General features: G+C 40.0%; 1 protein-coding gene across 1 annotated transcript; it reads right to left on the reverse strand.

The window, feature by feature from the left end:
- Positions 1–25,526: 25,526 nt before the first annotated feature.
- On the reverse strand, positions 25,527–48,642 carry Cd163 (CD163 molecule). The gene is made up of 16 exons (XM_045139739.1): positions 48,542–48,642; positions 47,555–47,641; positions 46,316–46,639; positions 42,061–42,381; positions 39,669–39,989; positions 38,538–38,858; positions 34,242–34,556; positions 33,831–34,145; positions 33,476–33,568; positions 33,079–33,393; positions 31,484–31,804; positions 30,783–31,094; positions 30,418–30,447; positions 30,106–30,213; positions 28,940–29,029; positions 25,527–25,727 (listed from the first exon to the last, which is right to left on the reverse strand). Exons 1-16 carry the CDS (start codon positions 48,567–48,569, stop codon positions 25,711–25,713), a joined length of 3,318 nt encoding a protein of 1,105 aa, XP_044995674.1. The 5' UTR covers positions 48,570–48,642; the 3' UTR covers positions 25,527–25,710.
- Between the last annotated feature and the right edge of the window lie 23,447 nt (positions 48,643–72,089).

The raw sequence follows: 72,089 nt of genomic DNA on the forward strand, positions 1-72,089 counted from the left end.
AGAGCCCAAAATTGGAAGAGTGAGTGATGGCTTCAAAAGAGCAAAATAGGTAGCTCTCTCTGATGCTTTGCATTTCATCCATGGGTGAGGGCTATCTCCCCGGGGGAGGGCAAAGACACATTAGGGCCTCCTGTAAATGAGCAAGGAAAGGTGACAACAGCTGCCCTTTCTGAGAGTTCAGAACCTGAGTGGACTCTTACCTCTCATACACACTAGCTTGTCTGAGCATTTTCTGTATCCCAAGGCAGATAAAACCTAGGCTCTGTGATTCATGCCTGTCTCTCCCTCATTCTCAGTATTGATGTGTACAAACTGTACTGTGACCATATTTCCCAGACTTAAATGTTAGTTCATCTGTCAACTAAGTTTACTGTTAATTCTATATGTAAACCAAGGTGTGAAGAGTCTGGTGAACTGTCAAAATGTGGACATTTTGGTGACTTTTATTACCTTATTATAGCCACTGCTTCTAATGTGATATTGATATTTACTTTTTATTATTGATATTTCTTATAGGTATGGTCTTTCTTGGGTGAATTATTCCAGATTTTCTTATAAACTCATATAACCTTATGGCTCAAAGAACTAAAACTGATACAGACAATATTCGCTATAATATTGTTAATTATCACATGAGAAAACTCTTCCATGGCAGGATGATAAAAGTCAGGGCTCTTAAGTGAGGGATGGTGTTTATAGCTCATGCAATAGCATCTATTAGGCATTGTTGCAGTGCGGTCGCATTGCTGGTAGGAATCACCCAACCAAGAGCAGCTTGTGGGAAAAAGAGATTCATTTTGACTTACAGGCTCGAGGGGAAGCTCCACGATGGCAGGGGAAAACGATGGCATGAGCAGAGGGTGGACATCACCCCCTGGCCAACAGAAGGTGGACCGCAGCAACAGGAGGGTGTGCCAAACACTGGCAAGGGGAAACTGGCTATAAAGCCCATAAGCCCGCCCCCAACAATACACTCCCTCCAGGAGGCATTAATTCCCAAATATCCATCAGCTGGGAACCTAGCATTCAGAACACCTAAGTTTATGGGGGACACCTGAATCAAACCACCACAGGCATCATTAATAAATATTGAGATTATTTCTATAGAAATTTTTGGAGTCAGGAAAAAAATCACAATGAAAGGCTTGGTCTGTCACAGAGTAATAAATATTTTTATACTTGTGTTTTATTTCCTTCCATTTAATGTGTATTAGCTTTGAACGTAACTCCTATGACAAGTACTTTCCAGGCTGTAGGTCAAAGGAAATGACCTTATGTGACTACACATATTTGATGGTACACAATAATAATAATAAGTTTTTTTAAATTAAGTTTTTTACATGATTTCTGCTCTCTAAAATATGTGCTTTCTAAAATGCAGTCTTCTGAGTTATATGACTAACCAAAATGGCTTTTTTGTTGTTTCAGGCTGTCATCTGGATCCCCCAAGGAGAGGAATCCTGCAAGGGAAGGAAGATGGGCTAGGGAAAGATTCCTCCCTACTTGTGAGGGTAGCAAGAGATCCCAGGGCTTCCGAGACTGAGATCTATATTCCTGGACCATCAGTTTGAAAATGACTTAGCTTATAAGATGTCACCTGTGACACCTTACTCTAGATATACTCCTGAGACACCTCCAGTACCTACATTGATAAATGGCAACAAATAGTTTTGAGATTCTCAGAAAAGTACTGAGTTATTTGGAAATTTTATTTTCTGTCTTCTTTCACCCAACTGCTTCCCCCCATAGATCCTGTTGTCTCTTTTTTGAAGTAGAGTGGATTTTATTAAAGGTATTTTAACATAGGCTAACCTATGAGATTTAGGAGAAAAAAGGAGCGCTAAGAAAAAGAATGGAAATAAACCCAAGAGTATGGGAATTAGCTCTTCTAAAAGAGAAGTCCTCAGGGAAAAATAAGACATAAGTGTGGATATAGGCTTCTCAAGGAGGAATTATCTCTTTTTTATGGATTCCTGTTCTCTCTTTTATTAACATTTACATTGAACCAGTATTGTTACAATCTTATTTATACTCATGCTTTCTTTAGATTCCCTACATTTTTATAAGATATCATTTTCATATTATAAGATTCTACTAGGATTACCATATACTTAGTAATCAGTTCTTTTCAGACTGCTCTATCCCCGGAGTTTGTCATACTTGTTCTTTATGACTTTGACCACTTATTATGATTATATTAGTCATTTTCATCGTGTAGATTCATTGTACAATGGTACTGCTTGAAAAGGACATTTTCATGCAAATATAATGCATGCTAAGTATATTCCATATTATAACCTTCTACTCTTCTCTTTGTCAAACCTTATTCTTTCATTATTTCCTTTTGTTCCCCCAGACAGCTTCTCTTCTATTTTCATGTCATATATTTAATCCAAATCATAAATTAACCTCCTACTTGCAGATGAAATCCTAGATGAATGAATGATTTATGGTATCTTTGGCTCCTAAAGTCACACATGGAGCCCTTCTTCCAGGAGGAGAAAGGATCAGTCCTTCTATAATCAGCTAATTCTGAATCCAAGTCCACCTTTTCCTCTTTTTATTCAAGAGAGTCACATAGCAATATTCTCCAAACATTCTACAATATTCTGTCTAGGCTATATAGTTGCCTTAGACTATAACTGTCTGCCATAGACTTACCTCCTGAGACTTCAAGGTCTCTGAGTAATTTAATTTAATTATATACAATAGCTGAGATAAGTAGCTCATAAAGAGAAATATATGATTTTAGCTCACAATTTGGAGGTTTCAGTCCACCATGAGCTGGTCCCATTGCTCTTGCGCCTGTGATGATGCCGTAAATCATAGAAAAGAAGTACGTAGTTGGAACACGACCCTCACATCAGCCAGGGAGCAAGAAAGTGGGAGAGATGGGTGGGAGGAGCTAGGGATCCACCCTCCTCTTCAAGTGGCAGGTAGATCCCCAACTAGGGCCTATCTCCTCTCCGTAGCTGTTTAACGTTGTTAAACTTGGGGCCAAGCTTCTAGCACATAGACTGTGGGAGAAAACATCTAAACCAGCTCAGTTTCCAAAATATTACTTTTAATTATCAATTCAAATTAATTTTATTACTTTCATTTATTTATTTGTGCACGTGTGTGAGGGGGCACATGATAGGATTTCTGGACACGGCAAATGCCTGTCTGGCTTTATACTGGCGACTAGGGAATTGAACCCAGGCTAGCAGTCCTTGCAAGCAAGCGCCTTTAGCACTGAGCAATCAATCGCTCTAGCTGCCAATCAAACTCATTTTTTGTCTCTCCTCTCACCTCATTTTTTCCCCCTTGAAAGCTCTAACACATAACAGATAATTTATCTCCCCATTGATGGATGCCCGTGATGTGCTCTCACGGGCCAGGCGTGAGCAGCTCCAGGAGAGAGACGGACATGGGTGAATGGGACCACTCTCTTCTTGCCTGCGGGCCTTCACTTCTCCTCCCCGCCTGTTGGTGGTGCGTGGAAGGAAGGGGTGCGATATCAGGCCTGACTTCACTTAACCTGCTCTGACCCTGTGGCTGGACCCTGGCCCTTTGTGGTGCTCCTGCAGTGTTCCCGGTTGGCCCTCAAGGTGCCTGAGAGTGGGCGGCAGGGTTGTCCCTGCTCCCGAGAGCGGGGAATTAAATAGGTAATATATCTCCTATATAATAACGTGTTTACCTGCTCTGCCTTTTTGTCCACCTCTTTGGGCACACATAAAGATGTCTACTCTAAGAACTACTGCGGTAAGGAAAAGAATGGCTCCCCCATGGAGGAGTAATGTCCAGAATGACAAGGTCACGGCATAGTGTGTGGCCAGCCTAAGCCCTCCTGACCCAGGAGGTAAGGCACCTGCTGGAAGTGGTCCTCTTCTGGTCTTACTGCTCAGTACGTCCAGAGCTAGGAGCTGTGGCGGTGGGCAGACAAGGCCTCTGCCCGCGCAGCTGCCATGGAACAGGCAGAGACGCCGCAAGACTTCCCAACAGTTCCTCGCATCCCTGCTTGCTTGTCGGCCTTCTCGGAACGGATCTGGAGGCTGAGAATTGCTATCGCTCACGGGAAAGTCTGGGCTAGTCACACAGGTGAAACCTATGCCAGGGAGATTTACTTTCTGAGGAGCTTTGGCCTGTCTCGGGGGGATGCTCCTAACACCCTCATTATTTGTACTAAAATGATATTCATAATAAAGATTTTGAGACTCTTCAAATAGCACTGTTCCATAATGTGTTCTTTGTTGAACTATCCTGTTTTATTTAACCAAACCCTAAATACATTTTTGCTGTCTATGTGAAGTCTCACAAGAGTGACCTTTGCTATTTTCTTCCCCTAAGGCCATACTTCCTTTTAAGAACATACATTTTAAGAACAGGTACCTTCAGTTAAAGGTTTCATTTAAGAAATTTCCCCATAGCAAGCTGTAGCTTTGTGACTAAATGTTAACCAACAGAGTTCTAAAAGATTGATCATGGGCCAGAAAAATGGCTCAGTACTGGAAGGTGCTGGCTTGCAAAGCCTGATGACCCAGATTCAATTCCTCATACCCATGGAAATCCAGATGCACAAACTGACATGTGTATGGAGTTTGTTTGAAGTGGCATGAGGCTCTAGTGTGCCCATTTTCACTCTCTTTGAAAATAAATACAAATATTAAAAATGTAAGACTGTCCACACCAAATCATGTCACTGGTTTAAAAATAGTTATTTGTGGGCTGGTGAGATGGCTTAGTGGTTAAGGCACATGCCTGCAAAGCCTAAGGACCCTGGTTCAATTCTCCAGGTCCCACATAAGCCAGATGCACATTGTGGCACATGCATCTGGAGTTCGTTTGCAGTGGCTAGAGGCCCTGGTGTGCTTATTCTCTCTCTCTCTCTCTCTCTAATAAATATATAAATAAATTTTTAAAAGTTATTTGTCTTTGAGCTGGAAATGGCCCCAGCTGATGATGCTTTAGAAGATCTGCTTATGCTTAGAGGACATGAAAGAAATGCTTTTCTAGTCATGATTCATGGTGTGCTTTGTAAAACAGAGTCCATAACTGAACTCAGCATATTTACTTTAAAGAGAAAAAAACATTATCTAGTAATATCCTTTGCTATAGCCAACATATTCTATGCTTTTCTGCTCAGAGTGTTCAGCAAGTCACAGGAACTTCTGGTCTAGCATGTAAATGACCACAGTACTTAATATGATATACAAAAAAACCCACTATCTGATTCAACTTTCCTAATGTAATTTAGGAAATGAACACATGTGCATGTGTGTGCTTACACACATTTTCTCTTCATATGAATACTCCATTCTTTTTTAAAATTTTATTTTTATTTGAGAGAGAAAAAGATGCACAGAGAAGGTGAGAGGGAGAGAGAGTGACTGAGAGACAATGGGCATGCTAGGGCATCTAGCCACTACATTCGAATTCTGGAGCTGCCTTGTGCATCTGGCTTATGTAGGTCCTGGGGAATTGAACCTGGGTTCTTTGGCTTCTCAGGCAAATGCCTTAACTGACAAGCCATCTCTCCAGCTCCTGAGTACTCCATTCTTTACTCAGTTTTATTTGGTCATTAACTCTGCTTGATCTTCCTCAATAAGTAATCTGTACATTTTTTTTCTCTCTACAAAACTCTGTTTTCATCAAATAGTTTACCCTAATTGGCTATAGCAGAAATCAGGGAAAAACGATCATAAACTATATGTAATTTTAATTTTCATAGCAGTTGTATTTAGTGCTGCAAAACAGTGGGTACTTTATCCCATCTCATGGCTCTCATCTACCTTGGCATCATCCACTTGTAAGTGCTCCACAGAAAGGCAAAGAATATTGATGTGTTTAGAAGTGGCCTGTGTCATAACTGCTCATTGCTGACAGCAGCCATGTGACCACACTTAGTTGTAATAATGTGGCCAAGATGGTGGCCTCTAACCATGCTTCAGCTCCTGGAGTAATATCAGGCAAGATCTGTGGGGCTCCAGTTGGAGTAAGTTTTAGCAGATATCCAGTGGGTGGGCACAGAGGGGCACAGTTTGGAATCTGCTGATTCCCATGCTCTCAGGTAGCCCACGATACCTCAGGTTCCCTCAACCACTTGCTCCAGCTGATGCGCCCCTTAGTCCCCAACCAGATATGCCACCAGCCCACACCTCCCTGTCTTCCCCCAACTGCTGCTTCTATTCAAGGCCCAGGTGCTTCCCTGTCTCCTGCCACATGCTCCCGCAAGCTCTGCCAAGGCCCACTTACACTCAATTTCCCACAATCTGCATGCTTCTCTGCTGGCTGTGCATGCTTCCCTGTATCTCCTGGGTGGGCTGGCCCGCAGGTTACCTGTTACCTGATTGCACAGCCTTCACAATCTGTGCTGCCTACAGGTGGCCTTGTGTGTGCCCCTTGACTGATACCCCTGGTCTTCTGCACCCCAGCCAACCCCCTGATCTGGCCCAGGTTGTGGAACCCAGGGACCCCCATTACATCCCCAACATCTGCCTCACTTCCAGTGGGGAATCACCTCAGCAAAAAGAAGGGGAACACAAATATATCAGGGGGAACCAGTGAGTCCTCCATAATCTGCAATTGCTTGGTCAAGGGGATCCCAGACCTCCAATGTCACCTTTGGCAGTAAGCACCAGCCCAGAGCTGTGGTGCACTTATGCCCTCCACAACTTGCACATCCCAAAATGCAAAGCTATCACAAGCCTATTCTATTCAAACATAAAACGGAATTCTCACTGGAGACACTACAAAGGCAAACTCTTGCTTCCTGCTTAATTAAGTGAAACCCCCACACTGACATGGGTAGACCACATCACAAATGGAACAATACAAAACAAACAAGAGATCTCCAGCAAGGTTTCCTAGTCCCACAATGGAAGTCTTCAGTGAAAACACAGAGAGGGCAACAGGTATAGAACCCCAAATGAAAACACAAGATAACCCCAAATGAAAACACAAGATAAGTGATCCTGAGCACAAAACAACAACAAAAACCCAACAATTGCATAAATGAAATCCACACCACTGTCTTTACTAGGCTTAACCTAATAGACAAAAACAAGAAAGACCTTCAAAGAGGTATAAATGATCTGAAGATAAGCCCCAAAAAAATATGATCTCAATAACCAGCTGGTTAAGCTTAATGAGACATAAGTAATTGCAAGAATAAGTTCCAAGAAGCATTAAGAAAATTAAAATATGTTAATCACTTAAATAGACCTATAACAAGTATGGATATCCAAGCAGTTATCAAAACTCTCCCAACTAAAAAAAGTCCAGGCCCAGATGGATTCACTGGAGAAATTTACCAGACCTTCATAGAAGAACTGATACCATTGCTTCTTAAGCTTTCCCATAAAATAGAAAAAGAAGGAATCCTACCAATCTCCTTCTATGAAGCCAGCATCACCCTTAACCAAAACCAGGCAAAGATAGAACAAAAAAAGAAAATTACAGAGCAATCTCCCTCATGAACATAGATGCAAAAATTCTCAACAAAATATTGGCAAACAGAATACAAGAATATATCAGAAAGATCATTCACCCCAACCAAGTAGGGTTTATCCAAGAGATGCAGGGATGGTTCAACATACACAAATTGATAAATGTAATATATTATATTATATTACATTTATCAATCAAAAATCACATGATCATCTCATTAGATGCAGAGAAAGCATTTGACAAAATCCAACATCCTTTCATGATAAAAGTCCTACAGAGACTGGGAATAGAAGGAACATATCTCAATATAATAAAAGCTATTTATGACAAGCCTACAGGCAACATATTACTAAATGGGGAAAAACTGGAAGCTTTTCCACTAAAATCAGGAACAAGACAAGGGTGTTCACTGTCCCCACTTTTATTTAATATAGTACTGGAAGTGTTACCCATAGCAATAAGGCAAGAGACACGCATAAAAGGGATACAAATTGGAAAGGAAGAGATCATTATTTGTAGATGACATGATTCTATACATAAAGGACCCTAAAGACTCTACCAGCAAACTGTTAGGGCTGATAAACACCTGTAGCCATGTAGCAGGATACAAAATAAACACACAGAAATCAGTAGCCTTCCTATATGTTAATAGCAAGCACAGAGAGGATGAAATCAGAGAATCACTCCCATTCATAATTGCATAAAAAAGTACCTTGGAATAAATCTAAACAAGGAAGTGAAGGATCTCTATAATGAAATGTCCCGTCCTGCGGGACCTAGTTATTCATGGGGGCGAGGAGGACCCTAACCTGAAATAAGATGGGCGAGAGAGAGGAAGAGACTCAAGCAAATGTACACTTGTCAAGAGTCCAATTTTATTGAGCCACAGCGGCCTTTTTAAGGGGTTAGGGTTAGGGTTTTGGGGTGAGGGAGGGGCTGGAGGAGGCAGGTAATGGAAAGTTACAGAATCTTTTTGGCCTTTGCCCTAGGACAGTTTGCGGTTGTTCTGAGAAGTCACGGTATAGTTCTCATGTCTCTGCAGCCCCCAGGCAGGATGTTAATCAGTTAGGTGTGACAGGGTGGGGGGATGAGAAAAGGTCAAAAGTTGCGCAGGGCAGAAGTTATCTCAGGACAGAAGTTTGCTCAGGGAAGAGGTTATCTCAGGGCAAAGTTCTGTTCAGGGCTCATCTCCTCGTCTCCAACAATGAAAACGTTAAAACACTCAAGCAAGAAATTGCAGTAGACACAAGGAAATGGAAAAACATCCCTTGTTCCTGGACTGAAAGAATCAATATTGTGAAAATGGCAATCTTACCAAAAGCAATCTACACATTTAATGCAATCCCCATCAAAATTCCAATGGCATTCTTCACAGAAATAGAAAAAACAATCCAAAGTTTCATTTGGAAGAAGCCATTCTGCATGCAATTCAATGGGAGAGAGAGAAATCACCAGTGAAGACACTCAACAGTGGACACTGTAAGCCTTATATTTGGCCAGCCAGGACAAATGAGCCAACAGGTGCAATAGTGGCACATCTGTCATGGTGGAAACCAACTGCCCTCTAATTGGACTGAAGGCCTGCTCCATGGGAGGAAATACATCCTTGATACTGAAAACTTAAAAAACAGGTGTAGTCATGAGCCCTAGCGGTGTAACGTCTGCTGCTGTCTGGCTAAATGTATATACTATGCTCACCAAACTACCCAGTAAGCACTTCTCTTAATGTTCATACCCTTTCATTAATGATACTCTCACTTTTGGTAGAGAATCTTCTCTTTTTAGGTGGCAGTGACCTTGGGATGACTCAGAAGTCATCATGGTGCTGGAAAGAAGTGACCAGAGTTCTCAGTACTGTAATATCTATCACACCTTCCAAGGCTCAGGGTCTATTGCAGAAGAGGTGGTGGAAAGAATGCAAGAGCCAAAGGAAGGGTAGGATTCCTTACAATGTTCTCCCCCAGACACAAAATGGTCTGGATATCCATGGCCTCACAGTGCCTGATACTACCTACACAAGACCATCATAATAGGAGGAAAAGATGATGACATCAAAATAAGAGAGACTGATTGAGAGGGGGAGGGGATATGATGGAGAATGAAGTTTCAAAAGGAAAAGTAGGGAGGGGGAGGGCATTACCATGGGATATTTTTTATAATCATAGAAGTTGTTAATCAAAGAAATTGAAAAGAAAAGAAAAGAAAAAAACCAAAAATCAAAACATGACCTGAAATTGGAACTTGACAAAGGATGGATACTATACAGAAAGGCAACAGAAGATACAAACCAAATTGAACTAGTGAAAACCTCTTAGGAAACCCTCAAGAACAGTATTAATCATGTAGAGGACAATACCCCAGAGATGGAAGACACAGCATGAGAAACAGTTTGGGAGTCCAAAAACAATTTTTTAAAATATTTAATTGTTTAATTTTCTTTTTAAACTAGTATTATTACCAACATATTTTGTATGGATACATTATATATTGTTACCCTCTTTTCCTTCCATGGCTATGGGAATTTTCCAGAAGAGATGGTGGTAAGATTGTAAAAAAAAATTGACAAATTAAAACAATCTTGTGAATAGAACATGAGGGAGCTGTGGGATACCCTAAAAAGACCTAACATTTGGATCATATGTATAGCATAAAGGTATTGTAGAAGAAATTCAGACCAAAGGCATGGAGAACTTTTTAAACAAAATTATTGATGTAAACACTCCCACCCTATCAAAAGAGAGACCCATCCAGATATAAGAAGCTAACAAAAGTCCAAATAGAATGAACCAAAGAAGAAACTCTTCAACACACATCAATACTCTAAACAATGAAAATAAAGAGAGAGTGCTAAAAGTAGTGAGAAACAACACATTACATATAAAGACAATTCCATCAGAATCATCTCAGATTTCTCAATGGAAACCCCAAAAGTCAGAAGGGCCTGGAATGGTGCACTTCTTTAGAGTCAAAAAAGTAGCCAGCAACAGTTTCTCATAATAGAGGGTGAAAGAAAAAATTTCTATGATGAAAGCCAGCTCTATGATCATATGAACACAAAGCCAAACTACAGAGAATACTTTAGGGAATTCTCCACACAGAAGAGTCAAATAACCAATCTCAAGAACTTATAAGAAGAAGATTGCAAAAAACAAAACTAATTCAGGCTCAAAATGTACAAAGTCCAAGAAAACATTGAACCCTGTAAAGTACCCCAACATGGAAAGGATTAAATCACACCTCACAGTTACAATCTCAAATATTAATGGTCTTAACTCACCCATCAAAAGACACAAGTTAACAGGGTGGATCAGAAAAATAGATCCTTTGATTTGCTGTTTTCAAGAAATTGCCCTCACCACTAAAAAAGATACCTCCTCAAGGTGAAAGGGTGGAAAATAATATTCCAAGCAAATGGAACTAAGAAACAAGCAGGTGTTGCTATATTAATATCTAATGACATATACTTCAAACCAAAAGTAATCAAAAAGGACAAAGAAGGTCACTTCTTACTCATCAAGGGAATGATCCAACAAGAACACATCATAATCATAAATCTATATTCACCAAACAGGAGGGCACCACAGATTGTAATACAAAACCTACTTGACAACAAAACAGAAGCAAACACCAACATCATCATAGTCGGAGACTTCAGTACTCACTATCATCAATAGAAAGATCATCCAAGCAGAAAATCAATAGAGAAATAATAGAGCTTAACAACCCCATAGATCAACTAGACCTAACAGACATCTACAGAACATTCCAACCCAATTCTACAGAAAACAGATTTTTCTCAGAAGCCCATGGAACCTTCTCCAAAATAGATGATATATTAGGCCATAAAGTATGCCTCCATAAATACAGGAAAATTGATGTAACTTCCTGCATCGTATCAGATCACAATGCTTTAAAGCTAGAAATTAACAACAAGGGACACACCAGGAACTCCACCAGCTCCTAGAGACTAAATACCACACTTTTAAACAATGAGTGGGTTGTGGAAGAAATCAAAAGTAAATTGTAAATGTTCTAAAATTGAATGACAATTAAAACATAACTTACCAAAAATTATGGGACACAATAAAAGCAGTCTTAAGGGGAAAATTCATAGTGCTAAATGCCTTCATAACAAAGACAGAGAGATCCCAAATTAATCACCTAACTGTCCACCTAAAGGCATTGGAAAAACAACAACAACAACAACAACAACAAGAATCCAATCCTAAAACCATCAGATGGAAAGAAATAATTGAGATTAGATCAGAAATTAATGAATTGGAAACTATAAAAACAATTTAAAAATTGATGAAATGAAGAGCTAGTTCTTAGAGAAAATAAACAAGATTGATAAATCCCTGAACAACTTGATCAAATGAAAAAAAGAGAAGTCTCAAATTAACAACATCAGAAATGAAAAGGAAGAGGTCATAACAGATATCAATAAAATTGGAAGAATCATCAGGTATTATTTGCAAAATGTCTACTCCACAAAATTAGATAATCTGGAATAAATGGAGACACATACCACCTACCAAAACTAATCTCTGAGCAGATGAAACGCTTAAGAAACCTATCACATCCATCCAGATTGAAAAGCTAATCAAAAACCTACCCCCCAAAAAAGTCCAAGACCAGTTGACTTCTCAGCTGAATTTTATCACATAATTGGAGAACAGAGAATGCTCCCCAACTCCTTTTATGAAGCTAGCATTACCCAAATATGAAAACAGAGATACAACAAGAAAACTATAAGTCCATGAACTTAGATACAAGGATCCTAAACAAAATCTTCATAAATCGAATTCACCAACACATCAACAGCATTATCCAACTTGATCAGGTAGGTTTCATTCCAGGGATGCAGGGATGGTTCAACATATGGAAATTGGTCCACATTATACACCACATAAATAAACTTGATTACAAGAACCACATGATAATTTCAATAGATGCGGAGAAGGCCTTCCACAAGATACAACATCAATTCATGATGAAAATGCCAGAGAGAATAGGCATGAAGGGTCTATATCAACACAACAAAGGCTATATACAAAGCACCTAAAACCCACATAATGCTTATTGGGGAAAAACTTAGTGAATTCCCATTGAGATCAGGAACAAGACAGAGTTCCCACTTTCACCACTGCTTTTCAACATAGTACTAGAAGCCCTAGTCCAAGCAATAAGATAGTAGAAAGAAATAAAAGAGATTCAAATTGTAAAGGAAGAAGTCAGATTAGCCCTATTTGCAGATGACATGATCCTATACATAAGTGACCCAAAAGTCTCCATCTCAAAACTTCTAAAGGTGATTAATTCCTTCAGCAAAGTGGCAGAATGGAAAATCAACACACAAAACCAGCAGCCTTTCTATATGCAAAGGACAAATATACAGGGGAAGAAATCAGTGAGGCTGTGCATTTTCAGTAGCCACACAAAAAATTAAATACTTTGGAGTAACACTAACCAAGAATATGAATGAACTATATTATGAAAGCATAAAAAAACTCAAGAAAGCAGTTGAAGAGGACTTGAACAGATGGAAAGACCTCCCATGCTCTTGTATAGGTAGAATTAACATTGTGAAAATGACAATTCTACCCAAAGCAACATACAGATTTAATGCACTACCAATGAAAATCCCAGCATCTTTCTTCACAGAGATAGAAGAAATGATCTCACAATTCATATGTAATGGCAGCAGACCTCAGATATCCAAACAGGTCCTCAGCAAAAGCAACACCTCTGGAGGAATCACTATACCCAATGTAAAGTTATACTATAAGTCCATAGTAACAAGAACAGCATGGTACTGGCATAAAAACAGACATACAGACCAATGGAAGAGAACTGAAGACCTGGCCCTTAGTTCAAGTAACTACAGATACTTCATTTTTGACAAAGGAGCCAACAATGAACACCCTTCCTTTTTTTATGCCTAACTCTCATTAGACAACTTGTTCTTCTATTCTATTTGCCTCTACTTTTAACATATAAACACATTTGATGTGACAATATAATATCTAGGAACCACAAAAGAGAAAACATACAAAATTTGTCTCTCTGAGATGGGGTAATATGACTGCCTCTAGGTACATCCTTTTTCCAGCAAATGACATAAGTTCATGTTTTATGGCAAATCCTTTTTTTGTTTGTTGTTTTTGAGGGAGAGTCTCACTCTATCCAAGGCTGACCTGGAATTCACTATGTAGTCTCAGGGTGGCCTCAAACACTCAGTGATTCCCCTCTCTCTGCCTCCCAAGGGCTGGGATTAAAGGTGTACAACACCACACCTGGAAAAAACCCCTTTTTATATAAAATTTCCCTATTCATTCTTTTGTTATTGAACACCCATGTTGGTACCATAATTTAGATATTGTGAATACTGCTGCACCATTAAACATTAATGTGCAAGTATGTGTGATATGTTTGTCCTGGATCATATGGTAAATCTATTTTTAGTTCATTTTATTTATTTGACAGATAGACAAACAGGGAGAGAGAGAGAGAAAGAGAGATAGAGAGAGGAGAAGGAGAAATAGAAAGAGAACAGACATGCTAGGGCCTTCAACCACTGTAAACAAACTCCAGACACATGCACCACCTTGTGCATCTGGCTCATGTGGGTCCTGGGGAATCCAGCCTGGGCACTTTGGCTTCGTAGACAAGCATCTTAAGGGCTAAGCCATCTTACCAGCCCTATTTTTACTTTTTCTTGTCTTAGTTACCTTCACATTGCTGGGTTAAAACACATAACGAAAAGTAGCTGATAGAGGAAGGGCTTTTGGCTTACAGTTTCCAGGGGAAGCATCATAACAGCAGGAAAAGGTGCTAGGACAGAGGCGGGACCTGATACCTTGCCATGGCGGGGAGGACAGTAGCAAGAGTATGAACTGAGCAGAGCTGGCACTGGTGATCTGGCGGCTACTAAACGTCAAGGTCTGCCCCCAGTGGCACTCCTTCTCCAGCAAGGTTCAACCTCCCATATTGTTACCAGCTTGGGACCGAGCAGTCAAAATACATGATTTTAGGGCAAAGGGACATCTGATTCAAACCTCCATACTGATTTCCATATATGTTGAATTAGTTTACATTCTCATAAGCAGTATATAAAGCAACATTTTTGCACATATCTCTGCTAGCTCTTGTTGCTGTTTGTTTTCTTTTTTTTTTTCTTTTTTCTTTTTTTGGTTTTTTGATTTTTCGAGATAGGGTCTCACTCTAGCCCAGGCTGACCTGGAATTCACTATGGAGTCTCAGGGTGGCCTCGAACTCATGGCAATCTTCCTACCTCTGCCTCCCGAGTGCTGGGATTAAAGGCGTGCGCCACCACGCCCGGCTTGCTGTTTGTTTTCTTAATGACTACCATTCTGACTGGAGTAAGATGGAATCTCAATGGGGTATTGATTTGCATTTCTTTGATGTCTCTAATATTTCCCTTTTTTTTTTCTGAGGTAGGGTCTCACTCTAGCCCAGGCTGACCTGGAACTCACTATGTATTCATGGTGATCCTCCTACCTCTGCCTCCCGAGTGCTGGGATTAAAAGTGTGTGCCACTATGCCTGGCTCCTTTTTTCTTATATTTATTTGATATTTATGTTTTATTTTCTAAGACCTGTTAATTTCATGTGCACATTTATTGATTGGGTTGTTTTGCTAGTTCAGTTTTTAAGAGTTCTCTGTGCTCTTGACTTTAACCCTGTCAGGTGTTCGGCTGGTGAAGAGTTCTTCTCCATTCTGTGGCAGAAAGAGGTATAGGGCTAGGGTTGCAGAGGGATGGGCTGTATGAAGGCTGCTGGTTGATCCCGCATAAGAAGTGTCCTAGGCATGTGGCCACTCACAGGGCTATGAGCAAAGCCTAAGTCTTATCAGGATGTCCAGGCACCCTGGGCGGGGGGGAGAGGCCCTACTCCTGCTGGTCTTGGGGCCTGAGATTTGTCTGGGGATCCAGGCTCACTGTGACCCCTGAGAATGGGGGGAGGAGCCTTATTACTGCCAGTCCTGGGACCCAAGATTTGTCCGGGGTTTGGGCTGCTATGACCTCTCCATAGCCTGGGGTCATGTCTGATAGTTTAGGATTGCTTTAACCCATGGCCTTGCCTGGGTCCAACAGCACCATCTTTGCTTTTATAATGGGGCAGTGTCACCATATTGAGTGAGATTTGTATAGTCTAACAGGTTCAAATACTGCTAGATGGTGCACAAGGACCTGATTAGTACCACTTTAGCACTGTTAGTTCTTTGTTGTGTGAGAAATTTGATGAGGCGGGGGCTACAAGTAACAGGGTTCCTATAGAAAGGAGGGGACTAAGGAGGGGGAGAAGCCAAGTGACTAAAGGGTTAGAGAACCAGGTGCTGGGGTCTGCAGGCTTGTAGATCAGGAGGCCAAAATCAATGACAAGTTCAAAAATTGTTTGAATAACTTAAAAGATGAAATATTCAAATCATGGGCAAATAGGGGGAGAACTTCAAGTCAATGGTATAAAAATATTTCAATAAAATTATAGAAGAAAAATTTCAAAATCTTACTAAAGAAAAGCTCATCAAGGTAAAAGAGACATACATAATGTCAAATACACAAAACTAGAGAAGAAATTCCTCACATTACATTATAGTTAAAACAGAACACAAAGGAAGAGTACTAAAGCTGCAAGAGAGAAACAGCTCTTCCCTTACAAAGGTAAGCCCCATTAGACTAATACCCGACTTCAATGGAAACTCTGAAAGCCAGACGACTTGGACCAGGCAACAACATCACTGACTTCTTTCTTTTAGCGGCTATACAAACTTGCTTAGGAAGGGTTCTTGAGGTATTAATTAAAACAAAGAACAAAGTGCTCATATTGAAAAGTTCCCAATTTCACCTGCTTGAGTCCATCTGAGATGGGACTTTGGAGGTTCAAAGGCAAACCCCAAACCTGAGATCATGTCTGCTTTACTTAAATATTGAAATAAAACAAGACTGATAAGGATTATTTTGGTGAGTTATTATATTTGCTCCACAAATTTCAGGCAGGATGAGGGAGAGTCCATGGACCAAAGAAGGGGGAATGGCAAGGAGGTTAGTCTGAGAACCAAAGGGTGAGGAGTGGAAAGACCCACATGGTCAAAGGGCTCACGCATATCCTTTCTCACCACTTTTGCAAGGGTGGGAAGGCCAAAACCTTACCGGAGGCAAAAACCTTATATGCTGAGAGATGAATAGCCCTGGAGCCAGAAAAGAGGAAAAAGCCCACCCAAAGCCCCATGAGCAACCAGGCTTTTTATTTTGGGTCCAGGGATAAATCTGAAAGAAGTCATTCACCTGTGTGCAGCATCTGGAAGGGGATGGGCTTGAAAGCACACACCTGAGTAATTCTAGCTCTACGGCTGCTGCTGCAGATAGCAAGGCGAATATGTAGGGTAATTTCCCTAGGGAACCTTTGACAGCATCTCTAAATCAGCCATCATTGGTGCTGAAGGCCCATTCTCCCACTGGACTGTGGGAGAGTGTTTCCCTACTTGCAGAGGGCAGAGCCTTGTTATCTCAAGAACGCCACACAGCTCAGTTCTTTTTCAGTTGCCCCTTCAAACTCCGTGTTTCAGCCTGGGGTCTTTTTGAGTGGCAGGTTATTTGTCTGGGGAATTGCATGATTTGCCAGGGCTAGTATTTGTTCTTGTTTCCTTGCCCATAATCTTTCCCCCTGGGCTTTCTAGGTTATCTCTATTTCCCCTCTGTTATTAAGAACCCTAAATGTCAAATTTAAAGATAGCTTCGAGCATATTCCTGCTTTTGTAGCTTTCTCCTGCGGTCTGGAACAGAGTGCCTGATGTAATGAGTATCTAGCAATATCTGACCTTAGAATTTTTTTTTAAGTCTCTAGTTATAGTAAACTTAGTTATATGCAGCCTCACATGAGGGATGATGGAAACATTTCTTTAGCATTTGTTCCCCTACAAGGCAGAAGAGATAATTAATGAGAACATCAACATAACTGTTTTTTTTTAATTGTGTATTGATTTATTTGCAAACAGAGAGAATAAGAGAGGAGGAGGAGATGGAGAGAGAGAGAGAGAATAGATATGCTAGGGCCTCTAGCTACTGAAAACTCCAGATGCATGCATCACTTTTGCATCTGGCTTTATGTAGGTACTGGGGAATTGAACCTGGGTCATTAGGTTTTGTAGCAATGCTTTAATTGTGGAGCCACCTATATAGTCCCATGGGTTGTTGCTTTTTATGTCCAGCAAATATTGAAACATTCTCTGTAACCTAACATAGTGAATCCGGACTCTAGCTGTTTTGTTAACCTCCATTTTTGAACAAATTTTACGTTATGACAAAATATCTAAAAGTTGAAAGCATTTTTAGTTTTAGCTTTCTTCAATTAAGTTTTACTTTTAAACCAATAGTGTCTTTAGCAGTAGGGTCTTGCCACTAACTTTTGGTGGGTCATCAAGTACTATGATAGAAATCTGTCTTTTTTTTGGAAAACCTTGTAGGTCTCACTGATAAACAGCTCATTGTGGATGTTAACCACATGTTGGTATTGGGGGTTACAGGCCAGCTCCAAGGAAAAAGAAGGAAGAAAAATATAGGTAATATAAAAGAAAAAGAGAGGAGAGAGAAAGAGAGAAACAGGAGAAGATTAAGATTAGTCTTCATCACACCCTTTCCAGGGCCCTGTGGTTCAGGTGTTCCCTCTAAGAACCTGATGAATGTTCAACCATTTAGTCTGTCTTTTAGGATATAGAAGTTTATGGTACCATTTGGGTCCAGTTTTTCCCCTCCTATCCTTATCCTTCCCTCCCTTCCCTACCCTCCCTGTTGTCCGGTCCTTGAAATGCTTATTATGTATGTCAGCATCTTGGGCAGATTCAGGTTAGGAGCCACAGATAGTGAGACCATGCAATGATTATCGTTCTGTGATTGGGTGAGTTCACTGAGAATGATCTGTTCCAAGTTCGACCATTTTTCCTCAAATTTCATTGTGTCATTTTTTCCTTACTGCTGTGTAGAATTCCATCATGAAGATATACCACATCTTTCTTATTATTTGTCTAATGATGGACATCTGGGTTGATTTCGGCTCTTAGCTATTATGGATATACAGCTATATACATGGTTGAGCAAATCTCTCTGAACCAAGGCATGGAGTTTTGGGGTAAATGCCCAGTAAGGGAATAACTGGGTCTGTTGGTAACTCTCAAGTCAACCTTTTTAGGAGTCACCATATTGCTTCCTGTGGTGGTTGTACTATCTGACATTCCCACCAACAGTGAATGAGGGTTCCTATTTCTCCATATCCTCACCAGCATTTGTTTTCATTTTTGTTTGCTATTCTTACTGGGGTAAGGTAGAATCTCATATTTGCTTTAACTGCCATTTCCCTAATGACTAGGGATAATGAAAATTTTCTTAAGCATGTGTTTTCCATTTGTATTTCTTCCTCTGAGAACTCCCTGTACAGTTCTCTGCCCCATTTTGTGAGTGGGTTGTTTGACTTTTTATTGTTTAGTGTTTTGAGTTCTTTGTAGATTCTAGAAATTAGGCTTGTCAGTTGTATAGACAGAAAAAACTTTCTCCCATTCTGTGGGTAATCAATTGGCTTTGCTTATTGTACATTTTTCTGTGAAGAAACTTTTCAGGTTCATGAGATAACAATGGATGAGTGAGTGTTTATGTTCCTGAGCTGCTGGAGTTTAATCCAGGATCTTTTCCCAACCCTGGAAAGTTCCTCCTATTTTTAATTCCAGTAGTAGCAGAATTTCTGGTCTTATGTTGAGGTTCTTTGATCCATTTGGACTTGATTTTTTTTTGTTGTTGTTGTTTTTTGAGGTAGGGTCTCACTCTGGCTTAGGCTGACCTGGAATTCACTATGGAGTCTCAGGGTGGCCTTGATCTCATGGTGATCCTCCTACCTCTGCCTCCCAAATGCTGGCATTAAAGGCATGAGCCACCATGCCCGGCTTGGACTTGATTTTTATGCATGGCGAGATGTATGGATCAAGTTTCATTTTCCTGTATATGGTTATCCAGTTTGTCCAGCACCATTTGTTGATGATGCTGTCTTTTGTTCCAGCCCATATTCTTAAGGCCTTTGTCAAATATCAAGTTGCTTTAGCTACTTGACCCAAAGTCCAGGTCCTGGATTCTGTTCCATTGGTCTATAATCCTGTTATTATGCCATTACCATGCGTTTTGTGTTTGGTGTTTCAAGGTAGGGTCTCACTCTGATTCAGGCTGACCTGGAATTCACCATGTAGTCTCAGGATGGCCCTGAACTCATGGTGATCCTCCTACCCCTGCCTCCTGAGTGCTGGGATTAAAGGCGGCGTGTACCACTACACTGGGCTTGTTTGTTTTTTTGAAGTAGGGTTTCATTCTAGCTCAGGATAACCTGGAATTCATTATGTAGTCTCAGGGTGGCCTTGAACTCATGGTGATCCTCCTACCTCTGCCACCCAAGTGCTGAGATTAAAGGCATGTGCCACCGTGCTTGGCTACCATATTGTTTTTATTACTATGGCTTTGTAATACAGCTTTAGATTAGTTATGGTGATGACTCCAGAGGTATTTCTTTTGACTAGGATATGCTTGGATAGCTGAGGCCTTCTACCATTCCATGTGAATTTTGAGATTATTTTCTTTACCACTGTGAAGAAAAATGAAAAAAGTTGGGATGACAGGCATTCTGCCCCTCCAGCTAGGCTACTCACAGTCCTTGGAAACTTCACCCAGGACCAGCAGCTGTCCTTGGCAACCATCTCATGGTCCCAGCATCTCCAATGGGTCTCTACTACAAGCTACAGTTCATCCTCATGGCTCCATTGGGTTTCCAAGTAGGTACCCAGCAAACTTGCTACACATTGTCCATGGCTGTTTCCAAAACACAAGACCACATTACAAACTCAATGACCCTTTCTTTCCTGCATTTCTTATCCTCCACAATATCAGGTAGGGTGCCAATTTGTTAATCGATGGGAGAATAAAGCAAACTTTGAAGAACAGGACACTCCCTGAGCACTTAGGCCACTTCAAAAGAGTCTACATTCTTCCTGTTGCCCCAGTGCAGGTCAGCTGGCCCAATGTCAAAGTTGTAATCTCTCAATTGCTGCTGAATAGGCAGCAGTTTCAATCCAAAGATTTCATTTCTGTGCCATATCCTTCTGCTCACACCCGTCCATGTCTATGCACTGCAATCCTGCACAACTTCTCAGGACATGGCTATAAGAGCAAGCCTCTCACACAAGCTGTATCTAGCCCAGTCCAGACAAAGCTCCTTTTTACCCTCATAAGACAAACATCACAGTCCATAGTTCTTACTGAATTCAGGTCTTGTAATTATGACCAGAAGAATCCATCAAGCTCTACTTACAGCATTGCAAGTCATCTCTAAGGCCAAACTTCCAAATCCTTCTACATTCCTCTTGAAAATCAGCTCTAAAAGGCCAAAGCCACACAGTCAAATGTCTAGCAGCAATCCCACTCTCAGTACCAACTTTACTGTTACAGTCAGGTTTGCATTGCTGACAGAAATCACCCAACCAAGATCAGCTTGTGATGGCGGGGGGGGGGGGGTTGTTTTGGCTTACAGACTTGAGGGGAAGCTCCATGATGGCAGGGAAAACAACAACATGAACAGAGGGTGGACATCACTCCCTCACCAGCATCAGGTGGACAGCAGCAATAGGAAAGTGTGCCAAACACTGGCAAGGGGAAACTGACTATAATACCCATAAGCCCAACCTCAACAATTCACTGCCTTCAGGAGGTGTTAGTCCCCAAATCTCCATCAGCTGGGACCCTAGCATTCAGAACACCTAAGTTTGTCAAACCACAACATCTATACCTTGGAGTGTTCTCCCAATTTTTCTTCTAGTTGTTCCAGAGCTTCAGGTCTTACATTGAGGTCCTTGTTCTATTTGGAGTGGATTTTTGTACAGCACTGCTTTTTGTCCAGCACTATTTGTTGAAAATGTTGTCTCTTCTCTGTATGCAGTTTTAGCCTCTTTGTCAAAGATCGGGTAGCTGTAGTTACTGGAATTTGTACCTGAATTGTCTATTCTATTCCATTGATCTGTGTTTTTTGTGCTCCACCATGCTGATTTCCTTATTATGACTTTGTAGTAAGTCTTGATGGTGATACCATCGGTAATATTCCCTTTGCTGAGGATAATTTTGGCTATTGGAGGCCTTTTGTGCATCCATAAAAATTTTGATACTATGTTTTGTATCTCTGTGAAGAATGTTGCTGGGACTTTGAAAGGAATTGCATTAATCTGTATATTGCTTTGGCAGAATGGCCATTTTCATGTTGTCAATCTGTTTCATATCATGGTAGGTCTTTCCATCTTCTCACGTCTTCCTCAGCTTCTTTCTTCATGTTTTTATGTTTTCAATGTTGAGGTCTTTCACCTCCTTGGTAGGGATGTTCCACGATATTTCATTACTTCATGGCTACTATAAATGGGATTGCTGTCCTTATGCCTTTCTCTGTATGTTTATCATTGGTATATACAAAAGCTATTGATTTTACTGTGTTGAGTTTATATTCTGTCACTTTGCTGAAAGAATTTATCACATCTAAAAGATTTTTGGTAGAAACATTCAATTCACTTACATATACAATCATGTTTGAGTTCTTCATTTCCAGTTCATATCCATTTTATTTCTTTCTCTCGACATCACTTGAGCTAAGACTTCCAGTACTATGTTGAATAGTAGTGGTGACAGTGAACATCTCTGTCTTGCTCCAGCCCTGCGTAGGAATACTGCAAGGTTACGACTGGTACATTTAGCCCTTACTATGTGGTAATATGATCCCTCTACCCCTAGTCTCTCCAATGATTCTTTAAATATATTTTTACCATTTTAAATATCTAGTTATTTGTTTTATTATCTTTTCGTTTGTTTTTCATGTCTACTTTTTATTATTAGTTATATACACAGTGTGTATACATCCATGTTGGTACCATCATTAGCCTCCTCCCTGTCCTCCCCCCTCCACAGGGACCCTCCTCGTTGAGGAATGTAGCTGTAAAAAATTTTCTCCCATCCTGCTGGTAATCTATTGGCTCTGCTTATTGTATGTTTGTGAAGAAACTTTTCAGCTTCATGAGGTCCCCATGCATGAGTGATTGTTCAAGTTCCTGATCTACTGCTGTTTTGTCCAGGAAGTCTTGCCCCATTCTTTTATCATGGAAATTCCTCCTAATTTTACTTCCAGTAGAAGCAAAGTTTCTATTCTTATACTGAGGTCTTTGATCCATTTGGACTTGGTTTTTGTGCATGGTGAGATGTGTGAATGAAGTTTCATTTTCTTGCATATGGTTATCCAGTTTGTCCAGCACCATTTGTTGAAGATGTTGTCTTTTTGCCAACCTACATTGTTAGGGCCTTTGTCAAATATCAAGTAGCTATAGTTACTTGGCCCAAAGTCCAGGTCCTGGATTCTGTTCCATTGGCCTGTTTTTGTGCCAGTACCATGTTGATTTTATTACTATGGCTTTGTAATATAGCTTTAGATCAGGTATGGTGATGCCTCCAGAGGTGTTTCTTTTACTGAGGATATGCTTGGATATCCAAAGCCTTCTGCCATTCCATATAAATTTTGAGATCATTTTTTCTATCTCTGTGAAGAAAAACGTTGGGATTTTTATTGGAATTGCATTAAATCTGTATATTACCTTTGTAAGATTGCTGTTTTCACAATGTTGAGTCTATCCAGGAGCAGGAGCATAGGAGGTCTTTCCATTTTCTCATGTCCTTCTCAATTTCTTTCTTGAGTGTTTTGATGTTTTCATTGTACAGGTCTTTCACATCCTTGGCTAATGTTATTCCAAGGTATTTTATTTTATTTTTTGTATTGAAAATGGGATCATATTCCTTATTTATTTCTCTGTATCTTTGTCTTTTGCATATAGAAGGGCTACTCACTGTTTTTGTACATTGATTTGTATCTTGCTGCTTTGCCAAAGGAGTTGATCACCTTTAAGAGTTTTGAGATGGAGGTTCTCAGGTCGCTTATGTATAGAATCATATCATCTGTGAATAGGACTAACTTAACTTCTTCCTTTCCAATTTGTATCTCTCTTATTTCTTTCTCCTGTCTTATTGCTTGAGCTAGGACTTCCAGTACTATGTTGAAGGCAGAGGTGAGAGTGGACACCCCTGTCTTGTTCCTGATCTCAATGGGAATTCCTCCAGTCTCTCTCCATTAAGTATTACTTGGGCTTTAGGAGCTTTTTATTTAGCATTTATTACATTGAGATATAACCAACCATGCTGATTCTCTCCAATGTTTTCATCATGAACTGATGTTGTATTTTGTCAAAGGCCTTTTCTGCATCTATCAAAATGATCATGTGGCTTTTGTGTCTAAGCTTATTAATATGTTGTATAACATTGACAGATTTCCATATGTTGAATGACCCCCACAATGTTTTGGTCATAAAGTGATGTTGTATTCTGTCTTTTTAGAAGTAGGATTCCTAATTTTTTTCCTGATATTTCTCCTTTCTCAGTACTTTTGGCTTCCATTATAAGGAATTAGGAGGCTGAAGTAGGTCATGATGGGTCATTCTGTCATATTTTGTGCTTCTTTGTTACTTTTTCTCATATGTTCAGATGGATGACAGTTCTATATTTACTTTCCCCTGCTATGAATACTAGTTGGAGGCTTGCTTCATCTTCTGAGGAAATTCCTACAGGCAACCTTGCTAGGAATTTCATTTCTTATGGCTATTTGGCAAGCATCAGCCTCCCTGCTGGCTTACATTCACAGTGCTGGAAGGTGCTATGCAGGCTCCCGAGGGACAAAGTTCATCAATAGTCCTACCCAGCTGAAGACCTTGAATGCTATACAACCAATCTTCCAGGTAAGATGTGCCCTCTGATACAATAGTGGTAAGACTGTTTTGGGGGTAACTGCTTTCTGATTGGATTTGGGCCTTTGTCCATGGCATTCATGCGTGGCACTGTCAATCTGGTCAAGGCCCATGATGGTGGAGGTTATTAGCCATAGTGGGGAAGCTAGTACTGCTGTTTTGCTAAGTGGACATGGTATCGTTTTAAATACTTATGCTTATATCCACAGATAAGTGCTGCTTTCAGTCATATAGTCATAGCTCATTCATGTGCTAAGAAACAGAGATTATTGAGAGTTTATCCCTGAGCAGGACATTTACACCACCCCTCCAATGCTCAGATAATGTTGTGGAAGAAAATGTGGGAAGAATGTAAAGATTGAATGGTGAGGAGGAGTGCCATGGAATGCTACCTTCCAGCTATATCATGATCGTCGCACTAATGAACTCATGGGAACAGTGATTATCTGCACAAGACCTGCATATGACTGGGCTTGTCAACTTCTATCATGTCATATGGGGATATGACAGCCCACCTTTATGAGGATCTCCTGGCAGTTAACAATTGCTGGGGGAGAGAACGCCACTTATTTCAGTTGTGTCACCACTACTTAGTTGCCCATGCTTCAGTAAATAATCCCCCCCCACATGCTCATGAAAATAACACTAACTTAATTCAGAGGCTTCCAAAGACAGATAGGGAGAGAGCAAGAGAGAGAGAAATAGAAAAGGGCTAGTTGGGAAGAAGAGGTTCAGTAAGAGTGGGAGGGAGATAAAAGAGGGTAATGGGGTAAATGTGGTCAAAATGCATTATTATGTATATGAAACTGTCAATAAATAAAATATAAATAAAACCTACTTTTCTTAAGAATCAAAAGTGAAAATTATTTTAATTTGGCTACAAAAATATTATTCAAATCAAACATTAGCTTGGTGTGGCGGTGCATGCCTTGAATCCCAGCACTTGGGAGGCAGAGGTAGGAGGATCACATGAGTTCAAGCCCACCCTGAGCCTACATAGTGAATTCCAGGTTAGCCTGGACTAGAATGTGGAACCCTGCTTCAAAAAACCAAGATATGGGAGGATAGGGAGGAGGCTAATGATGGTACCAACATGGCTGTATACACATTGTGTAAATAACTAATAAAAATACTTTAAAAACCAACATATATATATTATTTATGAAACCCTTAAAAAATCAGAAAGATCAATCAGAAAACCAGGAATAAAAAGAGTTAAGACAAAGTTAAATCAATAATTGTTTCTATTTAATTCCCTTGAGATTCTCATGTACACATTAAATAGTCACATTTGCAAATTTAATAGTTGTAAGTTTAGCAGAATGCCAGGAAACAGGATTCTATAGAGAAGCAACTGTGATCTTCGGGGGACCAGATTAGTTCTAGTTCCAGTCAGCTGGACAGGTCTTGTCACAGTATCTTAGATTCTGAACGAAAACCAAAAATAAAAAATGTCATTTCTATTGTATAACACATATGCATAAAATACATTATAACATGCACAAATTCATTTGTATGAGAAAACATACTACTTTTCTTGAGCACAGAACTTGATGCAAAGTTCCTTTAACTTTAGTGCCCTTGAACTATGGTGAAATCAAGAAATGACATTCAAGAAGCCAAACATGGTGGCCCATGACTGATGCCAGCACTCGAGAGCTGAGGTAGGAGGACAGCTGTAAGCTGGGGTGGTGGCCAGCCTGGAGTATGTAATAGTTTCCAGGCCAGCCTGGACTACCACAAGACCTTTTCTTTAAAGAAAAATTAAACAAGAAATAAAATTCCAGTAAAAAGTCACTTTCCCCTGATTCTGAAGCAGTTATTAAGCAAGGAATACTCTTGAATAAAAAAGCTTTTTATGTAAGGAAATATTAATATATTTGAGGATATAGATCAAAAGTTTTTCATAGTCCTCAGTATATAATGTGGTTAGAATTTAAAATGTTTCTACTCATATATGTGTATTATATACTTTTATCAATATAAATGCTCCACTTAATTAGATTCAATAACATAATCATATAAGTAGAATCAAATTCTATCTATACATGACTTTTCCTCTGGTACCTGTTGAACCATAATTTTTCTAGCTATTCCCTACTTTCATAACATATATTTGGTTTCTAGTTTTTGTTGATCTTTTTTTTGTCATGAAACCCAACACTGTCACAAAGAAAGTCTTTGGACATATGTCCTTCATATTAGTGAGTTTATTTGGATGGCAGAAATTCTTGAAGGGAGAATGACTGAGTCAAAGGATGTATGGAACTTATATTGTTATAATTTTAATAGTATTTATCATAGTACTTTTTTTCAAAACTTTTTCTCTGCATTCCCATCAACAATAGGTAGTGATACTATTTTGAATGTTTGCCCATATAGTGATATCTCATTATTAATTATAATTTGGAAGAAAATTATAAAATGTGAATCTGGTTATGCATTGTGTAAGCATAACTATAAATATATAAAGTATATGCTTTTGAAAAAAAGTCTGTTCTCTAAATGTATGGCTACGTTTTCTGCCTCCATAGTTTGTATGTAATATCCTTTCCCTGGAATGGTCCTTCATTCAATTATCTTTTTTTTTCTAAATTTTTTTTGTTTATTTTTATTTATTTATTTGAGAGTGACAGAGAGAGAAAGAGGCAGATATATAGAGAGAATGGGGGTGCCAGGCCCTCCAGCGACTGCAAACAAACTCCAGATGCGTGCACCCCCTTGTGCAACTGAGTAACATGGGTCCTGGGGAATTGAGCCTCGAACTAGGGTCCTCAGACTTCACAGGCAAGTGCTAACCACTAAACAATCTCTCCAGCCCTCATTCAATTATCTTTAAGGTTTAACTTAACTATTACTTCTTATAATCTCATCAAGTTATCTAAACAAATTTTGTGCCTTCTAGCATCTTGTGTGATTTTTGTCATAGCATACCTAATACAACTATTAGATGTGTTATATGTTATATCTGTTTCTTGACATGATCCCTATAATGTCTTACAAACATCTGTTTACCCAGTTTCTACTTATGGATGATGTATCATTGTTACTGCTAAGCAGATATATGTAATTTGGAAATAGATGAATCATATTTACAAAGAGCTGTTATATATTCTTAACATAAATATATACATTTACAAACATATGTGTATGGAACCATATGCATTCTCTTCTTTCTAATGTCAGAAGGTTGCTTCAGTTCATAAGGAGTGTGTCTGTTTTGAAGAATGATGAATATGTTCTCCTCACTTACTTTACTGGGCTATAAATTCCCATTTTCATTTTCCATATGCCTCTGCATAGCCCCCTTTTTTATTCCAGAAATAGGAAGGTATTTAGAGACAGAAGTTAGTCTAACAGCATTAAAATCATGTGACTTACTGGAATTTTCTGGAAAGAAGAAAAGAATTACTGGGAAATACCTCAGACCCCCCCTCAAGTGCTTGAAAAGCCTTTTTAGTATCTAAAAATCTATCCACAATTAGGCAAGAATACAGGTGCTATTTAAGGGGTACAGAGTCTTTCCCGTCCTTTAAATATGTTTTGACACAGCAGCAGTGTTTGCAGACCTCAGGCAGCTTCCTCTTAGGAGGGAGAGGTACCAGCACGTGAGGACAATGAATGCCAGAGCATTTGCTTCATCCCTGTGAGGTTTTCCTGCTTAGAGGCAGAACTGATGCTAATTACAAGTAAGACAGCGAAGAAAGAAGGAGAACTAAGATTGGTCCTGGAGTGCAATGGTCTGTCACTTAGATAAACCTATCGAAAGTTTAAGTGTTTAGACTTTCAGTAAAAATATAATAAAAATGAAGTTCAAGGAGGGAAATAATAGGAAGAAACTGAAATGAGACAGATGAGAGGAACAAACAGAAGAAGAGATGGAGGATGAATGGACTGAAGATAGCATGTTTAGCATGGGCATGAAGGTGAAAACAGTGTACTGAACAGTTTCTGCGAATATGTTTCTGCTCTCTCCTCCTTGTATGAAATGATGGATATATTAACTTGCTTCATTTAAATAACCCATTTTACTTTCTACATGTATCATATAGAATCATGTTGTACAAACCTTAAGTACACACACACTATTTTTGAAAGAGGAAAAAGGAAAGTTGTCACTAACAGTGAGCTTCCGTTTTAGTAAAAATGGTTCAAGTGACAATAAGCCACTGAATGTCTAAATGCACTTCCTTCAGAAATAAGCACAGGCCTCTTAAGTTAAAACGTCCTTATGGGCTACAGAGATGGCTTAGTGGTTAAGCGCTTGCCTGTGAAGCCGAAGGACCCCTGTTAGAAGCTAGATTCTCCAGGACCCATGTTAGCCAGATGCACAAGGGGGCGCACGGTCTGGAGTTTGTTTGTAGTGGCTGGAAGTCCTGGGGTGCCCATTCTCTCTCTCTCTCCCTCTTTCTCTCTCTGTCACTCTCAAATAAATAAATAAAATGAACAAAAAAAAAAGAGAGAAATAAAACGTCCTTATGCTTGCAATTTTATGTTCTTTAAATTTTCAGCTCATTTCTGCCTTTTTTCTCCCTTGAATATTTTCCAAACTTCCTACTACAGGTTTTGACATAGCATACTCAGTTCAACCGCAGCTATTTTACACCGTGAGCTACACAACCTCATGGGCTCCACGCACCTGAGGACTTCAGCAGGTCCACATCATCTTCCTTTGAGTTCATCTCCTGGTATTGAACTTGGTGAACCAAAATCTCTCCTCTTGAAGAGACTGACAACAAAGGGTCGGAAGGGTCCTGGGTCAGAAGGCCATCACAAAACTTTCCTTCTTTTAACTGAAACATCTCCATCTTTAGCTGTCCTATGGCTTCTGGGCTACTTGAATCAAAATTGCCCCTCTTTTCATAATGGTAATAATTTAGTTTTCCTCCAAAGAAGCTAGTATTCTTTGATGACTAACTGGAAGTTATTGAAATCTATCGAAAAATATTTCCATCTTCACTACGAGATCTTTCACCTTTCTTGGAAGCTACTGCAAAATGCTATTCCTGTCAATAACACGGTCCGCCTCCGTCTGTCAAACGTCCAGACAGCGTGGCTGCTTCTCGCCCTGCACGCCCTAAGGACTATACATCCTCTGACCCAAGAATATGGGAGCTGCACTCGGAGCTTCTTCCCTTGCACAAGTGTTCAGTCCAAAGCAGAGCAGCGCCCTGTCTGTGCTCCCAGGCACATGTCCTTCTCTTTCTCCAGAATGGGCCCCGCTCAATAATTTGAACTATCTTCAAAACTTGTCTCAAAAGCTTCTTAACGGACGTCCATATCCACTTTCCATTTCAGATAATTTCTCTTCTCTGTGCCACTTTTTTCTTCAATCTCATTAGTATATAATCCTATGTGGCCATTTATTTACATATAGTATATAATAGATATGGAAATTTAATTTCCATAAAGACAAAATATTTTATTATCTATTTCTGCATCTTTAACAATTAGTAAATTATGCCTGATAGAATAATAATTTTTTTATTATGGTTGGAGTAAATAAATGAGAGCAAAAATTCATCTTAAACAATAAATTCCATATTCATGCTAAACTACTACTTAGTTCCATTAATTACCTAACTAAACATGTAGAACACAAAACTGAATTTTGAGGCCAAAGCCATTTGTCTTATGTGGAATTTTGTCCCTTAAATCCTGAGAAACTATTCAGACTTCTTGTAACCTCCTGCTTCCTGGGCATTTGCTGCCTGAGTCTATCTCTTGTTAGTTATTTATTAACTTATGTATGCCAAGAACCTCCTTATCCCTTAGGCACATTAGAGACCATAATTTTCCTCAGACCTGCAAGTTGCTGTATCTGTCTTCGCTTCAGAGTCCATAAGAAGAATGTGATGAGAAGGAGCAACAGAATGACCGCGACGGTGGCGACTGCAGTGAGGGCTGGATGACCTAAGCAAAAGCAAAGATCGGACAGACCATCGGTTCTTAGCTGAGACTTAGGCCCCCCGTTACTGACTCTCTCTTTGGTTAGGTATAGAACCCTCGAAGTAAAGATGAAGTCCTCAGAACTCATTCTGATCCAAAGCCTCTAAACAAGAACGGCTCTAACTCATGCACTTAGTTGGTCCCATGCCCACAAAGCCCATGGCATACCTGTGTTATGGCGTGACGCTGATGAGCTTCCTGTAGAAAAGAGAAAGACTCAATGCTGGGAGTAAGCCGTACAGCACATATCTGTTTCTTTGTCTGAACCCTTGTTGCATCTTAAGGAAGTAAGTTTCTGACCTAAGCCTGGTGTCTCCAGTCTCACTTCCTCTGTGCTGAGGCAGTAGCCTTGTCTTCTCCACGGCCTCTGTGGAGCCGCAAATGTTCCCCCCATCTTTCAGATAGAAACTATGATTGGCCCCTCCACCAGATCCCTGTGCCAACAGGTGGAATCTTCACACAGCACACTTGGGTGCTGCTGGGCTCCTGTTTCCTGCCAGCAAGTCCAGCTTAACTCAGGACTCGGCACTCACCTGGGAGGCACTGCACAGCAGCATCTTCCTTGTGCCCACAGTCGCTGTGATGCCAAGCCCTGGCAGGACAGTCCCACAAGGAAGACTCATTCCCTCTGCACTTCACTTCATTGAGCCAGATAGGTCCAGTCCCCTGACCATATGCTGATTCTTTCAGTGCCTTCACAGCTGGGCCACAGCCCAGCTGCCGACATACAACCTGAGCATCGTTAAGATCCCAGGAATCATCACACACTGACCCCCAGGAGCCTCCATGCCAGACCTCCACACGGCCGGAGCAATTCTCATGTCCTTCCTGAAGTCTGATCTTACCTGAAAAATAAGAGCTACCTGGGTTACTCCTGAGATGACAACAGCTTCTGAAAGACTGTCGAAGACTTGAAACCCTCGGTTTTAAAATATATATTTAAAAATCTAATATATTTGGGAAATTGCTACACCAACAGCAATCTTCTCATAGTCTCACATTTTAAGAACATTCATAATGAGTTCAGAGTTGATCTTTCTGTCTGAGGTTTTCCTTATACCAACATAGCCAGATAATATTTGAAAGAAAAAAGGGAAAAATAAAGTAGACCATTGAAATGATCAAATACTGAATTGTGTCTTCTTTGTTCTTTGTCTTTTCTCAGAGAAAACAAACAATTAGATAAAACTTCCAAGTAAAGTATATAGGGAATGTAATTGCTCTGGGGACTTACTGTCACAGGTGATCCATGTCTCCTCAGATGGGCTAACCTGTTTCTGCTTCCATGGAGATGACAGGCACTTCCATAAGGTATCTGGTCCTTTGGGGCACTGCACATTGTCAATCCACATGAACCTGGATGGTGTTTTGTCTAGGGGCTTACTTTGGATGGCCCCGCTCTCTGCACAGCCCAGGTGCCGGCATATCACTCCCACGGTGGTTGGAGACATGTTCCTGCTGCCAACGCTACCCCACACACCATTATAGAACACTTCCAGACGTCCCGCACAGGTCTGTGGGCCGGCTTCGCTGGTCAGCCTCAGAGAGGTGAACTCTGGGGTGAAACAAGAATTAGTTCTCTCTGAAGGTGCTAGCATACTGTTGGTTATTTCTGGATGAATTCAGAGAGCTCAGTAAGATCAGTGTTTATTTTATGTGGCTTTCTAATCTTGGGTTTTGTACTTGGGAACCTCTTTAGAATATTGTCAGTGATGCTAAGAAGTCAGATTCCATCAAAGTTCAGGGCCTTTTTTTCAGTTGCATAGTCTGAATATTCTTCCTAAATTACTGTACTTTTAGCCTCAAGAGTCATATTCCTAGGCTGGGGAAATGACTCAGCAGTTAAAGGTGCTTGTTGACAAAGCCTTCTTGCCTGGGTTTGATTCCCCAGTGCCCATATAAAACCAGATGCACAACGTTGCACATGCACCTGGGGTTCTGCTGTCGTGGCAAGAGCCTGGTGTGCCCATACCTGATCTCTCTGCTAGTAAATAAAAAGAGAGTATTATTATGGTCTTCTATCTAATTGATGTCTGAAACCATGTGCATTTCTGGGGTCAGTGAGCTGTTTCAACGTATGTACATACTATGTTATGGCCAACAGAGTATTTAGCAATCCATTAGTTCAAACACTTATAATATTTTGGCAACATCTTTGATTTAAATACAGTGAGACATAGGAGCTGAAACCAATGTTTTGTGTACATCCTAAGATAAACCACTGCCTCTTTTGATACAGAAGTTTTGCGGTACATGTCCTCTGCCAGATTTATATCATTAAATCACTTCTGCATGTAGAATTTTTTCACTTCACTACACTACTGAGTCATAGTGTTGTTTTCCCCAATATACTACAGTTGGGGACATTTGTCTATGTCACTAATAGTCTCTGAAGCTTATGTGTATAAGGCAAGAGCAATGGTCTCTTCTTGTAATTATTGATCCTATGGCAAGTAAGTCTCACTTATCTGCTTTGAAGAATTACTTGTGTGTGATAATTATCTTTTCCTCTGCATAGTGTTGTGTAGAATTCATGTCTTTTGTTTTGTTTTTAATCTACTATATTAATACTCAATTATTGAATTCTTGTCCAATATCCAGGTCTACATATATTTATAGAAAAAATTTCCTGTTGATGTTTTAATTACATCCAAGCCTCTTTCTGGAAGGTGGTACAGCATTAGCTCATCAAGCCATACTTTAGGGATCCTGATTCTAACAATGAATTTCCTGTGAACAGGCTTTTCAGGGAGATCTTTCAAGTGACTTCCTTCACTTTGCCCCTTCTCAGTCCTTTTCAAAGTTACTGTGACCATGTGCAGAACTTACCTGAGCAGATAACACCTGCATCCTCCTTGTGCCTGCAATTATGTTGACCCCAGCCATGTGAATGACATTGCCAAACATGAGATTCTTTTCCATTGCAGTTTATCTCATCCAGCCAGATAGGCCCTGTTCCCTCTCCAAAATGAGCAGAGCCAGTGGCATTAATAGCTACTCCACAGTCCAGCTGCCTGCAGACTACGTGGGCATCACCTAGGTCCCAGCTGTCATCACAGAGGGTGCCCCAGGAGCCCTCATAAAAAACTTCGATTCTCCCAGCACAGCGACCACCTCCATTTACCAGGCGAAGTCGACTACTTTCTAGAAAGAGAAATGAAAACACTAATAAAAATGCATTCCTGAGAGTTGAGATCATTTTTATAAATCAGTCATTGATTCTTACCTAGGCAGGGAACAGAACTTTCTTCTGTAATAGTGGAGCTCGTTGGGGCCAAAGATGATGAATTACATGGAGACAACGTATGGGACTGGTTTCCTGAAAACAACAAACTTCTCAGTGATACAACATACTAGAGGCTAGAGTGAAGAACGGATGTCAGATTGAAAGTTACACAGATGAAAGACAAACATAGCTTCAAGAAGGGAGCTAAGCGGATGAGTCACCCAGCTTGGAAGTAAAGCAGATGCATTGAGAAAGCTTCACATACGAAGCTCTAGATGAGGCTGAGTCCTTAAAGACAAAATGACATCATTGTGGGCTATGGTCATTACTGGCTGCCCTTCACCATCTCACTTACCTGAGCATATTACAGAGGCTATTTGCCCTTCAGAACAAAGTGTTGCACCCAGAACAGTTACAGGGCAGTCTCCAATTTGCTGCTCAGTCCCGTTGCAGTAGAACATATGCCTCCAGACCTGACCATCTCCTTTTCCAAAGTGTGCTTTTCCTGGAGTAGATAGAGCTATTCCACATTTAAGCTGCTTGCATAAAACATGAGCATCTTCCATGTCCCAGTGAGAGCTGCACAAGGGTCCCCAGGCTCCAAGCACTTTCAGCTCCACTCTTCCTTCACATGAGGACTTGCCATTTGCCAGGCGAATTTCTGTGTATCCTAGAAGGAAACAGGGCTTTAGAAAATGTGTCTGTGATTCCCTAGCCCTGACCACTTCACAGCAGGAGGACATTGGAGACACTCTCTAGATCTTACTTGAGCAGATGACTCCAACATCTCTGCTGTGGTCACACGTTCCATATGGATGGGGTGCCACTGGGCAGAGTGAAAGATGGGACTCATCCCCTTTGCACTGGAATTCTTCATTCCAGATCTGTCCACTTCCTTTTCCAAAGTGAGCTGCTCCTAGGATAGAGAGGACTGTGCCGCACCGTAACTCCCTGCACAGCACATTGGCAGTTTCCAGAGAGAAGTCAGAGTCACAGATAGTGCCCCACACATCGGCATGTTTCACTTCCACTCGACCAGAGCACGGGATGTCTCCTCCAACCAGCCTGGGTTCTCTGTGGGCTGAAGGGCAGTATTTCAGTGAGGAATAATGCCATTTCCAGTCTTTCTCTGGTGATGGGAAGGGTGCTCAGTGATTTTTCACAGTGAACTTCCTGGATTTTCTGTCTACAATTGAGCATAGCAAATTCAAGGTCTCTCATTCTTTACTGGGCCTATCCTTATAAGGAAATTCTGGAACTTTGGTTTTGTAGACATTCTTGCTCTGAAGTGATTGCACTTTACTTCTAGCATTTCACTAATTATTTACAGCAGTTTGTCTACTGTATCTGTCTACCACACACTGAAATCTGAAGCCTACCTCAACATTTTCAATAGTTTTATGTAATGTATTTAAATGTTCAAAATAAACATAAACTTTCTGTCATCCATTACACGTGTTATCTGTGACTTTCTTTTATCCTGCTTTTTCCTTCTTCCTTTTCTGACCGTGCTTCATAGACAGACACAGATGTGTGTGCCCTGCCGTTTACACGCCAGTTCTGTTCTGTTAGCACCGCACGATATTTTTAGAACTTGTACCAGGACAAAGGCAAAATAAACCTCTTTTCTTTATAAATTAACAAAAATTAACAAGAAAGGAAAAGATATAAAGAACAAAGAAAAAGGAGTCATAGTTCTATTCCTAGTGGGCATCTCTAAAGGCCAATAAACATGTTTTCTAAATATGTTAATACATTTACATTAATATATATTTTATATCTATAACTTTAAGTGTCCAAAATTGAAAGAATTATTGCATTTCCAGTCCACTGTATTCTTTTTTTTTTTTATTTTTTATTTATTTATTTGAGAGCAACAGACACAGAGAGAAAGACAGAGAGAGGGAGAGAGAGAGAATGGGCGCGCCAGGGCTTCCAGCCTCTGCAAACGAACTCCCAGACACGTGCGCCCCCTTGTGCATCTGGCTAACGTGGGACCTGGGGAACCGAGCCTCGAACCGGGGTCCTTAGGCTTCACAGGCAAGCGCTTAACCGCTAAGCCATCTCTCCAGCCCCACTGTATTCTTTTCTCAGCAAATGGCATCTAGGACAAATTAGAACCTCCAGAAACTGAACCAATACAAAAAAGAGTAGCAATAATGATTACAATGAACAATAGATGAGCCCCTTGACAAATATGGCATCTCGATAAGCATGTAACAATCCCATTTAATCTTAAAATTACCTTAGAAAGGGCTGGGGAGTTGGCTCAATTGATAAAGTGCTTGCCCTGCAAATGTGAGAGCCAAGTTCAGCTTCCCGGAATGTGCGTGAAGCACTGGATGCTGTGGCATGAATTTACAGCCACACCTACAGGCAAGATGGAGGCATTGGCAAGACAGCCTACCAGAAGCCATGGGGCCAGCTAGCTCAGCAGAAAAGCTGTGGTGAACAGCATGATACTCTGCCTCAAGGGAAGTTGAGGGCAGGCATGGCATCTTGTGTGCCTGGGCACTCTCTTTCTCTTTCTCACACACACAAGAAGAAAACTTTCTTTAGTAAATAATATCATTCTCATTTTATAAGTAAGGAAACAGAAACATAGAGGGCTGTGGTGCTTTGCTGGGTTACAGAGAGTTAATGAGAGGTCAAAATTGGATAGGAATTCAATCAATAAGCTTACAACACAATGAACATGCAGAAAATATCAGTGTTTATCCATCCACCAGTATATGCCATATGGTCTGCTACTGGTTTAATGTAATTTGTTACCATCTGTTTTGTAAACCTTTGCTGGAGCTTCTTAAGTTCTCTTCTGGCCTCTACATCCTCCTTCCAAGAAATCTATGCCCATAACTATAAATAGTGCTAAACTTCAGATATTTTACCTTCTGTCTTTGTTTTTGACCTCTTTCATTGTTTCTTGGCTATTTACAATGTTTTGTTTTGTTTTTTTTTTTCCTTCTAAGCATGTTACTAAGCACTTACAAAGTACTCCACTTTCGGCATTTGAGGAAGGGCATCCTAAAAAGTCTGCCACAAAGTGCAGCCATCAGGCATGTCAGTAACACTAGCATTACTAATCATAACTACAAATACAGCAGCTAACAAACTTTTGCTTTTCATTTGCTATGTAATTCCTGTGAAACAGGTATTGTCATTTCCTTTTGTCCTCTTGGGGAAATGTCAGCACAAGTATCTTCACATTTTCCAGTGTCACCTAAGAGACATGACAGGCACTAATTCTTTCGCATACTCACAAATGAGCCATTTCTTCAAAGTTTTAATGTCTATCACTTTGTCAGTCGCACCCAGGGCTCGAGCCATACTCTGCCATGCTTACTTGACTCTCCAGAAACTTCCCTCTCACTTACCTAACTGGGAACTTCTTTTTGGGTCTATACAACATTTCTTAATATGATGAGGACTTCTCATAATAGGATGTGTAAAGCAGCACGTAAAGTCATGAAACTTTGTGATCCATATCATGGGTTGGTTTCCTTAGATCAATTATTCTGTACTTATGGTTGAAATATTAGAACTTTAGCTCTTCAAGGGATATTTTTGGTTACTGTATTCATTTTTAGATAAGAACCACTAAATTGAGCTTTTCTGTCAGATTTAATTCTTTTTGTTAAAAAGTTAAGCTTTTCCCTGGCAAAATGGTGAGCTTTGTATTTATTTCTTTCTCTAAGAAAGAATGATTACAAACACGAGAGCTAATTAACTAGAATCACTCCCTGTTTTTCAGTAACAGGTAAGAATATGGTACAATTTGAAGACCCATCAATGTGCTTTCACCATTGGGAACTGACATGACTGAAATAAGACCCTAGAAGTCTTGTACCTCCATTGACGCAGTCATAAAATATTCACAGAAGAAGGTAAATTGGTCTTTCACATACAAACATAATGAGCCCACAGAAAAATAGTCAGGTCTTTTCTCTCAACCCTAAGTTTTCACATGATGTTAATGCAGTGCCCAATCATTAAGAAGCAGAAACTTGTCACTACTTATCAGAGTTTGTAAATATGCCTTTTTGGATTCTTAGTGTTCCTGAGGCAGTGTCTCACTCCTGCCTAGGCTGACACCGTAGGTCTGCGCTGGCTTCAAACTCATGGTGATTCCTGCACTTCAGCCTTGTGAGTCCTGGGATTATAGGTGTGAGCCACCATGTTTGGCTAAATACACCTTTTGATTACAAAGTTCTTTCATATGGCATTGGCTTAGAAGCCTATTGCGTTTGTAAAGAATTCTTTTGCTAATGTTGAGAATACTGACTGCCAGTGATTTCTGTTTTTGAAGCAATCTAAGGAACTTTAAATCTATTTTCAGCAGTAACGGCTGTGAAAGATGTGCACCCCCCCCCCTCAGGTAGTCCCTCCAAATCTGACTGAGGTACGGCTGTGAGAGCTGTGCAGTGTGCCAGGAAGAACTGGCTCAGTAGAGCACCTGAGCCTACCAGAGGCAAGTCGGAGCAGCTCACACTGTCAGCATGCTTTCCAGTGGCCGGCACTTCCTCATGCCTCTCTAGTAGGACTTGACAGTTACTGCTGGGAAACAATTCTGCATGTTTCCTGCTGGCCACAGTTACCAAAACAGCATTAGCCTGTCAATTTAACTTACTTGAAATGAGAAAAGAAAATAAACAAACTTCATCTCTTTGGCTACTGTTACTTGATTTCAATTTTGATGCAGCTGAACTTACTGGTGATTATTTTTAAACACAATTAAAAGGAAAATATGCAAATCTTTCTGAATTTAGAAGGAAATGATCAGATATATAAGAATGCTTAACATGACAAAAGAAACTCCCTTTAAAAAGGGCATTCAATGAAATATATTGTTAGCTTTAGCATAATTTATGTGCATACCCTGACAACATAAGTTTGCATAGAATATAGATACAAATTATATGTTCAGTTCAAGTGAAGACAGCTAGATATAGACATTCATAAAAGTTGAAAGTAAGAGAATAAGAAGCAAATAAGACAGCGGTCATGCTATTAATACTACCCTTGACATGAAGCTTCTTCTTACCTAGTAAATTGAAAGTCTCACCTGAGCAGGTAACTTGGGCTTCCTTATAGCTGTCACAGGAAATGCCACCCCACTGCCAATTCTCACATTCCCAAAGAGAAGTTTCATTTCCCTGGCAGCTGCCAGTAGAGAGCCACGTGCTTGTAGTCTTGACTCTGGTGTACGTGTTATAAGACGTTTGAAGAGCAGAGCCACACCCCAGCTGTCTACACACCACATCAGCTTCTTTCAGCGTCCAGCCTCTGCCGCACACCTTCCCCAGCAGTTTCTGGATTTCTACTTCCACTGTTCCAGCACAGCGTGTGCTTCCACCCACGAGTCTCAACTCCAGATCTGACCCATCTGCAGAAGAAACCCATGTGTGTCTGTAGAACCTGTGCACAGGGCCAGCTCCCAGAAGCCAATGCACAGCTGCATTATTTGTCCTTCCTAGATACCAAGGCCCTGGAAATGATGACTTTTCTGTTTTTTTTCTCTTCCTTTCCTTCCTTCTTATTCCCTTCTCCCTTCTTCCCTCTCCCTCTCCCTCTCTCTCTCCTCCCCTCCCTCTACTATTGAACCCCTCTTTTCACTTTAAAAAAATGAGACAGGATCTCACTAAGTTACCCAGACTGGCCTTGAATTTGCTCTAGAGCCCACATTGGCCTTGAACTTATACTCACTCTGCCTTCTCCTCCTGAGTAGCTGGTTTTATAGGCCTACACCACCAGGCCAGTTATGGCTTACCTATTTCTTGATGCATTAATAAACAACAAGGGTGAAATATGAATTTAGTTAGAAATGATACTGTAGAACCCAGGATTAAAATTCACAAATGGCACTGGAAAGCAAGCCCTTCAGCTAGAAAGGATAATTTTGTACAATTCTAATACTTCCAGCTCCAGGTATATTTAGAATTTTGGTTGTGGTTCCTCACAGTGGTATGACTAATACTTATTGCAGAGAATACACTCTACCAGAAGAAGCAAGAATGTGTCAGATTTTTCACAACTCTGAATAAGGAATTCATTCAGTATTTCCACTCCCGCATCTCACACCTATTACTATTCCTGAAGACCCAGGTTCCTTTCTCTCTCTCTCTCTTTCTCTCTCTCTTTCTCCTTCTCTCTTCTCCCTCCCTCCCTCTCTGATTTTCATTTTGTTTTAACTTACCAGAACATGTCACACCAGCATCTTCATTGTGGTGACAGTTATGCTTTCCCCATTCCTTATGTTTACAGTCCCAAAGAACAGATTCATGTCCTTTGCAAGAAATATTGTCAAGCCAAATGTTTCCATATCCCTGACTGGCATTAACGCGACCAATGGCGGTGACAGCAGTCGGACATCCCAGTTGCTTGCACACCACAGCAGCATCACGACTATCCCAACCATCATCACACACAGTCCCCCATTCTCCTTGGAATTTCATTTCCAGTCTTCCTGAACATTCACTGACTCCATCTATTAATCTCAGGCTCAGATCTGCTCCATCTACAACAGGAACACACAATAAATCATCAATGGGGAAATAAGGTGACTAAAAAAGTACAAAGGGAGAGAGATGGGTGGAGAGAGAGACACTCACACTGTGCCCACACTTTGAATTGTCACAGATGGAGGGAGAAGTTGGCCAGGCAAGCAGACAGCACACAGTGCATACCTGAGGCAGCATCCGGGAGGTGAGCCAGGCTCTGAGTTTTCTGTGGAGTCTTGCTTGCTTGAGCACCGCCATCTTTGCATGTCTTTAAGTTTTCACCTTATATTTATTTGTGTAATATTCAACATCCTCTTGCCATTAACTGCTTGACCCACCTGTATGACCTGGCTTGCGTTATATATGCTTAGTTTTTTTATGAGCATCTACTTGGTTTAAAGGCAGAGCACAGGAAAAGAGGCCTTGCCTACTTTTACCTTCTGCAATCAAGATTCCTTAATGATCAGACCTTGATTCTGGTTTGTTTTTTTTTCGAGGTAGGGTCTCACTCTAGCCCAGGCTGAACTGGAATTCACTATATAGAGTCTGGCTGGCCTTGAACTCATAGCAATCCTCCTACCTCTGCCTCTCAAATGCTGGGATTAAAGGCATGCTTATCCAGATCTTTATTCTGAAGAATATCCTGATTTTCAAAAATATATTCATTTTCCCTTGAGTAGTTTATAGTTTTATCATTTATTATTCTTCCTCAGCATATATAAAATACTCTGAGAATGCTGACTGGAGGCTAATGAGGTTTTGTGTAAAGGAGAATGAAAGGTTATACTGTGATGTTTCTACCACAACTCTATTTTGTTTTCTTTAGCTAAGGAAATACATCATTCCTGAAGGTATGCCATTGTTTGAGCCTCTAGTTCTAGACTATCACATCATCCAACAAAATGAAAAGCCAACTTCAGAACTGGAGAAAGAGACAGAACCAGATGACAAGTGCTCTGTGTCTTCCCATTTTTTGGCTTATTTTCTTTTTTTTTGTTGTTGTTGTTTGAATTGAAGTTCTATCATTTGAAGAGAGGATGAGAAAAAGATCAAGTTCTGGTGAAAAATAGAGACATACCCTCAGTCTCTTTCAATCCACAATCAACTTAAAAAAGAAGGCACAACTGTAAGTAAACTTCAGACCCAGGTGCTGCTTTGTGTGTCTGGCTTTACGTGGGTACTGGGGAATAGAGCCCAGGCCATCAGGCTTTGCAAGTGTGGTAGTTTGAATGTATGTCCCCCATAGACTTAGTTGTTTTATCAAGGCTTACAACTTGGGTCTCCTGCTGCCTGGCTGGAGGAGGTGTTGCTAGGGAAAAATCCTGGGGTCCAGCCCAAGGTGTTTTGGGGGTAGATCTGAATTCCAGGAAAAAAAGTATGTAGAGAGGCCCAAGCTCTGGTGGGTGCCTGATTGCTGCTTTTGGTGTTTTCTGACTGGTAGTGGTTTTCCTCTCTCTGCATGGATCTATGAATGGGAGCCATTCCACCATTATGGAACTTCCCCTGGGTCTCTAAGCTTGACATAAATCCTTTCCTCTCATTAAAAAGAAGAAGAAGAAGATGGCACAGTGTCCCGGCACACTTAAGCTCAGAGCCTTGTGGCCAATCCCAGTGGAGAACATGAAGTTTCTAGGCGGGCTCCGACTGTGGACGGTACTAGCGTCAGCGAGACGTTGGTAGGGGATCACACTATTCCCTTGTTCTGGCTTTGTTCTTATGAGTTAATTGTATGAATTTGAGCTGATGGTTTAGGAAGGAGTGCATTGGAGAATGACTAGGGTGACTTGCTTTCCACTTACTCTCTTCTTCCTTCCTCTATTCCTGTCCCTTTTCTTTCTGCCATTGCATTTTTATAAACTCTCCCCATGACCTGGGACTCAATTTTTGTTTATCCTGCTTCCTGAAAGTATCTCAACTTCCTAATTTCAATTAGAGTGAAACCCACAGAATCAGAGCTGGAACCACAAATGAAGCAATAGTGAGGTGACTAAGGAAACAGATTATCATGTTCTCTAGGGCTCAGGCTTTTAAGGCTAGTACTCCTTTCCATTATTGCCAGAAGAGCAGAAAGCCCAAATCTGTCCTTACCTAAGCAAACCACTCCAGCATCCTCAGCATGATCGCAGTTATGATTTCCCCATCCTTGGTGTTTGCAGGCCCAGAGAGCCGACTCATTTCCATGGCAGTCCATGTTATCAAGCCAGATTGGTCCAGAACCTTTTCCAAATTTAGCTGAATCAGAAAAACTAATAGCTCCTCCACATCCAAGTTGTTTACAAACCACAGACGCATCATCCATGCCGAAGATATCATCACATACTGTTCCCCACTTTCCTTGGAATTTGATCTCTATTCTTCCTACGCACCGGTGATGCCCATTTGTCAGTCTCATCTCCACATTAGATCCATCTAAAGCAGAGACCAAAGTTAACAAGTGATATTCATAATTTAACAAAGTTAACAAGCTCATACATAATTTTTTTTCTGGACAGTTAGAATTCAATAGTGCCCTTAAAATAATGCTTGATAATATGTGGCAAAGGGCAGCATCTCCACAGACTGGAAAATTCTAACTAGTTAAAACCCAGTTCACAATGAAGACTTGCAGCTACATCTATTTTCCAAGAAAAATGTTTTATAGATTAAACTTTTAAAATTTTGTTTTTTTATTTAATTATTTATTTTATTTTGTTTTCAGTTGCCATACAGAGATTTAGGTGTCATTCTTTCTGGCATTTTCTTTTTCTTTAATTTTAATTATTTATTTGCATATATCTGTGCATGTATGGGCATGCCAGAGTCTCTTACTGCTGCAAACAAGTGCCTGCTTTATGCAGGAAGTTGGGTAACTGAATCCAGGCCAAGAGGCTTTGCAAGCACCTTGGACCACCAAACAATCTCCCTGGCCCCTGATTGTGGCATTTTCAAATATGATTTGCTTTAGTTGATTCTCATTGCTCCCTGTTATCTCTAGCCTCCCTCCCCTAAACCTTTTCCCCAATACCCAAACTCAGAAAGACCAAAAACTGCATGTTCTTTCTGATTTTCCAACATTAGTTTTTAAGATCTATAATTATGTATATATTGTGGGGCAAATGTGAATAAAATCAATATATGTAGAATGGTTAGCCTAAAGGGAATACAAGGAGCTGAGCTGTAAGAGGGATAAGGGAAAGATGAAAGAACACATGACATTTAAAATTACTTTCTTACTTTTGCTTTTTTAAAGAAATAGATAAACTTGACTCAATTTTTTTAAAAATCCTAGAAAAGCCGGGTGTGGTGGCGCATGCCTTTAATCCCAGCACTCGGCTGGGAGGAGGATCGCCGAGAGTTTGAGGCCACCCTGAGACTACATAGTGAATTCCAGGTCAGCCTGAGCCAGAGTGAGACCCTACCTAGAAAAAAAAAAAAAAATCCTAGAAAAAATGAAATTAGAGCCAGGCGTGGTGGCACATACCTTCAATCCCACCACTCGGGAGGCAGAGGTAGGAGGATCACCGAGAATTCAAGGCCACCTTGAGACTCCATAGTAAATTCCAGGTCAGCCTGGGCTAGAGTGAGACCCTACCTCAAAAAAACAATAAAATAAAATAAAATAAAATGGTCTTATAGTCAGGTCGTTTAACATGACAAGTTAGGGAAAATAGCTCAGCTGGTAAAGAGTTAGCCACACACGCATAAGCACCTGAATCTGATCCCTAGAACCCCTGTTGAAAACTGCATGTAGGAAAGACTTCTCAGTAGTTAAGGCACTTGTCTACAAAGCCTAATGATCTGGGTTTGATTCCCCAGGACCCATATAATGTCAGACACACAAAAGTGACACGTGCATCTAGAGTTTGTTTGCTAGAGGCCCTGGCATACCCATCCTCTCTCTGCTTGTAAATAAATAAATAAATAAATAAATAAATAAATAAATAAATGTTGTTTTGTTTTGTTTTTTTAAGCTGGATACTTGTATCCCCAACACTGGGAAGGAAGAGACAGGTAGATCTCTGAGGCTTGTTGACCAAGTTTACTTGGTGAGTTCAAGTCCTGTGAAAGATATTCTCTCAAAAACAGTTGAATAGCACCTTGAAAGTGACAACCTACATTGTCCTCTGGTTTCCACATGTTCACATACATGTGTGCTGGTGCATCTGCATGTACATGAACATGCACAAACTCATACAAGTACACACATCAGTGATAAATGGATCATGTGTTCAACATTTAAATTCTTATTTTGACCTTTCTTTCTTAAAACAGTCAAAGCACAATAACCAATGTTGAGTTTAAAATCTAAAAATAAGAAAAGCAATCCAGGTGTGGTGGTGCATGCCTTTAATCCCAGCACTCAGGAGGCAGAGGTAGGAGAATAGCTGTGAGTTTGAGGCCAGCAAAAAGACAACAGTAAATTCCAGGTCAGCCTGGGCTAGAGCAAGACCCTACCTCAATAAACAAAGCAAAACAAAAGGAAAAGTACAAAAGAGAGAAAGAAATTTAGGCAAAGATTAAAACCTATAAACATTCAAACATAGTGTGTATTATAAAGTTCTTAAAAATAAGGGAAATGGGGTTGGAGACATAGCTTAGTGGGTAAAATGCTTAAACTCACAATCATAAATATCTGAGTTAAATCCTTTAGCCAACTTAGAGAACTTAAAGGGTATGCTGGTAGGTACCTATTACCCCACCGCTGGGAGACAAGAGCAAAGGGTCCTTGGAGCTCACTATCCAGCAGATCTAGCCTCATTGGTGAGTTCCAAGCAGTGAGAGACCCAGTGTTAAGGGATGTTCCCAAGTGTAGCACACAAGGTTGTCCCATGGCTTCCACATGCATGCTCAGACACACTCTCCCCTGTACATGGACACACACACACACGCACATACATGCATGCACTAAAAACAAGGGGAAATCGATCAAAATAATTCATAATCTCTAATTTTCTGAAGCAAAACTTTTGTTTCCCCTCCACAAAGCAACTAGTACCATTTTTAACAAGAAACAACTTTTGTGTAAGGAAATTTTCTCTGCATGCTGCCCATTATATTTTCTGTGATGACTAAAGGTCCTGGGCAAATGAAACTGATGCAATCTGTGGACAAGTGGAAAACAAAACTGTTTGTAGTTAAACAAAAGGAATAGAAACACTTTCTTGCAAAAGAAAATTCATTTTGAAAGTTCTAAACTCCAGTGAAAGGTTCTTCCTTAGCAAGACTTAATTTTATTATGGGAAATTATTAATAATAAATACTTTATAATAAGAGCTCGCAACCAAAATATAAATACTTTGAGTGCATCACACACTATATTCCTTAGTCCTTACAATTATAAGCAGCACACGCTAATATTGTCAGTTCACTTCACCAGCCAACAATCTGGAATTGGCACAGAGTTGCACACCTGGAAAATGGTGCAGCCAGGAGGTGAGGGGAGGGCTCAGTAAGACTGGAGTCGTGTAACTTGCATGGCATGCTGGAGAAGCATTAATTGTACTTTAAAGCATCTTTCTTCCAACAAGGAAAGATTAACATTAGTGCTAGAAATACTTGATTTTTGACTTGCAAAGCTGATTGTCAGCTTTTGTATACAAGGTCATGAGAGAGTCAACCTAAACCAGGTGCAGTGGCACACGCCTTTAATCCCAGCACACTGGTGGCAGAAGTAGGAGGATTGCTGAGAGTTCAAGGTTACCCTGAAACTATATAGTAAATTCCAGGTCTGGCTGAGCTAGAGTGAAACCCCACCTTAGATCCCCCCCAAAAAAGTCAACCTACTAAAATAACATTATCCAGAAAGCTGAAAAGAAATGGACTTAGCTAACACAGTATTTTTAGGAAAGAATAGATTATTGAAGTGAGATTACTAAATAAAACACTGAAGCCAGTCACTTTCTCACTGGTCATAATGTTTGGAGTCTTTTCATCTTTTTTATTTTATTTTATTTTAAGGTAGGGTCTCACTCTAGCCGAGGCTGACTTGGAATTCACTATGTAATCTCAGGGTGGCCTCGAACTCACAGCGATCCTCCTACCTCTGCCTCCCAAGTGCTGGAATTAAAAGCGTGCACCACCATGCCCAGCTTTTTTTCTTTTTTAATATAGGCTTTGTCATTTGGTTTTTGGATTTTGTAAGGGAACTGGTAATTTTATGCATGAACTAAATTACTTATACAAAAGTGGCTTATTTTGCCTTTTTTTTTTTTGTCCACCATGCCCGACTTTGTTTTACCTTTCAAGCTATCTACATCATTTCCATCCAAAGTATTTTAGATTTCATGTGAAATGAGCTAGGAGTCAAGGGGAGCCATAGAATGAGAATGGAGTTGAGATTCGCTTTGAGGTAGGCAGGCTTTACCTGAGCAAGTCACTCCTGCGTCTGGCTGAGTGCAGTTACGCTTTCCCCATCCATCATGCTTGCAATCCCAAAGAGCTGACTCATTTCCTCTACAGAAAACGTGATCTGTCCATGTGTTCCCAGAGCTAGGGTGCAAACTGGAGTTAGCCCATCCTGGGGCTATGATGGCAGTTGGGCACCCTAGCTGGCGGCAAACTACAGAGACTGCACTCATGTCCCAGCCATTACTGCACACTGTCCTCCACTCTCCCTGGATTTTTACTTCCACTCTTCCACTACAATTGTTTTCACCAGCAGTGAGTCTCATTTCCTTCTCGGTTCCTCCTGCAACAACAAGTTAACCATTTAATAGTCACAAAGAGCCATGAGAGGATGATCACTCTTTAGCTTATGTGTTTGTCCTTCAGGATCAGAATTGGGAACCATCTTGGTCCCGTATAATAGGAGAATAGACTCACAAGTATTCAAATATAATTATCAGCATCACAGGCTTCAAATGAAACAGATACAAATGGTAGAGCTAAGTAACAGTACTATATAGTGCCTTAAATTTCTGTGGCAGTTTATATAATCTCCATGTAAACCTTATCAGCTAAATAATATGCTATGAATTTTATAGGGATAAGCTACACATTTCTCCCAAATCATAAAATCAATAAAAGTAAGCTGACAGTGGATATGAGGATGAAAAATTAAAAGGTACTAAATACCTATTTCAAACCCATATGTAAAATAGCATGGATTTTACAGACTAGTACTTGAAGTCTAACTAAAACTAATTTATTTAAATAAAAATTTGCACAGAGATATTTGTACATTGCCTTTTACTGTAAATTAAGCCCCTGTCCATTACCCTTCCTGAAATTATCTCAACTGCCCCTTTGTTGTTATTTAATTAGCTTAGGAATCTGATGGTCCTAGCAGCTTGGCTTCTTTCAATAAATTTTTATATAAATTTTGACATTTGAATCTATTGAAGTATTCCTATAATTCCTTTTTGTCTCAGTAACTCTAAAGCTTCTTTTCCTCTGCATCTTTCTTTTTCATTCTGCCATACATTATTTTCAATCTTTAAATAACATGGAGTTTTTCTTATGCTTAATTTTTGTGAGGGATTCCCCTCAAATACATGAGGCATGGACTTTTAGGCACTATTCAACATAAAGGAGAATTGTTATTTGCTTAACAGTTCATGTCAGAGTGGGCTAAGGCTGGAAGTAAACTTGATGAAATACTCACCAGAAGAATTAGTGAGGACAGCAGCATTGAGAAGGGAGACCACAATCACAATAATGGGACCCAAATGAGGGAAACAGCCTCTAAAGCCTGTAAAGAAAAAGGACAAAAAAGTAACCTTTCACACAGGGTGAAACTTTGGAGAAGACAGAATATTTAAGGGCTTTGGGATTAACAATAAAGATCAAATCAATTATAACCTCTTTTCCTTCTAAATGGAAGGCAGTAATGTTTAGTATCACATAGTCTCATGAAATAGCTTTGAAATTGTTTCTGTTTAGAGGAACCCAGGAGTAAGGGCTTTCAAGAAATTTGGGAGTGGAAAAGGGAATTGTAAAGGCAGGCCTTAAAATCTGTGCAGTTGAAAAAGGCGTAATGAAGTGCAAAAGTGGAGAGTTTTCCCGATACGCACAGCACGGGTTTCTATGTTCTCCGGCTTCTCAGTCTTAACACCAGCATCGCAACCTCCACGTCTACCAGGTACACCATTAGACGGGGAGCTCCCTGAGGGAGGGCTGCATCCATCATGCTCATTGCACTCTTACCAGTGTCTGACACAGTACTTCTAAATAGCAACTGAGTAATGAAAAGTTACCCATGTGTACGTACATCACCTCACACGCGGCAGAAACACTGTTTAGTGCTGTGACATTCTCGTTTCTCATAGTGACTGCAAGTCAACACTTACTTAAAAGTAAAACCTCAAACTAATTTTAGCACGTTCTTGTAAATCATTACATAGACTTCAGAAGTTAGAGTTGGCTTTCTAAATTTCGTTTAGGCAATCAACTTCTAATGAACATTAATTCCTATATATTCTACTTTTTATTCCCTAAAAACTGTTGTTTTCATGCTCAGTAAAGTTCTGTTAACTTCTGGTCCTAACTAAATCTCACCCTAGTGATTTTATAAAGAAATCTTAATTCCTATTTACCATTACTCTCTTTTGCCAACTACATCCATAATATAAAATTAACGAGACACTTTTACCAGTAGATCTAGAGTCTTCAAGAAGCATTCTGAGCTTGACCAAAATGCCAATGCTTTTTGATTTGAATGACTCCAAAATCTTCTTATAATATTCCTCGGAAATGTTCTCTTTAAAAAGTTGACCACCAAGAATATAACTGTAATCATCTCACACATATAAATGAAAAGGCTGCAGAATGGGGAGGAGCCAACCCAGGCCAAAAGAGGAAGTCATAGTTTTCTTCCATCCTCTTTTTTTTCAGTATGGAACATGAAACAACCAAAGGAAATTGAGAAACACTTATGGATTTAAAAAACTGGGAGAAGTAAGTATTCCTCTGTGTGCTGCTGTTGACTATTGAGTATTTTCAGGTTTTTTTTTTTTTCACAGTAAGGTCTTGTTCTCACCCAGGCTGGCACATAGTTTATTGCTCCAAACTGTCCTCAAACTCCTGGAAATCCTTCTGCTTCATCCTCTTGAATGCCGGGATTAAAGGCATGTGCCACCATGCCCAGAAAATGCTTTCAATTTTTGAAGGGATTTTTTTTGGGGGGGGTTGGAGGGGTGGGTAGGGTCTTGCTCAAGCTCAGGCTGACCTGGAATTCACTATGTAGTCTCAGGCTGACCTTGAGTTTACAGTCATCCTCCTACCTCTGCCTCCCTAGAGATGGGATTGAAGGCATGTGCCACCAAGCCCAGCTTAAAGTTGTTTTGTTTGTTTGTTTGTTTTTTTGTTTTTGCAGCACTGGGAATCTAACCTAGGGCCTCAGGCATGCCAGTGATTTTCCACTGAGCTCACGGCCCTTTGAACTTTGTTTTTGATTAATATATTAAGTACATAAAAATAGTAAGGATCACATGGCTAAACTACGAAACACTAAAGCACACAAAACATAGTGTTCTATCATTATGTATCAATGATTCTACAAATGAAGCAAAATTAATAAAACATGTGTTCTGCACTAAATTACCCAGAGATAGGATTTTTTCACCTTTCTGAAGACTCTAAAGCAACCCTGTGACTCAAATCAAGCCCTCTCAGCTGAAACTAAGGTGTTACTGGCCAATCAGGGGCCCACTCAGTGGTCTAGACGGAACCTTCCCAGAGACCTGAAGAAAGCCACACCCACTCATGCACCTGCCAGCAGACTTGCCATCTTCAGACCCTGAAACAGACCCTCATCTGAGCATCAGGCAAGGGAAGAAATTCCAGTCCACATTATAGATCAGGCTGGCCTTGAACTCACTGTAATCCTCTTGCCCCAGTCTTCTGTAATGTCAGCATCATGGGTGAGAACCACTATATCCAGATTAAGACTCAAAAATTTTACTTACACATGTAAATCAGTAGAATATTTCTGGTTTCCACCTCTTGGAAGAAAAGTCCCTGATAAAAGACAAGATCAAAGCAATAGCATACTTGAACAAACTTCAGGCAATCATCTTGGCACAAGAAGCCCTGTCAAATAAGGGATCTATCTTGCCTAAAATTTTCTATTCAGGGTAACAACTTTTAAAAGTCTCTTTCCTCACAGATTATTCAAACTATAATTTCAATCACACAAGTCTCCACATACACTAATGCTAAAGTAGAATCTTTTGCCACCAGGCATATCTTACCCTCTTCAGAGTTATAATATCAGAAGTAACCCAGGTCTCATGTTCCACTCAGAATAGCCCAGGCTGTCTCTTTGAAGAGGCTTCAATAGAGCATTTAAGTCCTCTGTTAGTTCCCAGATAACTGGCTGATTGAATGAAATTTCCTCTCAAACTACTCCTTTTCAAGTTCCTATACAAGTAAGTCACTGTCTTGCTCTAGGGTTTAACCCGCTTTTATAAATTTTCTTTTTTTTTTTTAATTTAATTTATTAGTTTTCTTTTCAGAAAATACAGGCAGTTTGGTACCATTGTTTAGACTCATCCATGATCTACTCCCTCCCACTGGACCCTCCTTATTGATGTAAATGGGTTGTGCATTGTGGAGTTAGCCCACAGTTATTGGTACAATAAATGTCTCTGCATATCATGACCCAACATGTGACTCTGACATTCTTTCCGCCCCTTCTTCCGCAAAATTTCCCTGCGCCATGTTGGGTTCATTTTTGGTCTGCTTCAGTGCTGAGGTGTTGGGGGCCTCTGAAGCTCCGGCTCTCTGATTTGGTAGGAGTTGATTTTTCTCTATGTTGGTTTCCTTCCCCTTTGTGCTGGTATCCGGTTCATCAGGAAAACAGCACCCTTGCTTGTTTCGCCAATTATCCTTAGTTTCAGTCGGGCCCCTTTTGAGGTATGTTGGGGCAGCTCTCTCCTTAGGATCTGCATCTATCTGAAAAAGAGAAGCAGATTCTCCAATGCAGAATAAGTTAGCACCCAGAAAATTGAGATAACACTTAGTTTTTGATAGAGAGTTTAATAGATGTAGACCCTCTTGTACCCCATGATTGATGGTAGCTTGATATTGGAGAGTGGGCTTATGTTTGGGTATGGTTTGACTTGTTTCCCAGCTCCAGCTATGGGTCTTGTACCACTGAGGGGATAGTTAGTCAAATCAAGAGCAGTTGGTTCCCCACCATGGCTGTGTGCCACTATTGCACTTGTGTGGGCATTACATCAGGTTATTTGTTGCTAATTAGGTTAGACCATGAGTTGCTTGGACAGATATTGGTCATTTCCCCCAGTCACCCATGTAGCACCTTCTGGCACTAGACACACTGACTGTCCGGGGACTGACTCTCTCCTGGCTTCCAGCCATGCCATTCCATTTTACATGTCAGCTGCATATGGAGTCTTCAGCAATAGGGTCTTACCACTGATCTTTGGTAGGTCATCAAGTACTCTGACAGAAGTCTGTCATTGTTTTGGGAAAATTGTAGGTTTTTACTCCATCCTATAAGTGCTGGTAACCAGATTAACCTTGAGACTATAGATTGTCTCACAGGCCATGCAACCACTATGCTAATACAGGGCCTGTATGAGCATGAGCTACAAAAACAATGTGAGGGCTGCAGAGATGGCTTAGTGGTGCATGCCTGTGAAGCCTAAGGACCCCAGTTCGATTCTCCAGGTCCCATGTTAGCTAGATGCGCATGGTGGCACATGCATTTGCAGAGGCTAAGAGGCCCTGGTGTGCCCATTCTCACTCTCCAATAAATAAATAAAAATAAAATCTTAAAAAAAAAAAAACCACTATGAGATGCATCTGTGCTGACTGTTGGTCTTCTTACCGTTTGTGTGGAGGCTTTCCTTGGTCTGTACTTTCAAGGCCCATAGCAATTCCCGTTGGCTCCCACCTGGAAAAGACATCCTACTCCCTATGCTAGATGACGTTTTTCTGGCTTCAAATATCCTTAATAATCACAGCTAGCTGGTGAGCTGAGGTGTCCATGTCTGGAAATTTAAACTTGCTTATGTTTCTTCTCTTTCCAAACTTCACATTTTAGCACATTTTTGCTTGTGCTGTTGCTCTCTTACTGTAGTTCTGAATAAGAACAAGCAACAGAAGCCAGGCAAAAGAACGGCTTGAAATTTCTTCTGTCAAACAAATTAGTTCATTGCCTTTAAATCCAACCTCACTCAAATTCTAAGGACATAGGTGGAATGTAGACAGGTTCTGCCTCTAGCCTAGTTTCTGATAGAGTCCTTGCTCCCCTTGAAGCATCATGAGCCCAACCTCTACTGTCAGTGTTTCTCTGAGCATTCTGGTCTTCCAGATGACCATTAGAATGGCTCCTTTAGCTCTACTTATAGTATTGAAGGGTTTCTCTAGCCAAAAGTCCCAAGCTCTTCCCTATTCTTCCCACAAACCAGCCCAAGGGCTTACAAACACACGGTCAAGTTTATCACAATCACCACACTCTTGGTACCAATTTTCTGTATTAGTTACTTTGTCATTGTTGTGAAGAAATACTGACCAGAACAACTTAAGGAAGGGAAGAATGTGTTTTGTCTTACAGTTTCAAAGGGAAGGTTCCTGGAGGGAAAGGCATGTTGGTAAGAGCATGAAGCAATGTGGTCCCATTATGCTAGAGCCATGAAGCAGGGAACTGACAAGAAGTGGTTGACTTATAGCTTTCAGTAAGATTCCACCTCCTAAAATTTCCAAACCTTTCCCAAATAGCTCCACTAGTTGAGAGACCAAGTGTTCAAACACAGAAGCCTATGGAAGGACATTTCACATTTATACCATAATAAGACTTATTGTACAAAAAGTGCTAATAAATTTTGCTACCTTGTCCCAGATAATGAAATCACAACTAAATTAACAAAGGTTTCTCTTGACTGTTTATAGCAAACTGTGGGGATAGAGAAATGAATTGACGATAGAGTTGTTGATCAGGAATGTTCAGCTATCCCTACTGAAATTACTGAGGCTTCCTGGGTAGAGAATCACAAAGACATGGATCAAGAGCCCTACGAGGAAGATTCACTAGTCACCTAAGTAAAAGCCAGAAGCTCTTTTTCAAGACAATGGAAAAATATTTATGTACTTTACATGAGCACTTCAAAACACATGGAGCAAAAATTTATAGAACTTGGAAAAATATACAAATCCACACTCATTGTGGATATACCAAGAATTGTTAAAGTAGGGCTGGAGAGATGGTGTAGTGGTTAACGTACTTGCCTGTAAAGCCAAAGGACCCAAGTAGATTCTCAAGGACCCATGTAAGCCAGATGCACAAGGTGGCACATGCGTCTGGAGTTTATTTGCAGCAGCTGGAGGTCCTGGCACTCCCATTCTCTCTCTCTCTCTCTCTCTGCCTTTCTTTTTCAAAGAAATAAAACTACAAATATTTTTTAAAAGAGAATTAATAAAGTGAGTAGGTAAAATTAACAAGAATTGAATAATATGATCAACAAATATAACCTGACTGACACTAAAATATTTTTTTCATGATAACAGAGCATGGTTTTTTTTGTCAAATGTGCACAGAATATTTCCTGAAATGTATCTCTTTCATTATTATTAAAATATTAAATATTAAATATAAAAATAATTAAAGCCCCTGGCAGTTAAATTTTATTGTCAACTTAATCAGATCAGAAATCAAATACAAGACACAGCTCTTGGGGAGGTCTGTGATGGTGTTTCTGGGAAGGATTGATGGAGGAAGACCTCCCTTTAGAGTGGGTAGCCCTTATGGTGGTGGGCTATATAAAAAGAAGCTCTAAGATAATACTGAGCTTTTTGTTTGGCTGCCTTTGCTGTTCATTGATACATGCATCTACTCTGTTATTATATCCTTCACCAACATTGGAACCCCAGCATCATGCGTCTTCCAACATGTAGTGAAGATCAGCAACTCTTCAGAAATTCTGTAAGTTTTAGTGCCAGATTGGGGCAGCTTAAGCATCCAGACTCATAGACTGAAGAGCTACTGGGTTCTCAGAACCTCTAGCTTGCCGACATCCGAGTTGGTTTGCTCAGTCCATATCCTATAAGCCAATGACATAACCTTTTATAATATGTCTTTAATCAGTTATGTTCCTCCAGAGAAGTTTAATAGAGTTTGCAGCATCAGGAGTCATTCTAGAGAAACAGAATTAAAAGGATGAGTTTTTCTAGTGGGCTTGGTATCATCTGGAGCTGGATTTCCAACTCTAGGGCTACTAATGACTCTCCTAGTGGCAAGGGTAGTACTGATCATCCATGGTATTTAAACAACTATGCAAGATCGATGCATTGGATGATACTGACTTACCTCTTACAAGGGGCAGGGAATTTAGTGACTCTGTATATAAAACTTTTAAATATTTGTGAGAAGGTGATAAATATAATGATAATGATGCTAGTGGTTGCTTCTAGTGTCTCTAGAATTTAAAAAATTGGGAAAGAGTAAGATGTGCATAAATTATCTAAAGATTTTTAAGTGTATCTTGGATGAGAACCTTCTCTCCAGAAGCCATAGTGCTCCACTTATGGAAAAACAAATCTAAGCCCTCATTATAAGGTTAGTGGATTTCTATGGGTAGGGGAAACTACTGCTGTTGTATACTAAATGGATATATCTTACCCACCAACTGCTCTCTAACCACTTGTGTTTATGCCCATACGTTAATGCTACTCTCATTGTGGGTTAGAGAAGGTTCTTTTTATCTTTTTTTTCAGATGGCAGTGACCACTGGGATGACTCAAAATTCACCAAAGTGCTGAAAAGAAGTGATCGTGGAGTATTCAGCACTTAGTGAGACATCTCTGTCATACTGTCCAAGATGGATAGGCCATTGTGGAAGAGCTGGGGGAAAGAATGCAAAATCAAAGGCAAGGAGAGGAGTGTTTTTCAATACTGTCTTCCAGACACAAAGTAGCCATGATAGTCATGACCTCACAGTGCATGACACTACCTACACAAGTCCTGCATATAGGAAGGGAAAATGATGACATCCAAATAGAAGAGAGAATACTTGGAAAGAAGAAGGGATCCAGTGGGAAGGAGATACAGAAAGAAGAAAAGGGAGGGCAGCAGGAGGGGCTCATGATCACGGTAGGTATGTTGTATATATGTATGGAGGTTGTCAGCAAAAGTTTTAAGAAGATAAACAGATTATCTCTCTTCCAATGCAAGTTCGAACCCTAGCCTTAAAGGACTTAGGCAATAAAGTAAAGACTGAGACACTCAACACTACCAAACCAGAGATCCAGAGGCTCCTATGAGCCTGTCACTGAAGCAGACGTAAGACGAACCCAACATGACTCAGGGAATTTTGCGCAAGAGGGGGCAGAAAGATTGTTAGAGCCACAAGTTGGGCCATTATGCGCAGAGACATTGCCTCTCCCCCATAATTTATGGCTGTCCCCCAACCATGCATGACCCACAATCCCCATGGGAATTACCTACATCTCCTGAGAGGAGGGTCCCTTTGGAAAAGGGCCAGGGATGAGAGAAAGATGGTATCAACATACTGTGTTTACATACGAAGTATGTCCATAACTAATAAAAAAAAAGTGAAAACACTGGAAAAGAATGATATCCTGAAGTTTGAGATGGAGATGTATTGGGAGGATCCTGATGAAGCTGAGGACATTGAACTCTCAGATTTTGATGGGTTTATTTTGCATGAAGAAGTAATCTTCCCACCATTAGGATAAGGTATATCCCTACTTTATCCCTGAAGTTTTTACTTCTCCACCCTTGCCTGAGAGAATTAATCCTGCATTATACATGGAACTAGCAATGACCTTCCTTAGAGGAGATGCCAAGAAAGACAATACTGATGCCTCTCAGTGCCCACCTACCTTCACCCCTAGGCCTGCAACCAGAATCAAGAGTAAGAGGACGTTAAAGGTGAGGTAGGGAGGATGTGACCCATAATGAAGTATGATATACGCCTAAAGAACTTTTTGACTTTTCTAATTCATTTAAGCAGGAGTCTGGGGTATGTGTTTGGGAATTGAATTTAAGGGCGTAAAATGATGGTAGAAGAAACATGAGACTACATTAGGCTGAGTTTATTGACATGGGTCCATTGAGAAAAGAATCTAATTTTAATTTTAATACAGCTTGTACAGTAAAAAAAAATGATGTGAAGAATTTATTTGATTGGTTTGTTAAAGTAGCAGTCAAAAGATGGCTTATAAATGAGCTGGAGCTGCCTGATACCATTTGGTTAATGTTAATTAAATAATTAAAAGACAGGGAAATTGAAATGCAAGAGTGGATTTGGCATACAAAATCTATTCCTCTACAGTTAGGGTCCAGAATATATATATACCCTTCACTAAAACCATAATAAATAGATTTATGAGAGGACCACCCGCCTACATGAGGAGCTCTGTCACTGCAAGGGGTGTAACTGGTTTACAGAGTAACACAGACCAAGTGGCAGCACTGAGTTGCCAAAGGTAGGATGAGCAAATTTACCAGAATGGAGAGCATAGACAAAACAATACTCATAATGGTATGGCTTGTTTAGACATTTGGTACTGGGCGACTACTCGTGGTGTTCCCAAAAGTGAAGATAGGTAAGAAGCCCACTAGGCACTTGCTTGGTCTTTATAAGCAGAAAAGTTCCAGAACTAAGGAATGAAGGGCCACTTTGAATTGAAGTCACAGAGAATCTTAGCCTTCTAATCAATTTCCAGACTTGAGTTAGTTTAGTGGAGGAGTGGCCTGCTCCCTTTGAGGAGGGGCCGTGCTATAACCCTGAGAAGTTTTAATATTAATATTTCTCCCATCCCTCCCCAGAGGCACCTATGCTTTGCTAGGACAACTACATTGAGGAAAAGGAAATAGTCAGACCTTTCAGCCTACTCAACAGTGGCTATGAATTGGCATTGATTCCAGGAGAGCCAAAATAGCATCATAGCCCTCTAGTTAACATAGGAGATTATGAAAATAAGGTGGGTAAGGGAGTTTTAGCCACTGTCTGACTCACAGTGGGTCTTTGAACTCATCCTGTGGTTATTTTCCCAAACCCAGGAAGCATAATTGGCATAAAGATTGAGAAGTTGATAGAATCACCACATTGGTACCTTGACCTATGGAGTAAGGGCTATTATGATTGGAAAGTCAAAATGGAAGCCATTAGAGCTCTGCTACTAGGGGAAATAGTAATTCAAAACCAATATCACATCCCTGGAGGGATTATGGAGACTAGTATTTCAATAAGAACTAGAAAGATGCAGGGGTGTTTCTCAACACATCTTCCTTTACCTTCTATTTGGCCTGTTCAGGAGACAGATCCTGGAGAATGGTAGTTGATTATCATAAACTTAATCAAGCAGTGACATGTGGTTTCCATACTTAGGGAGATTAACACATCTCCTGATAGCTGGTATGTAGCCATTGATTTTGAAATGCTTTCTTCTCCATGCCTGTTCATATGGACCATCGGAAGCAATTTTTATTCAGTTGGTCTGGCCAACAGTGCAGCTTGACTGCTTTACCACAAGATTACATTAATTCTCCAGCCCTGTCTCATAACTTAGTTTGAAGGGATCTTAATTAGCTGTCTCTTCTTCAATATATGATGCTGGTCCATTATATCAATGACATTATGCTGATTGGACCAAGTGAGTAGTAATAATCAAGCACTCTGGAGTTGCAGGTACAACATATGTGCATCAGGGGATGGGAAATAAACCCAAGTAAAATTCAAGGGTTTTGTATCTCAGTAAAAGTTCCATGAGCCAAGTGGTATGGGCATGCACAGACATCCCATCTAAGGGAATGGACACGCTGTTGCACCTGAACCCTCCTACAACTAAGAAAGGAGAACAACTCTAAGTGGTCCTGTTTGGGCTTGGGAGGCAGCACATTTCTCACTTGGGTGTGTTACTCTGGCCCATATCCAAGTGACTCAGAAAGCTGTAGTTTTGGGTGGGCCATGAAACAGGATAAGGCTCTTCAAAAGGTGCAGGCTTCTGAGAAGACTGGGCTACCACTTGGGCTAAATGATCCAGCAGACCCCATGGTACTTGAGGTGTCAATGGCAGATCAGGATGCTGTTTGGAGATTTGCAGGACCTCAAAGGTGAATTGCCATGGAGACACTTGGGATACTAGAGCAAGGCTCTTCCTTAAGTGCAGATAAAAATTTTCCCTTTGAGATAGTTCATGGCCTGCTAATGGGCTTTAGTGATGATTGTTTGGTGATGGGACACAAGTTACCATGTGATCTGAGCTGCCGATATGAGCTGGGTGTTATCTGACCCATCAAGCCATAAAGTTGGCTTGTCCAGCAGCTGTCCAACTTTAAATGGAAGTGGCATGCATGTACTCAGGCCCGGGCAGGTCTTGAAAGCAGACGTATATTGTCCAAATTCCTATGATCCCTACCCTTGCTATAATGCCCTCCCAAGTATCACCTGAGGCATCATGGGGTGTGTCCTATGATTGAATGACTGAGGTGGAGAAGATCAGAGCTTAGTTTACATATGGATTTACATGCTATACCGGTACCACCCAGATGTAGACAGCCTCAGCACTATATCCCCTTTCTAGGACAAACCTGAAGTGGTGGAAATCCACAGAACTTATCACAGTGCATAATGACTATGGATTTGCTTGAGAGGGAAAAATAGCCCAATGTGTGGTTAAGTTCTTACTTATAGGCATCATTTGTGGATTGTCTAGGAGATAGGGGACCTGGAAAGAACAGCATTGGAAAAATTGGTGAGAAAGACATTGCAGAAGAGGTATGGATCTCTCCAAATTGGCAAAGGATGTTCAGGCACCACAGTAGAAGATAACTTTGATAATCAAAGTCATAACATAAACCATTCTATAGATAGCTCTCAACTGCTTTTCCCAGCCATTCTCCTCATTGACAATGAGGAAAAAAGCAAAGTGGCCACGGTGGCAGGGATAGTGGCTATGAACGGGCTCAAAAAATGGATTTCCACTTGTTAAGGCTGACCTGGCTATACCTGCTTCTGAGTGCCAAATCTTCCAGCAGCAGAAACTCAAAACTGAGTCCCTCATATGGCATGAATCTTCAGGGTAACCAACCAGAAACCTAGTAGCCACTTGATTGCACTGGACCATATATATCTTGGAAAGGGAAACATGTTGTCCTTACTGGGATATATGCTTATTCTGGGTATAGCTTTGCTTTTCCTGCATTAATGCCTATACCAAAACTATTACCAATGAGCTTGCAGAATGACTTATATAGCATCATGGCATTCCTCACAGCATTGCTTTGCCCAAAGAACTCTCTTTACATCCAAAGAAGTGCAGCAGTGGGCTCATGTTATGAAATTCACTGGTCTTACCATGTTCCCTACCATTCTGAAGCAGTGACTTTGACAGAATAGTAGAATTTTTTTATTATATATGGACATACTTTGTATGCAAACAACACATGTTGGTACCATCCTTCTCTCCTCCCTGCCCCTTTTCTGAAGAGGCCTTTCTCACTGGGAGTGCAGGTCAACCCCATGGGAATTGTGGGTCATGCATTATGGGGTGGGAAAGAGGCAAGGTCTCTGTGCAAAATGTCCCAACTTGTGCCTCTAAAAATCTGTGTGCCCCCTCTTCTTGCAAAATTCTGCAAAAATAAATGGGAGCATTTTAAGTATACTTCAGTGATGGGAACTTAGGAGCCTCTGGATCTCTGGTTTGTTAGGTGGTGAATGTCCTCAATATCTTTCTCCATCACCCTTGTGCTGATATCAGTTTCACTAAGAAAGCAGTACTCTTGGTCATTTCCCCAATTCCTCTGTGGTTTCAGCTGGGGCAGAGTGCACTCAGTTGTTTATCTCCTCAGGTCCAGCTCCCATCTGAAAAAGAGAAGCAGATTCTCCAATGTAGAATAAAGTCAGCACTGGTCAAATGGGATAACCATTATTAATTTAGAGAGAATCAAAAGGGTTTAGACCCTATTATAGTCTAAGATTAGTGGGAGCTTGACAATGGAAAGCAGAATCATTATATAGATATGATTCTGACTTGTTTCCCAGTTCCAAATATGGATTCCTTTCCACTGATCTGATCTGTTAGCCAATCCAAGTGCAGCTGGTTACCCACCATGGTTGTGTGCCACTATTGTGTGAGCATCATGTCAGGTTGTTTGCTTCTGAGTAGCTTACACTTTGAGTTGCTCAAACAGATGTTGGCCACTTTCCTCCAGTAGCTCATGTAGTGCATTCCAGGACTAGTTGGACTAATTGTCTGGGGACTGGCTCTCCTCCAGATTCCAACCATGTCTCTCCATGGTCTGTACCAACAGCGTTTTGTGTCTTCAGCAGTAGGGTCTTACCATTAACCTCAGATGAGGAATAAAGTGCTCTGACAGAAGTCTTTTTGTTTTGGGAGTAGTTAGTTTTAGTAGGTCTCTCTGATCAACAGTTCATTGTGGATGTAGACTACATCCTGATAGTAATACAGGCAAGGAAAAAGAAAAAAGAAAAAGCCAAAAAAGAAAGAGAAACAAGAGAAAGTTGAGGTTAGGTCTTGTCTCACTCTCTCCAGGGCCCTTTGATTCATGTCGTCCCTCTGAGGGTTCCACCTTTTAGACTACTAGGATTATATTGTACCAGTTCAATTGGGGTCAATTTTGTGTGCACCCCCAATCCTTCCCCTTCCCCCAAGCCCTACTCTCCATAGTGTCCAAAGATCAAGATGCTATTCAGTTATGTAAGCACTTGGGCCGATCCAGGTTAGGAACGCAGATGAGTGAGATCATGCAATGGTTGTCTTTCGGAGATTGTGTGAGTTCACTTAGAATGATCTGTTCCAAGTCTGACCATTTTTCTACAAATTTCAATGTATCATTTTTTTCTTACTGCTAAGTAGAATTCCATCATGTAGATATACCACATCTTGGTTATTCCATTCATCTAATGAAGGGAACTTGGGTTGATTCCAGTTCTTAGCTATTATGAATTGAGCAGCTATAAATGGTTTAGCAAATGTCTCTGAACTGAGCTGTGGAGCTTTTAGGGTAAATGTCTAGAAAGGGAACAACAGGGTCTGTTGGTAACTCTATATTCATCCTTTTCAGGATCTCCTTATTGATTTCCACAGTGGTTGTACCAGCTTACATCCCCACCAACAGTGAATGAGTGTTCTTATTTCTCCTCATCCTCACTAACATTTGTTTACATTTGAGTTTGTAATGTTTGCTATCCTTACTGTGGTAAGGTGGAATTACATAGTTGTTTTAATTTGCATTTCCTTAATGGCTAGGGATGTTGAACATTTTCTTAAGTGTGTGTTAGCCATTTGTAATTCTTCCTCTGAGAACACCCTATCCAGTTCTCTTTTGGAGTGGGTTGTTTGATTTTTTATTGTTTAGTTTTTTGAGTTCTTTGTAGATTCTGGATATTAGGTTTCTGTCAGTGGTATAGTTGGCAAAGATTTTCTCCCATTCAGTGGGTAATCTACTGGCTCTGCTTATAGTATGCTTATCTGTGCAAAAGCGTTTTAGATTCATGAGATCCTATTGGTTTAGTACTTGTTTAATTTCCTTAGCTACTGGGGTTTTGTTCAGGAAGTCATTTCCCAGCCCTGTATTGTGGAGAATGCCTCCTTTTTTTTTCTTCCAGTAGCTGAAGAGTTTCAGGTCTTCAAAAAAACTCAGCAAAATACACAATTTTACTAAAAAGTGAGGTGTATAGGAAGTTGAAGAGGCAGCGGAGAAGTAGAAGAGATCCAGAGCATCCACAGCCCACACAGGCCGGCAAAAGTGGCCCCAGCAGGTCCACCAACCACAGCAGCGGCAGCAGTGGCACACCAGAAAGCAGCCAGGCTTGGCTCGAGCCGCAGGAAAAACCAGCTGTGGGAACTTCCACTCACACCAGCGCTCTCCGCAACTCAAGAAACATGAAGGGAGAGCGGCAGTGAACAACGGAGGAGCAGATCACAAGGTAGAAGAACACGTAGAACAGCAAGAGAACCAGAGCAGCTACGGCTCCCTCCCCTCCCCCACCACCTGTGCCTAGCTCCAGCGAACAGAGCAGCGGTCCCGGGACTGGCCATGCCAACTTGAGCCGACAGCAGGGCCCAAGCAGGAGCAGACCCAGCAGCAGCAGCTTCAGCAGCAGTGGTGGCTCCAGCAGAGGCAGCTACAGCATCATCAGCAGAGGCAACAGCAGCAGTGGACCCAATAGCAACAGCTTCAGCGACAGCGGCAACAAACCCAGCACCAGCAGCTTCAGCAGCAGTTACAGCAGCGGGGGTGCTGATCTTCAGGGCCACAGTTGCCAGCCTCAGTTTGCCCTGCAGGAAAAGCCAGTGTCCAGCTCCAGAAAACAGAACAGCAGCCCAACGACCCAGGCAGCAACTTGACTGAGACCAAAATCATCCAAAAAGGTAACTGGGATTGATTGCACCAGGGAAGGGTCTCACTTGGTCACAAGCTGACATGGATCCCTCAACAGACCAGAAATCTTAACCTCTTTGTTGATAGAGGATCTGGTTGTTATAATAACTACTCTTGCATAACTATTCGGTGCTGTTTTTGATTGAATATGTACAGTGTTTAGTTAAATTTTAGAATCTACCTGTATTTTATTCCACTCAGCCTACTTGAATACTCCCATAGCAGGGAAACTCAATCCTTAGGAACACCTTTGTAGATACTTTGAGAGCCTTAAGAGCCACACATAACACCTTAATCTCCTATCCTGAAGATATATAACATCAAATCAATTGATACAGCTAAGAATACCCAGCTAGCTAGAAAATCCAAGCATTAACTTCATCCAAGATGCAAAAATATATACATTATAACACAAGAAACACTAAAAAGTAAGATGATATAAATCCACCTAAAAGTATTAATGCATCAGAAATGACCTCCAGTGAGAACGAGTTAGAAGAAATGACTGAGAAAAATTTCAAAAGAATGATTGTAAATATGTTCAAAGAAGCCAGAGAACAAATCAAAGGAGTCAAAGAGGAAATCAAAGGAATCAAAGAAGAGGCAGGACACCAATTTCATGAAATAAAGAAGGCAATGCAAGACATAAATAAGGAAATAGAAATAATAAAGAAAAACCAGTCAGAATTACTAACAATGAAGAACACAGTTAATGAAATAAAAAACTCTGTTCTAATAGAATATCTAATTCTAATAGAATCTAATAGAATATCTAAGCTAGAAGACCAGGTGGCAGATCTAATACAGTCAACAAAGAAAAAGACAAACTAATAGAAAAGTATGAGTGGGAATTTCAAGATATTCGGGACACTATGAAAAGATCAAATATAAGAATTCAGGGCATACTAGAAGGAGAAGAATTCCACTCCAAAGGCATAGTAGGCGTCTTCAACAAAATCATACAAGAAAACTTCCCCCAAATTGGGAAAGAGGTGCCAATGCAGATCAGGAAGCCCTTAGAACCCCAGCCAGACAAAACCTGGAAAGAACCTCTACTCGCCATATTATAATCAAACTACCAAACACACAAACCAAGGAAAAAATATTGAAAGCAGTTAGAGAGAAAAATCAAGTTACCTACAGAGGCAAGCCCATCAGGATTACAGCAGATTATTCAACACAAACTTTAAAAGCCAGAAGGACTTGGAGTGATATATTCCAAGTTCTGAAAGATAACAACTGTCAACCAAGGTTACTTTATCCTGCAAAGCTATCCATTCAAATAGACAGAGAAATAAGGACATTCCATGACAAAAACAGGTTAAAGGAGTATTTGAAGACAAAACCAACTCTCCAGAAAATACTTGATAGGATACTCCATGCTGAAGAAAAGGAAAAGCACACATATAAGGAACCTGGAAAAAACAAACAATACTCAAACACTAGTTAACACAAGACAGCAAAGTTAGAACTGGAACAACAACAAAAAAAAATGACAAACATAAATACACACCTTTCAATAATATCTCTTAATATCAACGGCCTCAATGCCCCAACGAAAAGACATAGGTTTGCAGACTGGGTTAAAAAGCAGGATCCTACAATTTGTTGTCTCCAAGAAACTCACCTTTCTATAAAGGATAGACATTATCTTAGGGTTAAAGGCTGGAAGACGGTGTTTCAAGCAAATGGACCTAGAAAACAAGCAGGGGTTGCTATCCTAATATCTGACAAGGTAGACTTCAGTCCAACGTTGGTCAAGAAAGATAAGGAAGACCACTTTATATTGATTAAGGGCACACTCCAACAGGAGGACATTACAAGCCTAAACATATATGCACCTAACATGGGGGCTCCCAAATTCATCAAACAAACACTATTAGAACTAAGGTCACAGATAACACCAAACACAGTGGTGGTGGGTGACTTTAACACCCCACTCTCATCAATTGACAGGTCATTGGGGAAAAAATAAACAGAGAGGCATCTGAACTAAATGAGGTCATAGAAGGAATGGACCTAACAGATATATACAGCACATTTCATCCAAAGGCTGCAGAATATACATTCTTTTCAGCAGCACATGGAACATTCTCTAAAATAGACCATATATTAGGACACAAAGCAAATCTTAGAATCTGACAGTAAATTGTTCCACCCAGTCCACTAGAATACTTCCTTAGCAAGCAAATTAACATCTAGTATTATTTCTGTGGCTGGGTTGAAGTACAACAGCTACACCTGGAACCTTAAACTCATATCCAGAAAGTATATAAAGACAGATTGCCACACCTAAGACCACTGGAGATAAGTAGAAAACCCAAGCATCAAATCAACTCAGGATGTAAAACTTACTACATTATAACACAAGAAAAGAATAAAGACAATACAGTCCCACCAAAATTATAAATCTGTCAGAAATGAAATTGTATTAGATGATATGCCTGACAAAGATTTCAAAAAAAAAAAAAAGGTGATATCTATACTCAAAGAAGTCACAAAAGAAATGAAAGGAATCAAAGAAGAAAACAAAGGAATTAAAGAATAGAATAAACTACACTGAAAGAGAACACAGGAAACCAACTGAATGAAATAAGGAGGTCATTACAAGACATGAGTAAGGAAATTGAAATACTGAAGAAAAATCAGGCTGAAATCACAGCTCTGATGAATACAGTCATTGAAATAAAAATCTCTGTGGAAAGTCTCAACAGTAGAATGAATGAAGGAGAGAACAGAATATCTAAACTAGAAGAAACTACACTAGACACTCCAACAAAGAGAAAGACAAGCTAATAGCAGGGCATATATGGGAATTGCAAGATATCTGGTATACTATAAAGAGATTAAACATAAGAATTCAGGGTATAATAGGAGAAAAATTTCAATCCAGAGGCTTAGTTGGTGTTTTCAACAAAACCACAGAAGAAAGTTTTCCCCAAATTGGAAAAAAAAAAAAATGCCAATGCAGATACAAGAAGCTTTTGGAACACCAAAGAGACAAAACCTGGAAAGAACCTCTTCACCATGTTATACTTAAACATCTAAACACACAAACCAAAGGAAATATATTGAAAGCAGTTAGAGAGAAAAAGTAAGCCACCTACAAAGGCAAGCCCATCAGAAGAACTGCAGATTACACAAACTTTAAAAGCCAGAAGGGCTTGGAAAGATGTATTCCAAGTTCTGAAAGATAACAACTGTCAACCAAGATTACTTTATCCTGCAAAGCTATCTATCCAAATTGATAGAGAAATAAGGACATTCCACCACAAAAACAGGCTAAATAAATTTATGACAACTTAACCACTTCTACAGAAAACACTTGAAGGAATTCTTCATGCTGAAGAGAAAGCAAATTACACACAGTAGGAAGTAGAAAAAAATAAACCACACTCAAATACCAGTAAAAACAAACAAGTAAAGAGAAAACAGGAGGTGCTACACAATAAGAAGAATGGTGAGAATAAATGAATACCTTTCAATAATACCTCTTTACATCAATGGCCTTGTTGCACCAACCAAAAGACACAGGCTTGCACACTGAATTAAAAGGAGAGTCCTGCCATTTGTTGCCTCCAGGAAAGTCATCATTCAATAAAAGATAGACACTGTCTTAGGCAGAAAGGATGGAAAATGGTATTTCTAGCAAATGGGCCTAGGAAACAAGCAAGCATTGCTATCCTAATATCTGACAGGATAGACTTCAAAGCAACATTAGTGAGGAAAGTAAGGAAGGTCACTTTATACTGATTAAAGGAACACTCCAACAGGAAGACATTACAGTCCTAAAAATATATGCACCTAACATGGGGGCTCCCAGTTTCATCAAACAAACACTATTAGACTTAAGGTCACAGATAACATCAAACACAATGGTAGTAGTTGACTTCAGTACCACACTCTCATCAATTGACAGGTCATCCTAGAAAAAATAAACAAAGACATCTGAATTAAATGATGTCTTGGAACAAGTATCTGATAACAAATAACATATATCTACAAAACATTCCATCCAAATGCTGCAGAATATACATTATTCTCAGTAGCACATGGAATATTCTGTAAAATAGACCACATATTAGGACACCAAGAAAATATCAACAAATACAGGAAAATTATAATAATGCCTTGTATTCTATCTGACCATGATGGGATTAAACTGCAAATCAGTAACAAGAAAAGCTACGGAGCATACAGAAATTCAGGGAGACTAACAGTACACTATTGAATGATCAGTGAGTCATTGAAGAAATCAAAAAGGAAATCAATAGACTCATAGAATCAAATGATGGTGATAATACAACATACTTATACTTGTGGGATACAATGAAGGCAGTTCTAAGAGGGAAATTTATAACTCTAAGTGCCTATATTAAGAAATTAGAGAGTTCAAAAATAAGTAATTTAATGCTTTACCTTAAGGCCTTGGGAACAAAAAAAAAGAAAAAGTCAACCAAAATCAGTAGATGAGAAGAAATCATAAAGATTAGAGCAGAAATTAATGAAATAGAAACCAAAATTTTAAAAAAATCCAAAGAATCAATAATACAAAGAGTTGGTTCTTTGAAAGGATAAACAATATTGATAAACCCTTAACATATTTGACCAGAAGAAATAGAGAAGAGACAAAAAATAATAAGATTAGAGATGAAAAGGCACCATTACAACAGATACCAAAAAAAATTTCAGAAAATTATAAGGACATACTTTAAGAATATATGCCTCTAAATTTGAAAATCTGAAAGAAATGAATGATTTCCTTGATTCATATGACCTACCAAAATTAGATCAAGATAAGATAAATCATTTAAATAGACCTATAACAAGTATGGAGATCCAAGCAGTTATAAAAAGTCTCCCAACTAAAAAAAGTTCCAGGCACAGATGGATTTAATGGTGAATTTTACCAGACCTTCATGGAAGAATTAACACCACTGCTTCTCAAACTTCTTCATAAAATAGAAAAGGAAGGAATTCTACCAAAGTCCTTCTATGAAGCTAGCATCACCCTGATATCAAAACCAGGCAAAGACAGAACCAAAAAAGAAAATTACAGACCAATCTCCCTCATGAACATAGCTGTAAAAATTCTGAACAAAATATTGGCAAGCAGAATACAAGAATATATCAAAAAGATTATTCACCTCAACCAAGTTGGCTTTATCCCAGGGTGCAGGGATGGTTCAACATATGCAACTTGATAAATGTAATACATCATATAAATGGTCTGAAGGACAAAAAAAAAAAATCACATGATTATCTCCATAGATGTAGAAAAGGCATTCAACAAAATCCAACATCCATTCATGGTAAAAGATTACAGACACTGGCAGCCGGGCGTGGTGGCGCACGCCTTTAATCCCAGCGCTTGGGAGGCAGAGGTAGGAGGATCGCCGTGAGTTCGAGGCCACCCTGAGACTACATAGTGAATTCCAGGTCAGCCTGAGCCAGAGTGAGACCCTACCTCTAAAAAAAAAAAAAAAAAAAAAAAAAAAAAGATTACAGACACTGGAAATGGAAAGAACATATCTCAACATAATAAAAGCTATTTCTGACAAACCTATAGCCAATATAATACTAAATGGAGGAAAAACTTGAAGCTTTTCCACTAAATTCAAGAACAAAACAAGGGTGTCTATTGTTCCCACTTTTATTTCATATAGTACTGGAAGTCTTAGCTATAGCAAAAAGGCAAGAGACAGTCATAAAAGGGATACAAATTGGAAACGAAGAGATCAAATTATCATTATCTGAAGATGATATGATTCTATACATAAAAGACCCTAAAAACTACCAGCAAACTGGTACAGCTAATAAACACTTTTAGCAACATAGTAGGATACAAAATAAATACACAGAAATCAGTAGCTTTCCTATATACTAACAACAAATATGTAGAGGAGGGAATATCTCCCATTCACAATTGCTTCAAAAAATAAATAAATAAATAAAGTACCTTGGAATCAACTTAACCAAGGAAGTGAAGGATCTCCACATGAGAACTTTAAAACACTCAAGAGAAATTGCAGAATACACAAAGAAATGGAAAGACATCCCATGTTTGTTGATTGGCAGAGTCAATATTGTGACAAGGTCAATCTTACCAAAAACAATCTACACATTTAATACAAATCCCATTAAAATTCCAATGGCATACTTCACATAAATAGAAAAACAAGCCTAAAATTCATTTGGAAGCACAAAAAAACCTCAAATAGCCAAAACGATTTTGAGCAGCAAAAATAACACCCAATTTTAAGCTATATTACAAAGTGATAGTAATAAAAACAGCATGGTATTGGCACAAAGACAGACATATAGATCAATGGAACAGAACAGAGGACCCAGATGTTAATTCAGGCAGCTACAGCCATCTGACTTTTGGGAAAAAAATGCAAAAAATATTCATTGGAGAAAAGACAGCCTCTTCAACAAGTGGTGCTGGGAAAACTGGATATGTATATGTTGAAAAATGAAAATATATCCTTGTCTTCCTCCATGCCCAAGAATCAAATCCAATTCAATCAGAGTCCTTAATATCAGACCTGAAACTCTGAAATTGCTAGAGGAAAAGGTAGGGGAAACCCTTCAACATATTGGCATAGGTAATGACTTTCTGATTATAACCCCAATTGTTCAAAGAATAAAACCACTAATCAACTACTGGTATCTCATGAAATTACAAAGCTTTTGTACAGCAAGGGATACTGTGAATAGAGCAAAGAGACAAGCTACAGAATGGGAGAAAATCTTTGCCAGCTACACATCTGACAGAGGATTAACATCCAGAATATACAAAGAACTCAAAAAACAGAACAATAAGAAATCAAACAACCCAATTAAAAAATGCACAAGGGGGTGCATACATCTGGAGTTTGTTTACAGTGGCTGGAGACCCTGGTGCACCCATTCTCTCTCTCTCACTCTCTCTCTCCCTCTTTCTGTCTCTGTCACTCACAAATAAGTAAATAAAAATTTAAAACAAGAAAAAAATTAAAAATGGGCTATAAAAGTAAATAGAGAGTTCTCACCAGAAGAAATTCAGATGGCATATAAACATCTAAAAATGTGTTCTACATCCTTAGCCATCAGGGAATGCAAATTAAAACTACATTGAGATTCCACCTCTCTCCTTTCAGAATGGCTACCATCAATAAAATAAATGACAATAAATGTTGGCAAGGAAGTAGTAAAAGGGGAACCCTTCTACACTGTTGGGAATGTAATCTGGTACAGCCATTGTAGAAATTAGCGTGGAGGTTCTTGAGATAGCTAAAAATAGATTTTACCATATGATCCAGCTATAGTACTCCTAAGCATATATCCTAATGACTCTTCTTACCTTAGAGATACTTGCACAGCCATGTTTATTGCTGCTCTGTTCACAATAGCTATGAAATGGAACCAGACTACATGTCCAACCACAGATGAATGGACAATAAAGATATGGTACATTTACACAATGGAGTTCTATTCAGCAGTAAAGAAAAATGAAATTATAAAATGTGCAGGGAAATGGATGGATCTGGAAAGGATTATAGTAAGTGAGGTAACCCAGATCCAGAAAGCCAAATGTCAGATGATATCTCTCATATGTGGATCCTAGCTATAAATATATAGACTTGTGGTGTGAGCTGGAACCAAAAATCAGTAGCCAAGGCCCATAAGCTAGAAAAATGCTATAAGGGAGGGAGGAAAGGTAAGGTATTAAGGGGATGGTATTATATATATGTAAGTAGAAGAATATATTACAGGGAGGGGATGGCCTAAGCTAGGTCAGGGGAAGAGACTGTATGAAAGAAGGGTGGGGGGGTCAATAAAAACTCAAGATATTCTGAACAGGACATATGAAAATCTACTTTCTTGAATAATGACACATCCAGTAGCCATAGATTGTTACTAGAAACTTTTCAGTGCCGGGGGCGGGGGGATACCTTCCAATGAGTTGTTGGCCATGGAGGTCCCTGTTGCCTCCAAAACATTATAGGCTATTGCCAAGGCCCTTGATTTCCTATGAGAAAGAGATGGTAAGACCCTATTGCTGAAGACTTCACATGCCTGAGTGGCAAATTCACTGAGAATCAAGCTGGTACTGGTCAGAAAACTTTCTCCCTGTAGCCCAGCCAGTTGAAAGCTGGAAAAAGCTACACTGTTGCAGCCTTATGGGAGACAGAAGTCATCAGTGGTGAAAACAGTGGACACTGGAAGCATCAAGTTTGGCCAGACAGGCCAAATGACTGAACTAGTGCAATAGTGGCATGTCTTCTATGGGGGAAACCATCTAATTGGACTGAAGGCCCGCTCTATGGGAGGGAATACATGCCTGGTACTGAAAACCTAATCAAAAGACTATGGCAGGGGAGGTCATAAGCCTTAGGGGTATAAAGCCTGATCTTGTCTGGATACATGCATATATTATTCTCAACAAATTACCCTGAAAGCACTACACTTAATGTTCATATTCATATATTAATGCTACTCTTACTTCTGGTTACAGAAGCTTCTCTTTTCAGATGGCAATGACTACTGAGATGACCCAAAAGGCAACATAATGCTGAGAAAAAGGGACAGAGGAGCATTTAGCTCTAAAACATCTCATACCTCCAAGGCTCAGAGTCCATTGCCAAAGAGGTGGCAGAAAGAATGTAAGAGCCAAAGGAAAGGTACCACTCTCTATATACAGCTATCTAGACAGAAATTGGCCTTGATATCCAAGACCTCACAGTGTTGAGCAATACCTACACAAGGCCCTCATAATATGAGAAAAAGATGATGACATCAAATAAAAAGAGAGACTAATGGAGAGATATGATTGATCTGATGGAGAGTGGAGTGGTGAAGGAAACAGCAGGGGAGGGGAGGGAAATACTATGGTTTGTTGTCTGTAAGTATAGAAGTTGTCAATAAAAAATATAGGAATATATTTTTTTAAAGACCAGTCTATTGGGCTTTCATCAAAAAAAAAAATAAAAAATAAAAAGTGGTACATGCTCCCAGAGTTCATTTGCAGGGCAAGAAGCCTTGGCACATCCAAGCACACACAATAAAATAGAGACATTTTTAAAAAAACAAAGAAACAAATTAAAAAAAAATCAAAACATGACCTGAAATTGGAACTTGACAAAGGAATGGGTACTGTACAGAAAAAGGCAACAGAATATTGGAACCAAATTGAACTAGTGAAGACCTATCTAGAAACCCTCAAGAACACAGTTAGTCATGGGGAGAACAGAAGCTTAGAACTGGAAGACAAGAAGAAATGGCTTGGTGGTTCAAAAAAAATCGATACATTCATTAAGTCTTGGGAATAGAATATGAGGGAAATGTGGGATAACCTAAAACATCTTAAAATTCATATTATGGGAATATCAGAAGAGGAATAAAAAAAATCTCATGGGATCTCACGAAGGTAAATAGTTTTTTCACAGGCAAACATTCTATAAGCAGGGCCAATAGATTGCTGACAGAATGGGAAAATTTTCTCACCAGCTATACCACAGACAGAGGCCTAATATCTAGAATCTACAAAGAACTCAAAAAACTAAACAATAATGCATCAAACAACCCACACAAAAAATTGGACAGAGAACTGAAGACAGAGTTCTCAGAGGATGAAATATAAATGGCTAATACACTCTTAAGAAAACGTTCAACATCCCTAACCACAGGTAAATGCAAATTAAAACTATGACATTCTACATTACTCCAGAAAAAAAATCAAATGACAACAAATGTTTGTGAGGATGTAGGGAAAGGAGAACCCTCACTCACTGTTGTTGGGAATGTAAACTTGTACAACCAC

The sequence above is a fragment of the Jaculus jaculus genome, chromosome 23 (assembly GCF_020740685.1).
Source record: "Jaculus jaculus isolate mJacJac1 chromosome 23, mJacJac1.mat.Y.cur, whole genome shotgun sequence".
Taxonomy (NCBI): domain Eukaryota; kingdom Metazoa; phylum Chordata; class Mammalia; order Rodentia; family Dipodidae; genus Jaculus; species Jaculus jaculus.

Coding starts and splice junctions, on each gene's coding strand:
- Cd163 (XM_045139739.1), bottom strand. CDS start 48,569: ATGCTTCTTGAAGACTCTAGATCTACTG. Junction 38,859..39,668: donor TGCTGGTGTGACATGTTCTG/GTAAGTTAAAAC, acceptor TTTCTTCTGCAG/ATGGGTCAGATCTGGAGTTG. Junction 33,569..33,830: donor AGCCTCTGTAATATGCTCAG/GTAAGTGAGATG, acceptor TGTTGTTTTCAG/GAAACCAGTCCCATACGTTG.